The 70702-nt window shown below is 51.8% G+C and overlaps 1 protein-coding gene across 1 annotated transcript; it reads left to right on the top strand.

Annotated features, from left to right (window-relative positions):
• The first annotated feature begins 26855 nt into the window (after window positions 1-26855).
• On the top strand, window positions 26856-66063 carry EPHA2 (EPH receptor A2). The gene is made up of 17 exons (XM_038746941.1): window positions 26856-27106; window positions 35421-35488; window positions 36915-37584; window positions 49512-49667; window positions 49990-50322; window positions 51074-51189; window positions 51424-51577; window positions 52489-52588; window positions 53021-53076; window positions 53458-53583; window positions 53724-53909; window positions 54021-54082; window positions 54337-54546; window positions 55086-55235; window positions 55831-56024; window positions 56515-56670; window positions 64838-66063. The coding sequence occupies exons 1-17, from the start codon at window positions 27028-27030 to the stop codon at window positions 64941-64943; spliced, it is 2922 nt and encodes a 973-aa protein (XP_038602869.1). The 5' UTR covers window positions 26856-27027; the 3' UTR covers window positions 64944-66063.
• The last annotated feature ends 4639 nt before the right edge of the window (window positions 66064-70702 follow it).

Genomic DNA, 70702 nt, shown 5'->3' with positions numbered 1-70702 from the left:
AGAGAACGAGGTACAGCAAGGAGGTTAGCGGCCGAGGAGCGGAGGGTGCAGGCTGGGCTGGAGAAGGAGAGAAGGGAGGTGAAGTAGGAGGGGGCGAGGGGATGGACAGCCTTGAAGCCGAGAGTGAGGAGTTTTTGCTTGATGCGTAGGTTGACAGGCAGCCACTGGAGATTTTTGAGGAGGGGAGAAACATGCCCAGAGTGTTTCTGCACGAAGATGATCCGGGCAGCAGCGTGAAGTATAGACTGAAGTGGGGAGAGACAGGAGGATGGGAGATCAGTGGTGCCTTGTGCAACCCATCTTCTCACCCCCAACTTTGAACTCTGAACCACAGAATAGCCTGTGGTCCCCATCCACACTAGCCCTCCCCTTCCGGTCTCTAAATCATAGCTAATTATTATATTATCAAGTGCCATTGAGTTGTTTCCCATTCACAGCGACTCTATGGATATATTTTCTCCAGAACATCTTGTCTTCTGCCTTAGCAACCTCCAAATAATTACTAATAATTGCGATATTGGTTAAGCGCTTACTATGTGCAAAGCACTGTACCAAGTGCTGGGGTTGTTACAAGAGGAGCTGATCAGACATGGTCCCTCCCTTCCCCATATGGGGCAGGAGTGATGTGATGGGAGCTTGTCAAGGGATGGGAACCTCGTCAAGAGCCTGAGGAGGAAGAGGTCAAGGGTCCTTGCCCCTGGCAGAGAGGGGCTTATTTTTATGTCTGTAATTTATTTATTTATTTACATTAATGTCTGTCTCCCCTGCTAGAGTGTAGGCTCACTGTGGGCAGAGAATGTGTCTGTTTATTGTTATTCTGTCCTCTCCCAAGTGCTAGTAAGCCCAGTAAGCTAGTAGTTTACTAAACTACTAAGCTGAAAAGCAGCATGGCTCAGTGGATAGAGCACAGGCTTTGGAGTCAGAGGTCATGGGTTCAAATCCCTAATCCGCCACATGTCTGCTGTGTGACCTTGGACAAGTCACTTAATTTCTCAGTGAGAAGAGCCTTCTCAGAGCTAACTTCTCAGAGCCTCAGTGACCTCATCAGTAAAATGAGGATTAAGACTGTGAGCCCCACGTGGGACAACCTGATCACCTTGTATCCCCCCAGTGCTTAGAACAGTGCTTTGCACATAGTAAGTGCTTAACAAATGTTATCATCATTACTATTATTATTATTACTAAGCTGAGAAGCAGCGTGGCTCAGTGGAAAGAGCACAGGCTTTGGAGTCAGAGGGCATGGGTTCAAATCCCGGCTCCGCCAATTGTCAGCTGTGAGACTTTGGGCAAGTCACTTAACCTCTCTGTGCCTCAGTTACCTCATCTGTAAAATGGGGATTAAGATGGTGAGCCCTCTGTGGGACAACCTGATCACCTTGTAATCTTCCCAGCACTTAGAACGGTGCTTTGCACATAGTAAGCACTTAATAAATGCCATCATTATTATTAGTAGTAGTAGCAGAGTGCTCTGCACACAGTAAGCACTCAGTAATTACGATTGACTGATGGCAGCAGAAGGGTGGGGTGAGGTGGGCCTGGCTTGGGGGGAGGCTGTGCCCTGCAGGGCATGGGGGTGGGGGAATTCTGGAAGCGTGCTGGATGCCATGACCTCCTGTGTTTTGTTACTTGCACAAAAGGGGCCTAGAGCCCTGGGCTTAGCGGTGAATGGCCCGCTCCAGTGCCCTCGGGGCCCTGCTCAGCCCCAGCCCTCCCCTCCGGCATTGTCCCGGATCTGATGAGCTCAACGTTTCCAATTCAGTGGCCGATGGGGCTTGGAAAACAGGAAGGTCAAAGGGCAAAGGGCTTTGCTGCCTCGGCTGCTGCGGCCCAAAGTGGCGGGGATTATAGGGAGCAGAGATATCAGGGGGAAGGCAGGAGGTTGGGGTCTCCAGCCTCCCCCCCCACCCCCACAACCGTCTCCATGCTGATTCCCAGAATCTGGTCCCAGGATGGGGAGATGGTTCCACAGCTCTGGACCAAGTGGAGCTGGGCCAGAGACACAGACTCCTAGCCCATTCATTCAGTCATATTTGTTGAGCGCTTACTGTGTGCACAGCACTGGACTAAACACTTGGAAAGTGCAATTTGGCAACATATAGAGACGGTCCCTTCCCAACAACAGGCTCACAGTCTAGAAGGGGGAGACAGCAAAACAGAGCAAGTAGACAGATGTCAATACCATCAAAATAAATAGAATTATAAATGCATACACATCATTAATAAAATAAACTGTAAACTCGTTGTTGGCAGGGAACTCTGTTGTCAAATACTCTCTCAAGCACTTAGTACAGTGCTGAAGGCACATCTCCTCCAAGAGGCCTTCCCTGACTTAAACCCTCCTTCCTTCTTCTCGCGCTTCCTTCTGCGTTTCCCTGACTTGCTATCTTAATTCATTCCCCGCTCCCAGCCCCACAACACTTCTGTGCATATCTTTAATTTAGTCATTTATATTCATGTCTGTTTCCCCCTTTAGACTATAATCTCGTTGTGAGCTGGGAATGCGTCTGTTTTACTGTTATAATGTACTCTCCCAAGCGCTTAATACAGCTCTCTACACACAGTAAGCACTCAATAAATACGATTGAATGAATGAATGAATACTTTGCAGACAGTAAGCGCTCAATAAGTACGATTGATTGATAGATTAACTGATGGCTGAGGCCGAAACCCTGTAGGCTGGACAGAACCTGGGGGATCCAGGGGTAGGGGGGCCCCAGGTGAGGACAGCTGGAGCCCTGGTCTGCTGGGACTTGCAGACTGTGAGTCCCCCCTGGGTGGGAGAAGGGCTCTAGCTGAGCCAGCCCTGCCACTAGATTGTAAACTCATTGTGGGCATTCATTCATTCATTCAATTGTATTTACTGAGCACTTACTGTGTGCAGAGCACTGTACTAAGCACTGGGAAAGTACAATTCGGCAACAAATAGAGACAATCCCTACCCAACAATGGGCTCACAGTCTAGAAGGGGGAAGACAGGCAACAAAACAAGTAGGCAGAGAACGTGCCCGTTAAATTGTACTCTCCCACGCGCTTAATACAGTGCTCTGCATGCAGTAAGCGCTCAATAAATATGACTGAATGAATGAATGAATGAATTGTACTCTCCCATGAACTTAATACAGTGCTCTGCACACAGTAAGCATTCAATAAATATCATTGACTGACAAGGCTGTCGTACCAATCCAGTCAGGGATCCTGAGGGTTTTACTGGGGGCAGGGGTGGGGGAAGGGGCCAGGTCTCATCAGGTCTTCGCTGATCTCCAAATCAATCAATCAATCAATCAATCAATCAATCAATCATATTTATTGAGCACTTACTGTGTGCAGAGCACTGTACTAAGCACTTGGGAAGTACAAGTTGGCAACATATAGAAACGGTCCCTACCCAACAGTGGGCTCACCACAGACTAGACAGGCTTGGGAGGTAGGGAATCTGGGTTCTAGTCCATTCTTCCAATCATTCAATTGTATTTATTGAGGATTTACTGTGTGCAGAGCACTGTACTAAGCGCTTGGGAGAGTACAATGCAACAATAAACAGACACATTCCCTGCCCACAACAAGCTTACAGTCTTGAGGGGGAGGTTCTAGCTCTACCACTTGCCCGTTGCTTGGCCTGGGACAAGTCACTTACTAGGTAGGGACTGTCTCTATATGTTCCTGAATTGTACTTCCAAGCGCTTAGTACAGTGCTTTGCACACAGTAAGCGCTCAATAAATATGATTGAATGAATGAATGAAGTCACTAAACTTGCTTCAGTTTGTCATCTGTAAAATGGGGAATTACATACCTGTTCGCCATCCCCCTTAGACTGAGAGCCCCTTGTGAGTCAGGGAATGGCCCTGATATAATTATCCATTTTCTATACTAGTGCTTAGCACAGTGCTTAGTACACAGTAAGTGCTTAACAAATGTGATGATGATTATGATTAGGGCTCCCTGCGCTAGTGTTGAGGGCCGGGCACTTGATCTGGTGGCGATGCCCACCTCTTCTTGGCACCCAGTTCTGAGCCATACCAAAGCACCCTGGCTCCGTGGGCCGGAGCTCCTGAGGCTTGTCTCTGTGGGCAGAGATGTAATAATAATAACTGTGGGATTTGTTAAGTGCTTACTCCGTGCCAGGCACTATAGTAACCTCTGGGGTGGATACAAGCAAATCAAGTTGGACACAGTCCCTGTCCCATGTGGGGCTCACAGTCTCAATCCCCATTTTACAGATGGGGTAACTGAGGCACAGAAAAGTGAAATGACACCCCCAAGGTCACACAGCTGGCAAATGGCGGAGGTAGGAGTAGAACCCACGACCTTCTGACTCCCGGGCATGTGTTCTATCCAATGGGCCATGCTGCTTCTTCTCATGTGCTGTTACCCATCCCGGCCCCGCAGCCTGGACACACCCCTCATATTCCTGCCCCAGGAAGCTGTCCCCTCCCCCCACATTCCAGGCCCATCTGAGCGGGCAGGAGCTGGCACCACATCCCCGGGCCCACAGCCGCATTCCTGTGGTGGGGCGCGGCCATCCGAGGCCCAGGGCTTGGTGCCCGGTGCCTGGGGCCCAGCCCCAAGGCTAGTGTTTGTTTGCCCCAGGCCCGGACCCGTTGCTAAGCAAGCCCCATTGCCCTGCTGGGCACTGACTCAGCAGGAGGGGCCCGATTGACCCTGGTGCAAAATCCCGACCGCGATGAAGACACGACATGCCGTTGTGACAGCCAGCGGAGGAGGAGGAAGTGGCTATGGGGTCTGGCTCACAGGCAGAGAACCCAAGGTCAGCCTAGGCTACCTGGGGGTCAGGGGGCAGGCAAGAGCTGGGATGATCAAGATGGGGCTTTGGGGGCGTGGCATAAAAGGGTAGACTGGCAAAGACGGGGCAGGAGGATGGGGGGACGGCATGGTTGGGGGGGTAGGGAGGCGTAGCCTGGTAAAGGGAGGCCAGGACGGGATGTGGGCTGGTAAACAGGGATAATCTGGTAAAGGGGACAGGCAGGAGGGGCGGACAGGATGGAGGGAAGGTAGGGATGCGTAGCCTGGCAAAGGGGGACACTATATTGGGCAAGGGCAAGGGGAACAGGAAGGATGGGGAAGGACATGACGGAGTGGCTAGTGGGGGAAGGGGAAGCCTTCAAAGGTAGGGGCCTGGATGGGGAAGGGACAAGGAGTTGAGATTGTTCGGACACCATTCCAAGTACCGGATGAGTCTGGGGTCTGTAGGGCTTTCCCTGCCTCCATCTCATCTCCTCACTCCAAGAGGAAATGGCTTAAATTGAAGGAAGAGAACCTGAGTAGACATGACCCCCAGCCCACGTCCTCCCCCTGGCCTGGAATGCCGTCCCTCCACACATCCACCAAGCTAGCTCTCTTCCTCCCTTCAAAGCCCTACTGAGAGCTCACCTCCTCCAAGAGGTCTTTCCAGACTGAGCCCCCTTTTCCCTCTCCTCCCCATCCTCTGGGCCCTATCTCCTTCCCCTCCTCACAGCACCTGTATATATGTTTGTACAGATTTATCACTCTATTTATTTTACTCGTACATATTTACTATTCTATTTATTTTATTAATGATCTGTATATAGCTATAATTCTATTTATTCTGATGGTATTGACACCTGTCTACTTGTTTTGTTTTGTTGTTTGTCTCCCCTTTCTAGACTGTGAGCCCGTTGTTGGGTAGGGACCGTCCCTATATGTTGCCAACTTGTACTTCCCAAGCGCTTAGTACAGTGCTCTGCACACAGTAAGCGCTCAATAAATACGACTGAATGAGTGAATGAATGAATGAGGAAGAACTCACTGACTGTCAAGGGGATTAAGTCCAGTAACACGTCACAGAGGGAAGTAGGCAAATTTCCATCCCGCAAGATCCTTATAAAAAAATCACCAGTCACCTATTTGATCTGGATATTCTGTCACTCACATGCCTGGAGGCAGGGGCCTGGACCAGATGACCTCTCAAAATCCCTTCCAGTTCTGGGACTGACCGGATTCTCATGCACTCTGTCATTTCCTGGGGGACCTTGGGTGATCCCAATCTCTCTTCACTGACTTGAAACCACTGCGGAAAATGGAGTGTCCAGTAGTGGCAGCAAGGGACCATCATCAATTGTTATATACTGAACTCCTGACTGATGTAAGGCACTGTACCAAGTACAGTCAATCAATCAATCAATCAGTTATGTTTATTGAGCACTTTAAGCAGAGTACTGTTCTATGCACTTGGGAGATTACAAGCTTAGTGGGAAAAGCCCGGATTTGGGAGTTAGAGGACCTGGCTTCTAATTCCGGCCCTGCCACTTTTCATTCATTCATTCAATCACATTTATTGAGTGCTTACTGTGTGCAGAGCACTGTACTAAGCGCTTGGGAAGTACAAGTTGGCAACATATAGAGACGGTCCCTACCCAACAACAGGCTCACTGTCTAGAAGGGGGGGACAGACAACAAAACAAAGCATATGGACAGGTGTCAAGTCATCAGAATAAATAAATATAAAGCTAGATGCACATCATTAACAAAATAAATAGAATAGTAAATATGGACTAGTAAAATAGAGTAATAAACCTACAAATATATATACAGGTGCTGTGGGGAGGGGAAGGAGGTAGGGTTGGGGGGGATGGGGAGGAGGAGAGGAAAAGGGGGGCTCAGTCTGGGAAGACCTCCTGGAGGAGGCGAGCTCTCAGTAGGGCTTTGAAGGGAGGAAGAGAGCTAGCTTGGCGGATGGGCAGAGGGAGGGCATTCCAGGCCAGGGGGAGGACGTGGGCCGGGGGTCGACGGCGGGACAGGGGAGAACGAGGCACGGTGAGGAGATTAGCAGCTGAGGAGTGGAGTGCGTGGGCTGGGCTGGAGAAGAAGAGAAGGGAGGTCTGCTGTGTGACCTCCAGTTAGTCACTTCACTTCTATGTGCCTCAGTTAACCCATCTATAAAATGGGGATTAAGATTGTGAGTCCCTTGGGGACAGGGATTGTGTCCAATGTGATTACCTTGTAACTACCCCACTACTTAGAACAGAACGTGGCACATAGCAAGCACTAAACAAATACCATTACTATTATTATTAGGCTGTAAGTTCCTTGTGGGCAGGGAACATGTCTACCAACTCTATTGTACTGTACTCTCCCAAATGCTTAGTACAGTGCTCTGTGCACAGTAACCACTTAATAAATGCCACTAATGGATTGATTGGTACTTAGAGCTTACTCTGTCCCAAGCACTGGGCTGGATACGGGATAATCAGCTCGGACACAGCTCTCGTCCACGTCATGATCTAAAGAGGGAGGGAAAACGAGCATCATGGAGTAGTGAATAGGAGTCAGAAGGTCCTGGGTTCTAATGCCAGCTCTGCCCCAGGTTTGCTGTGTGGCCTTGGGCAAGTCATTTAACTTCTCCATGCCTCAGTCACCTCATCTGTAAAATGGGGATTGGGACTGTGAGCCCCACGTGGGACAGGGTCTGTGTCCAACCTGATTTGCTTGTAGCCATCCCAGTGCTTAGTACAGTTCCTGGCACATAGTAAGTGCTTAACAAATACCAAAATCATTATTATTATTATTTATTCTCTTTTCAGATGAGGGAACTGAGGCACCCAAGGCCACAAATCAGGCAGGTGACAGAGCTGGGACTAGAAGACAGGTCCTCTGCCTCCCAAACTCAGGCACTTCCCATCAGGCACACTGTCGCTAAGCCTTGTGGTGCTGAAAGTTCAAATAAATATGCAAATACAAATATTCACAGGTCCATAAGTGCTGAGGTTTAGGATTAAGTTATTTAAGTGCTTAGGGCAGGGATGGGTTGAGTAACTGGAGTGTTGTGAACTAATCGGGGAAGGCTTCCCAGAGGAGGAGGAATTTTTAGGAGAGTTTAGAGCTGTGGCCTGGTACGTTTTGATGGGGAAGGAGTTCTGGCTGGAAATAGCATGAGGTTGGAGTCAGAGGTGGGAGAATCGAGAGAGAGGTTCGGCTACGAGGTCGGAGTGGAAAGAGTGAAGAGTGCTAGCTGCGGAGAGGTGGGTGAGAAGAGCCCATATGTAAGATGGGCTCTTCTAGACTGTGAGTCCGTTGTTGGGTAGGGATTGTCTCTGTCTGTTGCCAAATTGTACTTTCCAAGTGCTTAGTACAGTGCTCTGCACACAGTGAGTGCTCAAAAAATACGATTAAATTGAATTGAATTGACGATGGAGAGAGCTGCTGGAAGGAGACATATTGTGGGATGCCAGAACACTCTAGGCACACAGCAGAGGGGGCGAACATAACCCCAGCCTCAAAAGCTTAGGACAGTTCTTTGCACACAGTAAGCACTCAATGAATAACCCTGAATGATTGATTAAACCATCTTACATTTTCATTTCCCCAGTGGAGTCCTCACTCAAACCATCCTTCCTGGTTTTCCTTTACTTCAAATATTGCTGCCCCCGCCAAATCCCCAGGCTCCCTGATTCCCTGGGACATTGTAACTGCCCCCTTCCCACCCCAATCTCTCTGTTTGGTTTAGATTAAGACTGTTACCATTTCTTTCATTCACCCCAAGCTTTGATCCTCCCCAGCCCCAAAGTGCCTGTTCTCTTCATTTCCTTTATCTTTATGGCAGTGCACACCCTTCTCCAACCCTGCCTTGCTGCCTCCATCCTGCCTCACCCTTTCCCGGGATTTCCACCCAGGAAATTCAGTTCCAGGTCTTCCCCAAGCTTAGGCATGGAGTTTTGCCTGGTGGCCACAAGGAATGGGGGGCAGTCAGATGGGATCTTGGCTTTGGCATCTTTTCGGGCACATTTCACTTCCTGGGGGCAGGAGGCTTGGCAAAGGGACATGAATGCAGTGGACCAGAGCCGTCTTGGCACCAGTGTTTAGACCTTGGGGTCCTGTGTTCTCGGTGGGTTTACTCGAGGTCTTCCCTGACCCCTCGATTTCCCTTTCAGTCAAATGGGCTGGGCAGCTGAATCCCCCTGTCAGATGGCCTCCCTGAGCTTTTTGATGGCTGAATTGTGGAGATACTACTAGTAGCAGTGGTAATCGCAGTATTTATTAGCACCCATTTGGTGAGGGGCACTGTACTCAGCAATTATAATGATGGTATTTGGTAAGCGCTTACTAAGTGCCGAGCACTCTTCTAAGCACTGGGGTAGATACAAGGTAATCAGGTTGTCCCATGTGGGGCTCACAGACTTAATCCCCATTTTAGAAATGAGGCACTGAGGCACAGAAAAGTAAAGTGACTTGCCCATAGTCACATAGCTGATAAATGGTGGAGCTGGGATTGGAACCCACGGCCTCTGACTCTTAAGCCTGGGCTCTTCCCATTAAACCATGCTGCTTCTCATGCTGCTTGAGGAGTACAAAACAAAGAAGTGACGTGCCCGCAAGGACCTTACATTTTAAAGAGCAAGAAAGACGTAAAAATATTTACTTGAGTAAAGTAAATAATTGAACATATTGAATATTGACAAGAGTCCTGAGGAGGAGGATAAATAATTCATATATGCTAGAGTGAACTGATGGGTTCATATGGCTCGGAGTACTGGGAAATTAATCAAGAAGACTTCTTAACTGTAAGCTCATTGTAGGCAGGGAATATGTCTACCAGCTCTGTTATACTGTACTCTGCCAAGCACTTAGTACAGTGCTCTGCACACAATAAGCATTCAATGAATACCATTGATTGATTGGAAGGGGGGTGGGATTTTAAGAGGACTTTGAAAGTGGGCAGGGCTGGGGTCTGTTGAATTTGGCATCAAAGCATCGTGGCTTAGTGGAAAGAGAATGGGCTTGGGAGTCAGAGGTTGTGGGTTCTCATCCCAGCTCCACCACTTGTCAGCTGTGTGACTTGGGGCAGGTCATTTCACTTCTCTGTGCCTCAGTTACCTCATCTGTAAAATGGGGATTAAGACTGTGAGACCCGCGTGGGACAACCTGATAACCTGGTATCTCCCCCAGTGCTTAGAACAGTGCTTGGCACATAGTAAGTGCTTATCAAATATCGTTATTATTATTTCGGAAGGGAGGGAGTCCCTTGCAGGGAGAGCAGCCCGAGAGAGAGATGGAAGCAGGAAGAATCAAGAAGGTTGGCTTGGAAAGAACAAAGCCAATAAGTTGGTGAATAAGCTCTTGTGGGCAGGGAAGATGTCAACAACTCTCTTAGATTGTACTCTCCCAAGTGCTTAGCACAGTGCTCAGCAGAGAGGTCAGGGGTAGAGAGAGACTCCAGTGTCATCTGCACAGAGGGGCTAGCTGAACTCATGTGAACAGATGAGCTGTCTGAGAGAATGGATGTAGAGTGAGAAGAATAGAGGATCCAGAACAGAGCTCATGGGTTGTCCAAAGTCAAAAAGAGTAGCCAACCTATAAGACTGAGAAGGAGGGGTCAGAGAGCCAGGAGGAGAACAAGGTTAGTGCTTTGTTGGCAAAACAGAGTTCTGGTAGTGTGCCCAGGAGAAAGGGGTGTCAGGTTTGTCAAAAGGAGTTGAGAGGACAAGGAGATCTCACAAGCCCAGAACCTTGGTATTACCCTCCGCTCATCTCTCTCTTTCAACCCAACAACCTATTCCACACACTTCACTCTTCTAATGCCAACCACCCCTCCATCTCTCCTATCTCCCCTGTCTCACCGTTGACCTCTCACTCACATCTGACCTCTGCCCTGGAACGCCCTTCCTCTTCATATCTGACGATGACTCTCCCCACCTTCAAAGCCGTATTGAAGGCACCTCTCCTCCAAGAGGCCTTCCCTGACTAAGCCCTCACTTCCTCTTCTCCCACTCCCCTCTGCATCAGCCTTGCACTTGGATTTGTTTCCTTTCTTCGCTCCTCCCTCAGCCCCACGCACTTATGTATATATCTGTAATGTATTTATTCACATTAATGTCTGTCTCCCTCTCAAGGCGTAAGTTCTGTTATACTGTTACATTGCACTCTTCCAAGAGCTTAGTGCAGTGTTCTGCACACAGCAAGCACTCAATAAATACGACTGATTTTTTTACTGTAACTGCCGCCTCACTGACCTCCCTGCCTCCTGTCCCTCTCCGCTCCAGTCCATACTTCACTCTGCTGCCTGGATCATTTTTCTAAAAACATGTTCAGTAAAAGTTTCCCCACTTCTCAAGAACCTCCAGGGGTTGCCCATCCACCTCCACATCAGACAGAAACTACTTACCTTCAGCTTTAAAACAATCAGCTCCTTCTCCCTCCTACCTTACCTCGCTTATCTTCTACTACAACCCTGCCCGCGTTCTCCACTTCTGTAATGCCAACCTACTCTCTATACCTTGATCTCATCTTTCTTGCCACCAAGCTCTTAACCCACACATCTCCCTTAGGCCTGCAACTCCCTACCACTTCATATCTGTTATTCCATCACTCTCCTGCTCACCTTCAAAACCCTCCTAAAGTCACATCTCCTGCAGGAGGCCTTCTCGAAGTCATCATTTCCCCATTTACCCTCCCCTCTGTGTCACCTATGCACTGGACTGCACCTTTAACTACCTGCTTCACAGCACTTAGTAGAGCATAAAGACACATATATTTTTCCCTTATCTGTAATTTGTTTTTATGTCTGCTTCCCCCTGTAGATTGTAAACTCCTTGTGTGCAGGGAATGTGCCTGTTACAGTGATGATGATGATGGCATTTGTTAAGTGCTTACTATGTGCAAAGCACCATTCTAAGCACTGGGGGGGGATGCAAGATGATCAGGTTGTCCCACGTGGGGCTCACAGTCTTTATCCCCATTTTACAGATGAGGGAACTGAGGCTCAGAGAAGTTAAGTGACTTGCCCAAGGTCACACAGCAGAAATGTGGCGGAGTCGGGATTCGAACCCATGAGCTCTGACTCCAAAGCCCATGCTCTTTCCACTGAGCCACGCTGCTTCTAGTGCTATATTGTACTCTCCCAAGGGCTTAGTCAGTGCTCTGCACATAGTAAGCACTCAGTGAAAACCATTGACTCATTGATGATTGAGTGATTCAGGGTAGAGAAGAGAGAAGCTTTGGCAGAGGAGAAATGGAGGCAGCTGGCATATTTGACCTGCTGTAGAAATTTGGATGTGAAGGAGAGCAGGAAGATGGCGATGGCTGAAGAGGACGCTGTGGGGTTGAGGCAGGGATTTTTTTAACATAGGTGAGGCATTGAGAACAAAGGAGAAGGAGTCACCAGAGAGTGAGAGCTGAAATTAGTAGTGAATAAGGGGAGGAAAGGAGGACAAAGTGATTTTAGGAGGTGAGAAGGGTTAAGTTCAGAGGTACAGGTAGAAGAGTTGGAAAGCCCAGAGGCCCCATCTCAGCCTGTTTTTCACATCCCACCTGGCTTCTCTCACTCCTCTGAGCTCCACCATGCCCTGTTCCAATCTTGGGCTCTGCTCATGGTGGGGGCTCTGCGGCTATTCAATCCACTGTCGATTGGCTGAAACCCCACCGCCCTTTCCCAAGTCAGACAGCCCCTGACTCCCCTCTCTGCATGGGAGAGGGTTTTGCTTCCTCATGGTCCTCCATGGGAGTTGGGGCTGCAGTTCAGTGCTGGCTGAACATAGTGATGGAAGTCAGACAGGTTCACTTCTTCTTCTTTGCTCCTCCAATGCTAACCTTCTAACTGTACCTTGATCTCATTTATCTCTCCGCCAACCCCTTGCCCACATCCTGCTTCTGTCCTGGAACATCCTCCCTCCTCAAATCTAACAGACAATTACTCTTCCCCTCTTCAAAGCCTTAATGAAGGCTCATCTCCTCCAAGAGGCCTTCCCTGACTAAGTGCTCCTTTCCTCTTCTCCCACTCCCTTCTGAGTCACCTTGACTTGTTCACTTTATTCATCCCCTCTCCCATCCCCACAGCACTTACATAATGATGGTATTTGTTAAGCGCTTACTATGTACCAAGCACTGTTCTTATGTACATATCTGTAATTTCATTATTTATATTAATGTCTGTCCTCTCTCTAGGTTGTAAGCTCGTTGTGGGTAGGGAATGTCTGTTTGTTGTTATATTGTACTCTCCCAAGCTCTTAGTATAGTGCTCTGCACACAGTAAGCGCTCAATAAATATGATTGCATGAATGAATGAATGAATGTAGGTCTAAAGTTGGCCTGGTCAGGGGTGGGGCCCGAGGTCTCTCTCTGTGTGTTGCTTCCCCACTGTCTGTGGCTCCCCCGAATAGGGTGGGGTCTCTTAGGACCGGTCAAACTGAACCTCTCTTCCAGGGAGCTGCCCACAAGCTAACTGGATGGCAGGCGTCCCCCAAACCCCTCCACTGGGCCTGTGCCTTCTGCTGGAGCAACTCACTGGCCAGCGAGGGCCAGTTGGCCCACTGGGGGCTACAAAGGAGAAGCCAGGAGCTCTTTCTCCTCAGCTACATGCAGAGTGGCTGACGGGTCCAGGAATTGCATTTTCGAGCCGTGACGTGAGGCCTGGACTTGCTGCTGAAAACACTCATTAAAAGTCAGATGCACTGGCCGTGGCGAGATGTGGAAGCTGTGTATGATAGGGTTGGGGCCCGGGGAAGAGGCCTGCTGCTCCCTCACAAAAGCTGCCTGAGAGGTCGGGGGCTGGGGGCGGGGGGCAGCTGGCGTGGAGTGGGGCAATGACCACTCCTCATGCTTTCATCTCCACCCTCCTGGGAAGGGTGGCTATCCTCCTGAGGTTTGGACCCAATTCCTTGAGGAGCCCCATTTCCTAACCCCCATCCCCAAGCTGAACCAAGGGCCACAAACCAGCCCCAAAAGAAAACAGCTCTGTCAACTCTGATGGAACAAGGAATGGAAAGGTAGAGAGGGAAGGAGGGAGGGTAAGAGAGAGGGCACGAGGGCTTTCCAGGCTGGAAAGATCCCAAGAGTCGGAATTAGAACTCAGGCCCTTCTGACTCCTAGGCCTTCTCTTAAGGCAGAGAACTCTTTAAACCTGATTCCCCAGCAATAGAATGGGGATTCACTACCTGTTCTCCCTTCTACTTGGATCATGAGCCCCATCAGTCTTTTAGACTGTGAGCCCACTGTTGGGTAGGGACTGTCTCTATATGTTGCCAATTTGTACTTCCCAAGAGCTTAGTACAGTGCTCTGCACATAGTAAGCGCTCAAAATATGATTGATGATGATGTTGATGATCAGCCAATCAATCACTGGTATTTATTGAACACTTACTGTGTGCAGAGCATGATACTAAGTGCTTGGGAAAGTATAAGACAGTAGAGCTGGTAGACACGATCACTGTCCACAGAGAGCTTACAGTCTACAGGGGGAGCAGACATTAAAATAAATTAATAAAATAAGTTACAGATAAGGGAAATAGTAGAGTATAAGGATTGGAATGTAAGTGCTGTGAGGCTATGGTGACTGTCAAAATGCTTAAGGGATAAACAGCTAAGTGCATAGGTGAAGCAGAGGAGAAGATTAGGGTGGAGAAATGTGGGCTTAGTCAGGGAAGGCCACTTAGAGGAGATATGATTTTAGGAGAGTTTTAAAACTGAGGAGAGAGCTGGGCTGTTGGATATGAAGAGGGGGGCAGAATTCCAGGCCTGAGGGAGGTTTTAGGAAAGGGATCTGTGGCAAGACGGATGAGAATGAAGTACAGAGAATAGGTTGACCTTGGAGGAACGAAGCATGCAAATTGGGTTGTGGGAGACCAAAAAAGTAAGGCAGGAGGGAGAGACCTGATTGAGTGAGTGCTTTACAGCAGATGTTAAGGAGTTTCTGTTTGATGTGGAGACTGGAGATTTTTGAGGAATGGGGAGATATGGACTGAACAGGTTTTTAACAAAATGATCCAGGCAGCAGAATGAAGTGGGAAGAGACAGAAGGCAGGGAGGATTGCAAGGAGGCTGATGCAACAGTTAAGGCAGGAAATGATGAGTGCTTGGATCAGCATGGTAGCAGTTTGGACAGGGAGGAAAGGGAGTATTATAGAGCTGTTGTGAACGTAGAACTGACAGGATTTCATGACAGGTTGAATGAGAGACATGAGTGGAAAATAATGCCGAAGTTATGGGTTTGTGAGACAGGAAGGATAGTGGTGCTGCCCCACACTCCCAAGGACTGTGCCCAACCTGATTATCTTGTATTCACCTCAGTGCTTAGTACAGTGCTTAGCATATAGTAAGCACTTAACAAGTATAATAACAGCACCAACAATAATTATAATAATAAGAAGGCATTGTGGCCCCAGGCTAAGAATGACAGAGACCCCTCCACCTCAGACCACTCTAGTCTCTGCCTGGATCTTTTTCCTTGCGTCTGGGGGCCCCAGTTGCCCCCTCCTTTTTGTCTGGCTCATCAGGGACTTGACTTTACAAGGGGGTGAGGCTGTTTGACTGTTCCCATTTGGGCTGTAAACCTCCTACAAGGCCCATTAGAAGTTGCACCTGGGGGACAGGAAGCACAGCTGTGGGAAGGGGGAATAAGTGGCTCTAGGGGCTGGGGAAAGAGCCTAGACACAACCCTCCCCACCCCCAAACTCAGGGTAGAGTTGCCAGGGGGGTGGGGGTGAAGAGTGGACAAAAACCCAGATCTGGAAGGATCTTCTAGATATCATCCAATCCATTCCCCTGCCCCCTCCACTGGTTTTCTGGCAATCTCAGTTAACCATAGAGGAGTCTGGAGGACCTGAAGTGTGGGGGTAGTTGTCCCTCAACTTGGTGATCCAATCACAGACTCTCTAGACCTCAACAGTCTGTGTGTCAGTGAGTCAAGATTGTGCAGGGATGGGTGGGGGGGGAGCCTTAGAGCTGCAAAGCAGCCTGGGATTTTCTCTGGGCAGGCCTTACCACCTCTCTTTCCCCTTCCCTCCTGGGGACTTTCCCCCTCTTCCCCTCCCTTCACTCCCACAGCTGGATAACAATCCCTGAGCAGCTTCAAAGTGCTTTATGAGCTGTAACTAATTAATTCTCATCACCCCCTTCCCCAGGGGCGGAGGATAGCCTTCTGCTTAACAGGTGGGCCCTGGTCCAGGGCCACAGGGCAGAAGCCAGGAGTTCCCCATCCCCAGCACCCTCCTGCAACCCACCCCACCTGCTTTCTCATCCAGATGAGGCCTCTCCTTTCTGCAGTGCACCAGTGGGTTGGGCGGCGGGAGGTGTGTCCCTCCGTCCTTGCCACTGTCCAGGTTCCAGCTGGATCTGCCTTGTCCTGACTAAATCACTTTAGTAGTGGGACTACTAGTAGGAGAAGAGAAGAAGGAGGAGGAGAAGGGGCAGGAGTAAGAAGTAGCAGTAGTAGTATTTAGTAATAGTAGTAGTAACAGGAGGAGGAGTAAGAAATAGTGTTAACTGCAGTGGTTAGTAGTAGAAGGATAGTGGTAGAATATTAGTACTATTTATTGAGCACTCATTGAGTGAATTTCAGTATACGAAGCTCATGAGAAGTATAAAAAAGCAAACAAATCATTCCTTCACCCTGGTGAGCTTACACTCTAATGAGGGAGTCAGGAATAAAAATCTTTCCAGAGTAATTGAAATAAATAATGGAATGTTCAATCGAATAAAAGTTCACCCATGATTGCTGTGGTGGGTAGAAAGAAGTACCAAAGTGTGGGGGAGTGGAGCTGAGGTGGATGGGTTCAAGCAATTTGGAGAGCCAGGAACTCATGGAGCATCACAACGCTTCAGGCCCAGGCCCAGGTCCAGGCCCAGGGCTGGCTTGGGGAGAGGGCTCGGGGCAGTGACTGAAGGAGGTTGCCTCCTGTCCCTCTGGTCAGCCCAGCACTTGAGCCCCTGGGCCCGGGCCTTCGTTCTGAGGCAGCTGGCCCTGTCCGAACCGGACACTGGGGATAAAAGGATTGGCGGAACTAGCCCTCCTTAGCCAACCTCACTGGAGAACTCCAGGCACATAGATATGGACTATCTAGGGCTCCTGGGTCCCCATGGATTGCTGCCCTTGTGGTTTCTCGGCTGAAGCTGGCAGGCTGGTGGGGGCTGTGGTGAGGAGTGCCTGGATCCCAAACCAGTAGCTGGGAGAAGACATCAGAGTCGGAATCAGGACCAGAATCATATTGATTAAATGCCCACAGGCTTATGATGCTCTATATAATTAAGCTCAAAAGAGCTGCAGCCTACAATCTAATATCATACAAACTGGGCCAACACGTAGGCATTTTTTCTCACAGCAGAGGACTTGGTCTTACGGATTGTCTCTCTCACACACATATGGGCACATGCTCAGAAAGTTATGCCAAGGTGTGGTAGAGAAACCACTGCTCTCCCCCACCCCCCACCTCAGCTCCCTTTTTGGGTGTGCATAGGCTCAAGGGGGATGTTTATGTCAGGTGGTCCGAGTTCCAATCCAGTCACGGCTCAGCTGGAAGCTGTCGGGGTTGTGGGACTGCAAATCCCTTTAGCCTGACTTCCTGCTCCCTGGGCTGTAATGGGGGGAAGGTATGAGGGAGGAATATGAGAAGCAGTACGACTTGGTGGAAAGAATATGGGCCTGGGACTCAGAAGACCTGGGTTCCAATCCCAGCTCTGCCAATTGCCTGCTTTGTGACTCTGGACAAGTCACAGTGTCTCAGGGCCTCAGTGGCTTCACCTGTAAAATGGGAACTGAATACCTGTCATCCCTCCTACTTGGTCTGTGAATCCTATGTGGGACAGAGACTGTCCCACCTGAGTGACTTGTATCTACCCCAGCACTTATAACAATGCTTAACACATGGTAAGCACTTCACAAATACCATAAAAAAAGAGACCAAGAAGAAAAATTGTGGCACAGAGGTTGAAAGGACTGTCTCCTGCATGCTTAGGGCACCATAAGTGCTCAATAAATAGGATGATTAGGATTCTTCCAGCCTCAAATTTAGGAAGGGGTGGGCCCCAGCCTCCCTCCCCTCACAGACTCCCTAGGCCCATGCTGTCCCCATCACTCAAAACCCATAAATTCCTCCCGAAAAGTCGAGTCAGGCAAGGGAAAAGCAGAGATGATCATTAAAGGTGTTAATTGGCTGCTCTTTGTTTTAGGCTTAGTTCCTTCCCCTCTCCCCATTCCTCACCTCAGTCTCTTCCAGCGCCCTCCACCCCCATCGCTGTGCAATTCCTTCCGGGGGCGGTGGGGAGGGGGCCTGATCCCTCCGCAGGTTCGGGAAGGACTTGGGACATTCTGTGGAGAACTTGGCTTGGGATAATCCTTGGTTTGCTGCCAGGTTTGGTACCAATAGCAGCAGTATTTCTCAGTGCCCGCAAAGCATTAAACGAAGCAATAGGAAAAATGCACAGGGGAGAAAGGTTAAGGTCACTCTTGTCTGCTGTGTGACCTTAGGCAAGTCACTTCTCTGCCTCAGTTGCCTCACCTTGTAAAGTGGGGGTTGAGACTGTGAGCCTCACATGGGACGATTATGACACTTGTCTACATGTTTTGTTGCCTGTCTCCCCCTTCTAGACTGTGAGCCCGTTGTCGGGAAGGGACCGTCTCTATATGTTGCCGACTTGTACTTCCCAAGCGCTTAGTCCAGTGCTCTGCACACAGTAAGCGCTCAATAAATACGATTGAATGAATGACAGCCTGTGTCCAACCTGATTTGCTTGTATTCACCATAGTGCTTGGCTCATAGTAAGCTCTTAATAGTTATTACTCTATTTTATTTGTACATATTTATTCTATTTATTTTATTTTGTTAATATGTTTTGTTTTGTTCTCTGTCTCCCCCTTCTAGACTGTGAGCCCGCTGTTGGGTAGGGACCGTCTCTGTTGCCAACTTGTACTTCCCAAGCGCTTAGTACAGTGCTCTGCACACAGTAAGTGCTCAATAAATATGATTGAATGAATGAATGAATGAGAATGAGGCATGATCCCTTACCCCCAAGGGACTTGAAATCTAAGCATGAGATGGGGACAGTGGACTTGTAATGAACACTTTTTTGGTATTTGTTAAGGGCTAACCATGTGCCAGGTACTGCAGGAAAGATGAAATAATGAAACATAAAGACAACAAAAAGGTCAAGGACAAGGGCGATACCAAAAACAAAACTAAAGAGAGCAGTAGGGCATGGTGGCAGGAGGAGCAGAGGTTCAGACTCTTGCGGCTCAGAGTCTGACAATCACCGCTGCCACCCTTGTCTCCAATGTTCCAACCCGTGTGGCCCCACGAGGAATGCCCTTCCTTGGCCTGCAACATTCCAACCTCCATGGTCCCACGAGGAATGCCTCGGACATCCCTTTGGTCCCCGTGCTGGCTGGGCTGTTCCATCCTACGAGCCGGAGGCTGAGGCAGGAAGAAGCCTTTCCCACCCAATGGTCCAGCCACTTGTCAGCTGTGTGACTTTGGGCAAGTCACTTAACTTCTCTGTGCCTCAGTTACCTCATCTGTAAAATGGGGATTAAGATTGTGAGCCCCACATGGGTCAACCTGATCACCAGATATCCTCCCCAGCACTTAGAACAGTGTTTTGCACACAGCAAGCACTTAACAAATACCATTACTATTATTATTGCAGCTGTGCATCATTTGTCTAGCCTCCTCACAGTGCATGTGGCAGCAGGACCTAATGTCTAGCATTCTTACAGCACATGCAGCGGGCAGGACCTGTGCTTAATAAATGCCATCATTATTATTATTATTATTAAAAGAGAACAGGTCTGGGAGTAGGAAGACCTGGGTTCTAATCCCAATTTGGCCATGGGCCTGCTGGTTGACCACAGGCAGGTCACTTATCCTCTCTGGATCGCAGTTTCCTCATCTGTAGAAAGGGTGATAAAAGTACTTGCTCTCCCTCCATCTTGGGTTGGGAGCCTCCTGTGGAACAGGAACTGTCTCCAATCTGATTATTTTCTATCTACCTCAGGAGTCAGCATAGTGCATGGCATGTAGTAAGTACTTTATAAATACTCTCATTATTATTAAAAAGCAGAGGGCACATCGTGGTTGAGAAGCCTGGAGAAGAAGCAAGCAGGAGAGGGTTAACTAAGGAGCTGGGCCAAGCAATTGATGAGAGGAGGAGGAGGAAGAGGAGGAAGAGGAAAAGTAGGGGGAAGGAGAGTAGGGGAGTAGGTTGGAGAGGGGAGGTGGGAGTTTGGAGAAGAAGGAGACCTGCTCAGGGAACACCCAGTTGAAAGTGGAGAGCAGGAGATGGCTGGCAGTACAGAAGCATGACCAAGTGTATGGTTGGATGGATGGAAGGTAGGATGGACAGATGGCTGGCTGGAGGGGTGGACAGATGGATGGGTGGGCGGACCAATAGGAGCTGTTCAGGGGGTGCCTTCTCCCAGCTGGAGGCCAGGAGCAGCTGGTGTGAAGGGATGGACAGGGACAGCCAAGACCAGGATTTGAACTGCTGTGTGGGTGGGTGGGAGAGGCAGGGACAGATGGATGGATGGATGGATGGAGGGACGGAGGAAAGGAGGGATGGAAGGAGGGACATACGGACGGTGACAGACAGCACCGCCTGGGGAGGGTTGGCCTGGCAGGGGGCTCAGCGTGACAGAGATGGATGAGCTGGGAGTGAGGGAGGGGGAGCTTGGCCAGAGGGATTCCTTCTACTTTGGAGGGGCCTAGAGATGCCTTGGAGACAGGCAGCTGCATAGAGAGGCAGGAGGATGGAGAGGAAGGATTATCACATGAGCCCCTGACTGGGGCCAAGGAGACAGAGACAGAGGGCTGGAGCATGGTAAGAAGGAGCATGGCCGGGAAGTAGCATGGCCTAGTGGAGAGAGCAAAGGCCTGGGAGTTAGAAATGCCTGGGTTCTCATCCCAGTCCCACCACTTAATAATGTTGGTATTGTTAAGCGCTTACTGTATATCTGAACTTGTTCCGAACTCCTTGTCTTCCCTCCCAAACCCTGCCCTCTTCCTGACTTTCCCATCACTGTTGACGGCACTACCATCCTTCCTGTCTCATAAGCCCGCAACCTTGGTGTCATCCTCAACTCCGCTCTTTCATTCACCCGTCACGTCCAAGCTGTCACCAAAACCTGCCGGTCTCAACTCCGCAACATTGCCAAGATCTGCCCTTTCCTCTCCGTCCAAACCACTACCCTGCTTGTTCAAATTCTCATCCTATCCCATCTGGACTACTGTATCAGCCTCCTCTCCGATCTCCTTTCCTCTTGTCTCTCCCCACTTCAATCCATACTTCACGCCGCTGCCTGGATTGTCTTTGTCCAGAAATGCTCTGGGCATGTTACTCCCTCCTCAAAAATCTCCAGTGGCTACCAATCAACCTACACATCAGGCAGAAACTCCTCACCCTGGGCTTCAAGGCTGTCCATCACCTCGCCCCCTCTTACCTCACCTCCCTTCTCTCCTTCTCCAGCCCAGCCCGCACCCTCCGCTCCTCTGCCGCTAATCTCCTCACCATGCCTCGGTCTCGCCTGTCCCGCCGTCGACCCCCAGCCCACGTCATCCCCCAGGCCTGGAATGCCCTCCCTCCCCACATCCGCCAAGCTAGCTCTCTTCCTCCCTTCAAGGCCCTGAGAGCTCACCTCCTCCAGGAGGCCTTCCCAGACTGAGCCCCCTCCTTCCTCTCCCCCTCCTCCCCTTCTCCATTCCCCTCGCCTTACCTCCTTCCCTTCCCCACAGCACCTGTATATATGTATATATGTTTGTACGTATTTACTACTCTATTTATTTCACTTGTACATATCTATTCTATTTATTTTATTTTGTTAATATGTTTGGTTTTGTTCTCTGTCTCCCCCTTCTAGACTGTGAGCCCACTGTTAGGTAGGGACTGTCTCTTTATGTTGCCAACTTGTACTTCCCAAGCGCTTAGTACAGTGCTCTGCACGCATTAAGCTCTCAATAAATACAAGCGATTGATTGATTGATTGATATCAAACACTGTTTTAAGCACTGGGGTAGATACAAGATCATCAGGTTGGACACAGTCCCCCTGTCCCACGTGGGTTTCACAGTCTAAATCTCCACTTTACAGATGAAGTAACTGAGGCACAGAGAAGTTAAGTGATTTACCCAAGGTCACACAGCCAGACAAGTGGCAGAGCAGGGATTAGAACCCACATTCTTCTGACTCCCAAGCCTGTACTCCCATCCATTAAGCCAAGCTGCCCTCGTCTGCTTTGTGGTCTTGGACAAGTCACTTCACTTATCTTTACCTCAGTTACCTCATCTATAAAAGGGGGACTAAAACTTTGAGCTCCATGTAGGACATGGATTGGGTCCAACCTGATTAGCCTGTATCTACCCCAGTGCTTAGTACAGTGCCTGGCATGTAGCAGGTACTTAACAAATGCCATTAAAAAAATAAAACCCCAAAACCCTAGAGATCCTCCCTCTCATCAATCCTTTTCCCCTCCAACCCTCTCTCTGCCTGTGATGCTCCAGCGACCGTACGCACAGGTGCCCTATCTCCTGAAAAGCACTCCGGGCTGTGTGTGGCAGACATGTGCCCCCCTCCCTCGCCCCCCTCCACCTCCCCTCAGGGACCAGGGGTTTCTATGTGTGTACTTGAGAAAACAGCACAGGGCAGGTTGGGGCCCAGTCCCTTCCTCTCCTTCTGGGCCTCTGTTTACCCACTGGGGTCTGGGGCTTCTGAGAGGAGGGGAGGAGGCCGCTCCCCTGGAGACTTCCTGATGAATAGCTGCCTTGTGTGAAGTGATAACAGAGGGCATGCAAGCGGAAGGGGCCCGGGGTGTCAAACTTACAGCCTCCTGAGAGGCAAGAAATCAAACTCTTCTCTTCCCCTTTCCTCCTCTGAGCCCTCCACAGCTCCACTCTCCCCACCCCACCAAGTTGTGCCACCAGGAGCTCTCAGCTCTTTATTTCGGGGAAGGGAGAATTCCTGGGCAACCAGGGCCAAGGCAGGGACCTGAGTCTCACTTGTCAGCGGAGCCCTGCTCACCTTCTCAGAGTTGCCCCGCTGGCACCACGTGGGGCTGAAGTAGAAGCTTGAGGGCAAAGTGCCATAAAGAGCAACACTTTCCTGGCTCCTCCCTCCCCTTCCCCCTTTGACATTGTTCTTCCCCCTTGGGGAGAGTGGGCACAGGTGGCTCAGGGGACAGTCTCAAGGCAGGAGAGTGGGCCTTCGAGGCTGACAGAGTGGAGGGCAAGACAGGGGGACACAGAGAACTTCAGGGCCAGGGGAAATGACCTTGGCAGGGCCAAGTAGTGGAGGAGAATGGCATATCCTGTCAGCGATAGAGAAGCAGGATGGCCTAATGGATAGAACATGAACCTGGGAGTCAGAAGGACCTGAGTTCTAACCCTGCATCCACCGCTTGTCTTCTGTGTGACCTCGAACAAGTCACTTCACTTCTCCATACCTCCGTTCCATCATCTGTAAAATGGGGATTAAGACTGTGAACCTCATGCGGGTTAGGGAACGTGTCCAACCTGATTAGCTTGCATCTACCCCAGAGCTTAGAAGAGTGCTTGACATATAATAAGGGCTTAGCAAATGCCTTTATTATTATTATTGATAAAAAGTTGGCTAGTCTGGAGGTGGTGTCTGGGGAGGGACAAGCAGGAACAACCTGAGGCGAAGCAGATGCAGGCGAAGGTGAGCTGGCAGGGTTGCCAGGAGGAAGTCGCCCAAGTCTATGCCTCCACCTGCCCCTCAGTGAGAGCCGGGCCTGCTGAGCCCTGGGAGGGAGCACCAGGACTGGTCAGGTGGTCACCCCAGCCGAGGCCAAGGCTCTGCTATTCTGGGCCAGGATCCCCCTTCCATGACACCCATTGGCCCAACTGGAGGAGTTCTGAGAAATGCACTTCAAAGGGCTCTGGGAAGTGAGTTTGAGTCCCAAAAGAAGTTGGTGCTTATGCAGCCTCAAAGCCCAAAATGTGTCAAGGGGCGCCCGAAAGCCTCCTAATTAGCTATGTGAACCTTTCTTCCCCAGGTCCCTCACCAGAAGCAGAAGGATCCCCTGGGAGAACTTCCCAGGATATTGGGGTTCTCATGGACTGTTTCCCACCAGATCTGCAGGGGGAGGTCTGGAGGGCTACATTTGCTGAGGTCCATGGATTGAGGAGGGGAGGCTGCCCTGTATTCATTCAATCGTATTTATTGAGCACCTACTGTGTGCAGAGCACTGTACTAAGCGCTTGGGAAGTACAAGTTGGCAACATGTAGAGACGGTCCCTACCCAACAGTGGGCTCACAGTCTAGAAAGTGGGCTCACAGTCTCGAAACTGGGCTCACAGTCTAGAAGGGGTTACAGGCTGGGGAGATTATAGGTGGGGGAGAGAGGTGGTTCTGATGAGGAGGAATCATGGAAATAGCTGTAGTCTCTATGCTGGAGAGAGGCTGCCAGGAGGGTGTGGGGGACAGGCAATGCCAGCCTCTTCTACTCACATAATGGCACCCCTGTGGGTTAGGCCTGGATGGCCCCTAAATCTCCTTTACTACCTCCACCCTGCCTTATGGCTTCCAATCAATCAATCAATCACTGGTATTTATTGAGCACTTATTGTAGGACACTGTACCAAGCACTTGGGAGAGTACAATTCAGTAGAGTTGGTAGACACTACTCCTTCCCTCAAGGAGTGGGAGAGACAGATATTAAAACAAATTATAAGCAGGGGAAGCAGCAGAATATAAGGATCGGTACATAAACGCTGCAAAGGTGGGGTGAGTATCAAAGTGCTTAAAGGAGTGTGGCTTAGTGGAAAGAGCACGGTCTTGGGAGTCGGAGGTCGTGAGGTCTAATCCCAGCTCTGCCACTCATCAGCCGTGTGACTTTGGGCAAGTCGCTTAACTTCTCTGGGCCTCAGTTACCTCATCTGTAAAATGGGGATGAAGACTGTGAGCCCCACGTGGGACAAACTGACTACCTTGTATCTACCCCAGTGTTTAGAACAGTGCTTGGCACATAGTAAGCGCTTAACAAATACCATCATCATCATTATTGTTATTTTTATTATTAAGGGATACAGTCCCAAATGCTTAGGCTTCTCTGCTTTCTAAGGGGATAAGGATGGGCAAAATCCCACCTTATCCAGCTCCCTCCTTTCCCCTCTGGAGCAGATTCTGAATCTGAGCCTGGGAGCCAGTAATTAGCTATGAAAGTTGATCATGTCCCCCCCCTTGCATAACAACTCCCCTCTGAGATGAGGCAGCCCCATTCCCAAAGAAGGTAGAAGCTCCAGGCTCGCTGAAGGTAAGGATTACAGGATGAGGCCATAATTTATCCCTTTGAGCACATTTGTTGCCATCACATTGGCTAGAAAAAAATAAATACACACAATGTTAGTTTTACACCTGTTTGTATCAGCTTTCTCTGGGCTGCAATGGTATTTAGGACCTGAGGGCTCCTTACCAGCCTTTATAGGATAATTCTATCCTCATTAGAGTTTATGATGTCACTATAAATACCACCTTTCAGTTCTGGATTTATAAGGTTCATCGGCACAACTTTCTTTCTCTCAAAGGGCAAGGAGTCACAGGGTGCCCAGCCTGGGGAACAGCCGTCACTGCTACCAAGAGGAAGGCAAAGAGCCACATACCTACATGGATGCCCTCATGTCCTCCCTCCTCCCAACCTTAGTACATGTACTCCCAGACTGTAAACTCCTTGAGGGCGGGGAACATGCCTACCAACTCCACTATATTGTACTCTTCCAAGCACTGGTACAGTGCTCTGCCACACAGTAAGTGCTCAATAAATACTACTGATTGATTGTGTACAGACAAACATTCCTATCTGCACATCCATATTCCAACACCCAGTTACACACACACAATACACAATTGTGTTACCACCCTACTTCTCAGCCCCATCCACTCATGCATATGCAATACATGTATCTATCGGTGTCAGTTGCATCTATTGAGCGCTCACTGTACTTGTACGTTTTCAACTCTGCAAAACGCAAATACAAGCTCTCCATGCCTCTCCCCACTCCCTCTCCCTCTCTTCTCCCCTCTTCCATCCGATCCTTCCCCACTCCTATCCCGGGGAACTGCCTGTATCCAACAAGCAAAATAGGCAATCTCCTGAAGCGCACCCGACCCCCTCACGGCTACCTCCCCGTAAGCCTCATTCTAGGTGGGGAAACTGAGGCCACGGCCAAAGAAGCCCTCCCGGCAGGGTCAGAGATCCTACTGCCAAGCCCCCTACCACCACCTCCCTGAAAATAGTCAAGACCACTTCAGGTCCCCGGGGCCACCCCTGAGCCAGAACTGGGAAGATGAAAAGGCTAGGGGCAAAGAGACACCACTGTGGTTACCACCGCGGGCAGACCAAGCCGGAGGGGAGTCTTGGGTGGCCAGGGAGGGTGGGCGAAAGGACATTTCCAGCATCGTTTCCTGAAACACCAGCGGGGCGGTTGGAAAGTGGGATGAGATCATGTCTGAGACACCTTGGGAAGGGGATGGGGGGCAGAATGGAGAGGCCGGTGCGGGGCGTGGGGGGACAGCCGAGTGGGTGGCATCAAAGGCATCTACCTGCCCCTTTTGCCCAGGCCTTGCGGGGCAAGGGGACGGAGGGGAGGTGTCCAGCACTCCAACTCTGCTCCAGCGCCACGAGGCTTACCGTGCTTTGCCAGGGCCCGCCCCCACCCCCCAGCCTCTTGAACCCCGGCAACAAAGAAACAGGATCGGGGCCCCTCGGACCCCATTCTCATTTTCGGCCCATAAAAACCTCCGGAGAAAAGAGAGTGGGGCGAAGGGGGGCTTTCCTGGCGGGGCCATCCCCCCTGCCTTCCCTGAGGTGAGAGGCACTGATGACTGAGATGAGAGGGCTCATAAAAGATCAAAGCTGCGGGGGCCGGCTCCCCGCACAGACGGTTAACAGGGTACTTAGCGGCCCCTCGCCCCCCGCCCTTCCTCCTCCTCCTCCGGGCTGCCCCCCCCCCCCCCTCCTCTCCCCCGCCGTCCTGCCCCTTTAAAGACATTCCTCAGGGAGTGGCCTCGGTGACATCAGCCGGGGCATGAATGAACAGGACGAGGAGTTCTCACCGAGCTTCCATTAAGCACTCGATGGCAGGAGGGGGAAGTTGAGGCAGGAGCGGGGGCAGAGGAGGGAGGCCGGGGCAGCCGTCGAGGCAGGGAGACCAGCAGGACCGGCCGTGCCAGCAGGCAGATAGCCCTGCCATCACCAGCCCCAGGGGCAGCGAGAGGGCAGAGGCCAGAACATCCAAGCCCGGACTTTTGGGGGGACGGAGACACGCAGAGAGAGAACCATGAGGACCACCTGGGCCTCGCTCATCTCCCTCCTGGTCCTCGTCGGCCTCGCGCCGTCCGCTTCGCAGGGAAAAGAAGGTGAGAGGCCGGAATCTGGGCTTGGGAGAGTCTGGGACCCTCGCCTTCCAGGGGGTCTGGGGGGTGTCCTCGCCCCCACTTCTCCCCGCGTCACCCCGCTTCTGGCCGGGGAGTGGGGGGAGTCGGAGCCTGGGCTGGGGGCCCTTGGGGGCTCGGACGCCTACTTTCGGGGGTCCTGGGCGGGATCAATCAATCAATCAATCAATCGTATTTATTGAGCTCTTACTGTGTGCAGAGCACTGTACTAAGAGCTTGGGAAGTACAAGTTGGCAACATTTGATACAGTCCCTACCCAACAGTGGGCTCACAGTCTAAACGGGGGAGACAGAACAAAACCAAACATACTAACAGAATGAAATAAATAGAATAGATATGTACAAGTAAAATAAATAAATAAATAAATTGAGTAATAAATATGTACAAACATATATATATATGCAGGTATGCATACGTATATACAGGTGCTGTGGGGAAGGGAAGGAGGTAAGATGGGGGGAATGGAGAGGGTGACGAGGGGGAGAGGAAGGAAGGGGCTCAGTGTGGGAAGGCCTCCTGGAGGAGGTGAGCTCTCAGTAGGGCCTGGAAGGGAGGAAGAGAGCTAGCCTGGCGGATGGGCAGAGGGAGGGCATTCCAGGCCAGGGGGAGGACGTGGGCCGGGGGTCGATGGCGGGACAGACGAGAACGAGGCACGGTGAGGAGATTAGCGGCAGAGGAGCGGAGGGTGCGGGCTGGGCTGGAGAAGGAGAGAAGGGAGGGGAGGTAGGAGGAGGGGGCGAGGGGATGGAGAGCCGATCTCATGGGGAGAGGTGGCCGCGTTCCCTTTGCTCCCCCATACTTGTGCGAGGGTCTCCACCGCAGTTCCCTCACCTGTGAAATGGGGATGAACACTGTGAGCCCCACGTGGGACAACCTGATCACCTCGTATCCCCTCCAGCGCTTAGTGCAGTGCTTTGCACGTAGTAAGCGCTTCACAAATGCCATCATCAGCACAGAGAAGCAGAGTGACTTAGTGGAAAGAGCCCGGGTTTAGGAGTCAGACGTCGTGGGTTCTAATCCCGGTACCAAAGCTGTGTGACTTTGGGCAAGTCACTTCAATCAATCAATCAATCGTTTTTATTGAGCTCTTACTGTGTGCAGAGCACTGTACTAAGCGCTTGGGAAGTACAAGTTGGCAACATATAGAGACAGTCCCTACCCAACAGTGGGCTCACAGACTAAAAGGGGGAGACAGAGAACAAAACCAAACATACTAACTTCACTTCTCAGTGCCTCAGTTCCCTCATCTGTAAAATGGGGATTAAGACTGTGAACCCCACGTGGGACAACCTGATCACCTTGTATTCCCCCCAGCGCTTAGAACAGTGCTTTGCACATAGTAAGCGCTTAACAAATGTCATCATCATCATCTCTAGCCCGGGTCTAGGGCCGGGGGAGGGGGAGGGGGAGGAGACGGTGCCCTGCCCCCGAACCCCAGGCTAGTAGAGTTTTTTTTCCATTACCAGGAAACTTATTGGGGTGTCGAGGGGCGCGACAGGAAGTCCCTGGGCCCCGAGTTCTGAGAAAAGGGGTGACTCAGGGCATGATCATTTAGCGGGTGGGAGAGGGTGATGCTTCCCCATGCATTTGCATGGAGGCTGTCACCCCACCGCGGGGGGGAAAGAGAGTCCGGGGCCCCCACTGGGGCCTGAATCACCCCCGGGATCCGCCCGCCCAACCCTGCCCCGCCCCTGCCCCCTCCCCTACCCCTCCCGCTGCCTCCTTTTCTCCCCAGAACATTTGGGAGGGGGAAAGGAGGGTGGGCAGAGAGAGATGCACCTGGGATTATGCCTATCTGTACCCCCCTTCCCCATTAACCTCCCGGGATCTGCCTGGCCCAAGGGGCCGCTTCAGCCCCTTGGCATTCCACCAGTGAAGGGGACATTTTCTCCCAGCGCTTAGTACAGTGCTCTGCCCACACTACTACTATTATTATTATTACTAGTACTATATATCAATCTTATTTATTGAGCACTTACTGTAAGCAGAGCACTGTACCACTGTGGGAAGCAGCGTGGCTCAGTAGAAAGAGCCCAGGCTTGGGAGTCAGAGGTCATGGGTTCTAATCCCAGCTCCTCTGCTTGTCAGCTGTGTGACTTTGGGCAAGTCACTTAACTTCTCCGTGCCTCGGTTACCTCTTCAGTAAAATGGGGGTTAAGACTGTGAGCCCCACGTGGGACAACCTGATCACCTTGTATCCTCCCCAGCGCTTAGAACAGTGCTTTGTACATAGTAAGCACTTAACAAATGCCATTATTATTATTATTATTATTATTATTATTACCAAGCACTTGGAAAGTACAATACAACAATGAAGAGAGACAATCCCTGACCACAGTGCTGCTTCTGCTGCTACTAGAAGGGCAGGAGGGCTCACTCCTTGGCTCACTCATGTTCCTGATCTCCGAGCTCTTCCTGGACCCCTCCCTGTACACCCCCACCCCCACCCCCCAGGACCCTGGGATTTGAGATTTTAATTTCAGGGAGGGGAACCAGCCCCGGACCAGAGACAGAGCGAGTTCGGGGGAATTATTGTCATGCTCTCTGCTCAGCTCCTCACTGCTCATAGGCCTGCGTGCTCCCCAAGCTCCCTTTCCTCACCCCCCCCCCCACCCAAAATGGCACAGCTCCAAGACTTACTGGAACCCCAAAAAGCTGTCTCCTTTTCTGCTCCAATTTAGAATATTTCAGAGCCGTGGCAGCCCATGTATCTCCCTCAAACCCCAATGTTTTTTAAACGAAGAGATGATGATGAGGGGTAGGTTTAGGGAAAGAAATCCAGATTCCCGTGGTGCTCTGTCTTGGAAGGTCTGGAGCCAGTGCCTTGGCCGGGGGTGTCAAAGGGTGTGACAACCTCATGAAGTCCATCATCCAGCCCTCCCCCACCCCCCGATCGACCTCTCTTGCCCCTCCTGGACCTGTGGGAGGGGGAGAAGCTGCCCCGCAGTTCCAACCCTCCTGCTGACTATGTACTCCTGCTCCAATGAGTCCCTCTCTGCTCCTCTCTATTCCCAAACTGCAGGGGACTCAGGCCAGCTCTATCAATCAGTAGTATTTATTGAGTGCTTACTGTGTGCTGAGCACTAGACTAGGTGCTTGGGAGAGTATAGCACAATAGAGCTGGTAGACACGATCCCTGATTCAGGTTCCTTCCTGGCCAAGGGTTCTGTGTGAGGCTCAGCAGGCCCCTGGATTTGCGGAACTGGTGATTTTTGATCTTGACTCGGCCCTGCCTTGGTAGGAGGCAGGTGACCATCCAGAACTCATCCTAGCATGAGGGTCCCCTACATGCCTCTGTGCTGCTGGCCACCTGACAGATGAGAACTTCCAAAGAGTTGGGACTCAGGCACTTTGATCATGGTACTTTTTTATGGTATTTGTTTGGTATTTGCTATGTGCTAAACACTGTTCTAAGCTTGGGTAGGTACTAGTTCATTAGCTCAGATACAGTCCCTGTCCCACATGGGACTCACAGTTTAAGCAGGAGGAAGAACAGGTATTTAATCCCCAGTTTACAGTTGCCGAAACTGAGGCACAGAGAAGTTAAGTGACTAGCCCAAGGTCACCCAGAGCTCAGATTAGAACCCAGGTCCTCTGACTCCCAAGTTCATGCTCCTTCCACTAAGCCATTCAACTTCTACTCCTGGTCCTGCTCTCCGCTGCCACTCCTCCAAAAGAAGAAGGGGAGGGTGATATATCTGAGGGGGTGCCTTTGTTGGGGTGGGGGTAGTGGGCCTATGAAGGGCTTAGAATTAATTTAGAGCTCTGAGATCCCTAGAGGGAAGAGATCTGCCGGTGGGTATGACAGAGTGGAAGCATTCCTTTTGGGAGGTCTGCTAGGATGTTTGCCAATGATTTACATATCCTGACCCAGGCCCCCGTGCTGTGTATTCTAGGACAATTTTCAAATTACAGTGTTTCTTTTTGCTACCAGGGAGATGTTTATTTCTCTTCTCTGTTCCCTCTCAGTTTCCCATCCTCACGGACCAAATCCCCATAACCTGTATATATGTATATATGTTTGTACATATATATGTATATATGTTTGTACATATTTATTACTCTATTTTACTTGTACATATTTGCTCTGTTTATTTTATTTTGTTAATATGTTTTGTTTTGTTGTCTGTCTCCCCCTTCTAGACTGTGAGCCCGCTGTTGGGTAGGGACCGTCTCTATATGTTGCCAACTTGTACTTCCCAAGCGCTTAGTACAGTGCTCTGCACGCAGTAAGCGCTCAATAAATACGATTGAATGAATGAATGAATGAAAAGCATGGGGAGCTCTGAGGGTACAGGGAAAGGGAGAGGAAGATAGGCAGAGAGAGCCTCTAAAAATCTACTCCAGGCCATAGGCTGCCTCCAACCCAATAATACAGTTCTGGAGAGGGAGAGAGAACCCAGACTCACAGCCCCAGGGATTGTGTCTGCCCACTCTACTGTAGCGTACTTGCCCACCCGCTTAGTACAGTGCTCGGTTCACAGCAGCTACATGGTAACTACCATTCATTGATTGATCGGAAGTGACAGCGACTTTGACATCTGCCGGCCGAAGGACACCTCTCACCCTCGAAGCTATTTTCTGAGTTTCACTGTATTTTATCAATCACTGGTATTTTCCTGAGCACCTACTATGCTCAGAGCACTGTATTAAGTGCTTGGGAGAGTATACTACAGCAGAGTTGGTAGACCTGTTCCCTCTCCACAGTGCGTTTACGGTCTAGAGAGTTGAGGCCATTTCTTATGCCATAGAATGGGTGGAAGTGGGCAGGGGACTGGGGTCTGGGGCAGCCAGGATTCCCAGGGAGGTAGATTGAGCTGCATGGGCTGTGTTCCCAAGAGGGAATGGGGAGGAGAACCTGGATATGAGCTCTGACCCGCACGAGTCGAAGGAAATTTCTGCCACGGGTGACTTGGACTCTGGGTGGATAATCGGGCTGCGAGGGATCTGCAGGGGGGAGCGGGTGAATGTTATCTTTGTGGGGTGGTGCTGAGGGGAAGTCCTAAATCCAGTCCGAAGCCTTGGAGTTGGAGTGTGAGGGGGGCAGATCCCAGGGAATTTCCAGGCAACAGAAACTCCTAGAAGAGGCATTCTAATCAATCAATCAGTGCCGTTTATTGGGCGCTTACTGTGTGCAGAGAGTTACTGAACGCTTGGGAGCATCCAATACGAATAGGGAAGGTAGGCACAATCCCTACCCAGGCTGATGGACCCTGTAAAGCAGGTGGGAGTAACTCTGGGGAACCAACAGATTATCAACTGGAGAGAGGGGATCAGGCTCCAGAAATCAATCAATCAATCATATTTATTGAGCGCTTACTATGTGCAGAGCACTGTACTAAGCGCTTGGGAAGTACAAATTGGCAACACAGAGGAAGGGTGGGGAGCCTCGGGGCTCTATGATTCCTGGGACCTGTCACCCTAATCTGCTTCCTGACCTCACAGTTGCCTCAGCCCCATCTAGGGTGAGCTAGGCTCAGACAGGGCGGTGGTGCTTTAACTCTTCCCAGCCCAAAATGACATCCTGCTTCCTCTCCGCCCGACTGACCGTGTGGACTTTGGCACCTCACTGGCTCAGGGGAGCTGACACCCCCCGTGTTGCAGGAGGTCAATGACCAGTCACGCCACGTGCTGGGATAGGAACCAGAAATTCTAACTCCTAGCCCTAGGCCCTGGCCTCCAGAGCTCACCGCCTCCCCAGAGCTCACCGCCTGAGCTCACGGTCCGGCCCCTGCGGGGGAGCCGGAAGCCCCCGTGGATTCTTTCCTCTGCAGGCTGGAACATTCCATTTCCCAGCGTGGTCTGTGATTTTCCAGGACTTGGCCCTGGACATGCCAGAACAAATCCTCTCCGGCTCCCCGGCGCCCCCGCCCCCTGCTCCCGTGTAGGTTCATTGGCCGTGGGACGCTGCAGCCTCTGACCTGAGGACAGAGCCACGTCGGATTTCCGATTCCGGATCTGAGCGCGGCTGATATCCTGCCTCTGGCAGGGCAGGGTGCCAGACGGAGCCCGGCCAGACCAGCCCCGCCCCTCCGGCTCACTAGCCATTGTTGCCAAGGCCAGGAGGGGAGAGAGAGCAATGAGGGCCTTTCCCCACCACAGACCACCACATCTCCTCCCTGCACTGCTCCGTCCTCTGTGCCGCTTGGCTCCTGGGACCTGCCCGCCTTTTGGCACCCTGTTCCTGCCCTATCTGGGTTCACTCAAAACCAGCAGTCCCACCCCCAGGACCCAGAGCAGAGTTGGCTCTGGAGCATCCTAATTGGGCTAGCCCATGCCTCGGGTTCTCCATCTGGAAACCCAAGGCTAAGAAGGGTTTCATGCTTATACCCTGGGGGTTATTGGTGTCAGCCTCCAGTGGTCTCTAGTAGCTGGCTAGGGCCAACTGGGCCAAAATGGTCTTTTTTATGGTATTTGTTAAGCACTTACTAAATATGCCAGGCACTATACTAAGTGCTGGGGTGGATACAAGATAAGCAGGTTGGACACAGACCATGGGGCTCACAGTCTTAAGTTTCTTGAGACCTCACTGGATGGCCAGAGAAATAGCCACATGGGAGCCAGACCGTGAGGTCCCAGGTCTGGGGGGGAGATACAAATGAGTGTGGCAGTGAAGCCCAGATTTGTGGGTAGGGGATGTGTGGAGTGGGCAGGTCAAAGGCAAAGTGAGTGACTGTATCTGGACTAGACAGAGGCCATCGGTTCCTTTTGCCCTTCTGGGCTCTATCTGTTAGAGCTGCTTCTCTCTCCTGCTCCCCAAAGGTATCTGCCTATCTCTCGCCCTGTAAGATGCCTGGTCAACCTGTGTCACTCAGTTCACCAGCCCTGACAAGCCTTAGGGCGTGCCCCCGGCCCTGCCCCCCTGTCAGTCCTGACTCCCAAGGACTCAGTCACTCAAGCAATATTAGATGAGCTGTTTGGTGCGGGGTGGGGGGGTGGAGGGAGGATCAGGGGGCAGAGGGGATCAAGGAGCCTGGAGTGAGTGCCAGTGGGGAGGGGTGGAAAAGAGAGGAAACAGCGGCTGCCCAGTGCTCCACGAGAAGCTCTTCAGCTGAAATCAGAGGGTGCACAGGCGGCCTCCACCAGCTGTGTGTGCTTTTGGGGAGGGGGCTGGGCCTCGCCTGGGAGGGGCCCCTCTGGGCTGTATGCTTCATGCCTCGTTTGCGGATTCTGTGGTTTCCCAGTGGGAAAGAGATTTGTTTCCCTTTTTTTTCCTCTCTCCTCCCCTTGAGCCCTGGCAGCCTTCCCACCTGTTAACTGCTCTGTCCTCTTGGATAATAATGATGGCGTTTATTAAGCGCTTACTATGTGCAAAGCACTGTTCTAAGCACTGAGGAGGTTACAAGGTGATCAGATTGTCCCTCAGGGGGCTCACAGTCTTAATCCCCATTTTACAGATGAGGTAACTGAGGCCCAGAGAAGTTAAGTGACTTGCCCAAAGTCACACAGCTGACAATTGGCGGAGCTGGGGTTTGAACCCATGACCTCTGACTCCAAAGCCCGGGCTCTTTCCACTGAGCCACGCTGCTTCTTGGATGCCTTAGGCTGTCTCCCACCCCACCCCCCCAGCCCCTTCCCCTTTCCTTGGCCCCTGTAGGGTGTGTGTGGGCCAGGGGAGGGAGAATGCATCTGTGAGCCCGTGTGTGTGCATGTGCGTTTGTATGTGCATGTGTGTGTAATGAGGGGGTGGGGACAAAGCAGGGTGGAGGGGAGGGGAAGTGCTTGGGTGCTGGTACTTGAGGAGACATGTGTGTACCTGTTGCAGAGAGGGGTGTGTAATCCTGAGTGTGTCAGTGAGTGACTGTATTCAGGGAGCCAAGGAGTTTGTAGGCAGAAGTGCTGGGTGTGAGGGGATGGTGGATGGGGGGCTGCGATGTCATTTAATCCCCTCTCCTCTCGGCAGCCCCTCCTGCACACACAACCCAGCTGCTGCTCTCCCACTGTGCAGTTTCCCCAGTCCTGCTCCCTGGGCCCCACTCTACCCTCCCTCTTTTAGGCAAGGGCTCCCCACACCCCGGCCGTCCCCACTCTGGTGCGGTGGGGTGATCTCCCTGGTCTGGGCCCCCACTTACTCTATGGGGTTCTTTCACCCACTCCCACCCACTCCCTGGTCTTCCCCAAGCCTTTTCAAAGGACAGGAGTCTCCCTAATTGGAGGTGTGGGAATCTCCTGGGCCAATGGTTGCCCCTGTGGGTTAAAACTGTGCCCCCTACACCACAGATACCATAGTCTGGGGCCCTCCTAACTAATGTCACCATCTCTGTGGTCTCTGTTTCAGTTGTGCTCCTGGACATGGCTGCAGCCAAAGGCGAGCTGGGTTGGCTGAAACATCCCTACAACCAAGGGGTAAGTAACCTCTGCCAGGTTGGCATTCCTCTCTGCATCCGGGAAGAGAGGGAAGGGACAGAGACCTTAAGTGACTCCTCTGCTCAAGTCCCTCTCCCAAAGCATCCTCAGAAGAAGGAAGTCGGGAAGAGTTGGGGGAGGGAGGGTGGGGCCAGGTCGTCCGAACCCACAGCTCTGAGTCTGATACCCAGGCCAGGAATGGTCAAAGACCCCGGGGTGGACTGGGAATCCCGGGAAGAGTGAGACCCTCTGGCTTTGACTGATAGGAAAGAGGGCATGGGGTGGTCATGGTATGTTCTGTGCAGGCAGGAGGCAGGACCCCAAAAAGATTTCTGAGAGAGCAGGAGGGGATGAAGAGCTGGGCTCGGCCTCCTTCTGGCTCGCTCCCGGGGAACGGGATGCCCTGTCAGTCCTGCTCTGGCCCGGCTGCCCCTGCACTCCCTGCTCCCTCCCTGCAGGCACCAGACTGGGTTCCTTCCTTCCAGAGTCCTCCCCCAACCACTCCCACATCACCGGCCCAGCTGCTGCTTCCCCTTCCTGCTCCAGGGTTGAGGGTTGTTTTGCTTTGTTCCCATGGGCTTCCTATCTCTGCCCTCCCCAAGTCTGAGCCTGGGAGGTTAATTAGTGATGCTTGCGGCTTTGCCAGCAGCATGTGTGTTTGTGTGTGTATATGCGGTGGGGGGTGGGGGGGTTTGAGGGAGGGAGGAAGGGGCAGGAATCTTACCAGGAGATCCCATTTCTGCCCCTAGTGAGGGGACAACATGAGACCCCAATCCATCCTCACTCCTCCCTTCATTCCCTCAATTCTGGAGCACGTTAGATTGAGGTGCTGAATAAATAGCATTGATTGATCAATCAGATCAATAGCATTGCCTACTGGGGTGTCCCAGTGGTTCCTCTTCAGGATAGGGAGTGGACGGAGCAATTTCCCTGAGAACTAAGCATGAGATGAGGAAAAGGGCCCTGGGATACCTCCACCCTGGGGTCGGGGAATCAGCAGCCAATCTTTGCCCCCCGGAGAGGTGTTTGTTGAGAGGCTGTCCCTGCACCTGGGCCTCCATAGTCAGATCCCACACCCCTCAAGCATCCAGGCACTGACTACAGCCCACTCTCAAGGATCCCTGGCAGACTTTTGAGCAGTCTGCCCACTCTCTGACCTTCTCCCTGTGCCCTCCTGGGGCACAGTGAATCCTCAGCAGAATCTACCCAGGTCCCACTGGTCGGGGGAAATCCTGGGGTGTCCTGCATCCCAACCCCCTCCCCCTTTATTGGTGCTACCCCACCCCACCAGACCTCTCCGTGAGCCCCGCTAATTAAGGAAGGATCAATGATCGAAGGGGGAGGAGGAGGGAGTAAGGAGGTGGGGTCAAGGAGACCCTGGTCGAACTGTAACCCGGGTGTCCATCCTTCCGGCTCCGCGCTCCAGTGGGACCTGCTCCAGAACATCATGGACGAGGCTCCCATCTACATGTACTCAGTGTGCAACGTGGTGGAGGGCGACCAGGACAACTGGCTGAGGACAAACTGGATCTACCGGAGCGAAGCCGAGCGCATCTTCATCGAGCTCAAGTTCACCGTCCGCGACTGCAACAGCTTCCCCGGCGGAGCCAGCTCCTGCAAGGAGACTTTCAACCTGTACTACGCCGAGTCGGACGTGGACTACGGCACCAACTTCCAGAAGCGGCAGTTCAGCAAGATTGACACCATCGCGCCTGACGAGATCACCGTCAGCAATGACTTTGCCACCCGCAATGTTAAGCTCAACGTGGAGGAGCGCTCGGTCGGGCCGCTCACCCGCAAGGGCTTCTACCTGGCCTTCCAGGACATCGGGGCCTGCGTGGCCCTGCTCTCCGTCCGCATCTACTACAAGAAGTGCCCCGAGGTCCTGCAGGGACTCGCCCGCTTCCCCGAGACCATCGCCGGGTCTGACTCTCCTGCCCTGGCCAAGGTGGCGGGCGTCTGCGTGGAGAATGCCGCCGTGGCCCCCGGCGGTGAGGAGCCCATGATGCATTGCAACGTGGATGGCGAGTGGCTGGTGCCCATCGGACAGTGCCTGTGCCAGGCGGGCTATGAGAAGGTGGAAGACGCATGCCAAGGTAAGTGCCGCCCCCTTGCCTGTGTCGGAGGGTGAGGAGGGAGGGCCGGGTAGAGGGGACGCAGGGTCTCAGGTCCCCCCTTGCTGCTACCCTGCTCCATCCGGTTCTTTCCTTTGCTTCCCATTGCTGCTGAGGCTGCTGCTCCCACCCGCTTCACCGTCCCTCACTCCCTCTCTCCCCCCATCTCTCCTCCCTCTCCCCGAGTGTGCTTCTTCCTGCTAGCCCAGCCTGGGTCCCCTAAGCCCCTGCTATCCACCTGCCTCCTTCCTCCCCAGATGGCTCCTCTTAGGGATTTTCTCCAGGGCAGCTTCGTTAGGATCCACCTCCTCCCCCATTGCGGACCACCAGACCACGGCTCCAAGCCCGCAGAGCCCCAGGGGCCACGTGGCAGCCAGGCGGATGAGCCTTCTGGAGACAATGGCCGTTGGGCTTGGAAAGAATGGGGGGGCAAGCTGGGGCTCGAACCAGCGCTCTGCATGACATCCTCGAAGAGGAATGCCTGGGGCGGGGAGAGCAGGGAGAAGCTGTGGGGAGTGGGGAGGGCCCTGCCCGAAACTTTCCACAAGTTGATGATTCAGTCCCCAGAGAAAAGCGCCGGGGTCTTTTGGGGGTGCTGCCGGCCGGCAGAGGCGGGCTCAGTGGGAAATGCTCCCCACTGGCAAGGGTCAGCACTGGCAGGTTATGCTTTATGGAGATTAAGGGCTTACAATGGGGCTGGCGGTTCTGAGAGTGGGAAGCGGGGAGATGGGTTTCAAAGAGATAAATCTTGGGCAGATTAGAGGAGGGCAGCTTCTGGCTTCAGTGGGCTGGTGAACCTCCCCCTTCCCTCTCCCCTCCCTCCTCCTCCTTCCCCGGGTCTGTCTGCTGCAACAGTTCTCTCAAGGAATGTGTCTGTTATAATTGTTCTATTGTACTCTCCCAAGAGCTTAGTACAGTGTTCTGCACCCAGTAAGCACTCAATAAATGCGATCAACTGACTGTGAGACATGAGAGCTGACAGAGACACCCCCAGCCTTTCCCCTGGGGCTCTGGACCCTCAGAATCCAAAGAGCCAGAATCTAGAAGCCTGATTTCTGGGACTGTGCTGGGATCAGAGTGGAAAATCCAGATTCCCCGTTGGTGTCCCTTTGCCTCCATTCCTAGCATCTCTGAGTCTGGCTCCCCACAGAGAGAGCAGACTCCAGTGAGAGGGCAGCAGGAAGGGGGAGACTGCTGGGGTGTTGGGTCCTGGGGTCCCGGTGAGGCTGACACTTGGAGCGGGGGGCGTCACAGAACTGTGGCTGGGAGGGGCCCCTGCCGCCAGTCCAAGCGTTCCCTCACTGAGGATCAGGAAATTCCTTCCCTGAGGAAGGAAGTGGCAGAGGAAATGGAGAGGTGGGAGCAGAGAGAACAGCGGGGGACTAAATGGGCCAGTCCTCCCATTTGGCTGGTTGCCGGCTGGGAGATGACCCTGCCTCGCCACGGAATGGGTTGTCTACAGGAGGACGCCCCTCCCAGGAGGGGCCATCTCCTTTGACAGCCCCTTCCCCGGGAAGCAAGCCATGGCTTCCAGACTGAGACATGGAGGCCCAGTTTGGGCAGGGGGTTGGGCTCCAGTTAGGCCTGGGCTGTGGAGCTCTGAATCTCTTGAACCCACGGGGAGGCAAAAACGTTCCCAGAAACCGTTGCCTCCCTCCAGAATTCCCAATCCTTTGCTGGAGAACCCAGGGAGGTAGGGAAAGAGTTAAGTGTGAACAGCATTACAGTGTGATACCCCCAGCCCCAGGTGATCTGTGTGGCAGGGGCCGGGCGGCCTGCCAGGGAGAGCTCAGAGCTATGTTAGGAATGAGAGGAGCTTCATTCCAGCTCTTTCAGTACCCGCATCTGTCTACCCCTTCCCCCACCCAGCCCTCGCCTCCCCATCTCTTCCACTTCTCCCTGGGGTGGACAGGAAAAGATATGAGAAACTCAAGCTGGACTCACCTCCCCAGGACCCCCATCTGTCTCTGCTTCCCGGGCTGGCATCATTGGGGTAGGCTGGTCAACCCCGGCACTGCAAAGGTGCCAGGAAGGTGGCTGACTGGGTGAACAGGTGGCAGGCACCAACTACCTTCCCTGGGCAGAGCCTAGAAGACGGGGGAATGGGAGAGGGGGTGATGAGGCTCCCAGATAGGCCTCCTCAGAGATCCTGGATTTCACTTCGCCTACCCCACCAACCTAGCTCAGAGAAGGAGAGGAGGGTCGGAGCATGCCACTTTTGGCTTTGTCTTCCGCAGACACATCCGGATGATGAGTTTGGGTGCTCTCAGCCCCACCGACCCCCTTTAATCTTGGCCCAGCAGAGGGGAGGTAGGGAGGGCATTGGCAATGGCAACTTGCATTTCAGGCCAGCCAGGTTGGTTTGCTCTCCAAGGACTGTCCTGGTTATCCCTTCCCCACCCCCGGGAATGGTAGAGGGCTGGACTCAGACAGGAGAGAGTCTAGGAGAGACCTGCTAGCCGGGGTCCCACTGCTACATGACTCTGCTTCTGCTGCTTTCTTGGCCTGTCTTGGGAGAGGATAGAGGCGCTTCCTTGGCTTGTTTCCTGCACGCATGACTCTGCAGTCAATCTGTCAATCAATCAATGGTATTTACTGAGCGCTAACACAAACCGTGTGTAGAGCACTGTGCTAAGTGCTAGGGAGAGTCTATCCAACCTTGAAGTGCCTTCTCTTCAGGTGGGCAGATATGTAGACACCAAGCTGCCTCTGCAAATGGATAAAACAAGGGAGTAGAAGTCCCCCAACCATCAGCTGGAGGCTGGCCGGCCTTTGAAGCAGCCTGGTTTTTGGAGGACTCCAGCAGGAGGAAGACCAGACTCTTTGGAGAGTGTAGAAAGTCATCTGAAGGTTAAAAGGAAAGGGAAGAAGTCCTCACCAATCCTTAATTCAGTGCAAGTCTGTAGAGCTGGGAGAGAAGCTCCTGGGGCTAGCCTGGTGGGCTGGAAGGTTCCTGCTTCCATCGGTTTTCTCCAGTCATCGCTAAACTTTGCCCACATGCGCCCCTGCCCCCTGCCCCACCACAGCCCCAGGAGGAGGAGGAGGGGTGGGCTCCAGAGGTAGATGGATTGATTGACTTATAGGAGGAGGAGGAGGAGGAGGCGGGGACGAGGGGGGAGACTGTGGTCAAAGGGTTTCCTAGGGCCACTCTGGCTGAGGTTGTAGTGGCCTCTAAGAGTTGCCATCTCAGGAGAGCTGAGGGGAGGGTGGCAGGATCATTGTGGGCTGGGGCTCAGTGGGGCACAGAGGGGCTTCCAGGCACTGTCAGGATCCGATTAGGGGGTCAGTTAACTAAGGGGCTTTTCCTGTCCTCCCTCCCCTCTACTGAAAGCCCTGAGTCTTGTTCCACTTGTTCTTCTGGGATGGATTGGGCTCTGCTACCTGATTAATGATACGAATAATAATTCAATAATGATTAGTTCCTTGTCCTCCTTGACTTGGTGAGGCGACTGCTTCAGTGCCAACCCCCCCGGCCCCTCCCATCTCTGGGGCAACCTCTGCTCTGAGAGTAGGATGGGGGCCGGATCGCCCTGGGGCACCCGGATGGACGGTGGCTCAAGATCGACAAACACAGTGACTGGCAGCACTGCCTCACTGAAGCCGTACCCTCCATATCGGGGAGATAAGTGGGTTCCCGGCGGAAGGAAAGAAGGGAAAGCAAACAGGATAACAAGACTTTGGATTGCAGAGGTGGAGGGAGAGGGACGGAACTGGCTGGTGGGGCTGTGGGAGGGCTATCATGACTGGGTCCAGGAATGCTAAGTGAGATAAGCTCTTGGGATTTGGATAAAGAGTGTCTGTGATGCCCAGGAAAGGGGGAGTAAGGGGCCTGCATTTGAGGGGGAGCCTGGACAGGCTTCGAAACAGGGGCGGATTCTCTAAGGGGAAGTCCTTGGACTAGCCCAGGCTCTCCATTTGCCCTCACAGTCTTGGAGGAACATGAAAAGCCATCGGCTGAGAGCAGGAGTCCAGGGAGGGGAAGAAGGTCAATGCACCAACGAACTCTGCATTGCAAAGAGCTGCCCTTATCGGTCTCCCTTTATTTGTCGAGATAAGGACGTTCTGATTCTCCAGCCACTCACTGCTGGCTGTAAGCAACCGAAGGACAGAGTCCAGGCCAGGGGGCGTCTCTCTGTCCGGGCTCTGGGAGTTAAGGCCCTGGGGTCAGGGCAGACTTGGCAAACTGGGGGCCCAAAGGACTTCTAGAGGTGTGCTTCCACCATGGCCTCTTGACCCTGTGACCTCTCCACCACCACCGGGCAGAGAGGTGGCTCGGGCCTCCGGGGGAGAGGTTCAGGTGGTGCGCCCGGATAGGGACCAGGCCTTGCATCACCTGGGAGGGCGTCTGCCCTTGAGTCAGTGAGCAAGGTGCCAAATGGGGGCGGGCATCCGAAAAACTGGAAAAACCAGGGGGCAGGGCCCAGGCGCAGCCACACTGCCCCAGTTTCCCTAACCGACCTGGGCTGCCACCCGCCCCGGCAAGATAGACAGGCAGCTTAGCTTCATGCCAAAGCCCTGCTCCCGTGCCCGGGTGGGTGAGAGTGAGAAGAGTGTAACCAGCTCTCCCTATGGGCAGGATCAGCTGTCCCAAAATGGGCAGGCGAACTCCGGCCTACAGCCTGTGACGAGCTGGTCTTAATTTGAGCGCTGGGCGTTGACCTCCCGCGACCCGACACCGAGGAATCCCAAAGCATTTTGGGATCTCACGAGGATTGGCCGCTGAAGGGCCAGACAGAAGAGGCAGGGTCGGGGGTGGCAGGGAGGCTAGAGCCCAGCAGTCCTCAGTCTGAGTGTGGCCTAGTGGAATGAGCATGGGCCTGGGAACGAAAGGATCTGGGTTCTAGTCATGCTCTGCCCGTTGCCCACTGTGTCATCTTGGGTAAGTCATTTCAGTTCTGTGCTTCGGTTTCCCCATCTGTCCCATGGGGATTTTTATCCCTTACACTGAGAGCCCCATGTGGGACAGGGACCATGTCGACCTGATTATACTTTTCAACTCCAGAATTTAGCACAGTGAACTAGTCCACACATAGTGAACACCTAACAAGTACTTATTATTGGATCACGCCAGTCTAGGCAGCCGGGTGCATAGACTCTTTTCCACAGGTGCTGAGATGTCAGTGGGCGGGAAAGGCAGTTGGGGGTGCCGGGGGGAAGGAAGGCAACGAGTGGGGAGCCTGACGCATTCCTGTCAGGTGAACACATGCCTTGTGTACTCTCTCTCCCCAGCGGATTCCATCACATCCTCAACGGAAATCTCTCCAAATTCTTCCTTTCCTGCCGGTAGTTAGGCTGCCCTTCGGGCATATCTGGCCGATGAACCGGGAGCTAAATCTTTATGCATAGGAATATTCCAATTTCATTTTCTTCTAGTTCCAATGGTTAGCGTTTCCAGGAGGACCCGGGAGGACATGGTGTCCTGTCTGGTCTGGACCAGGGCAGGGGGCTGGAGACCTGAGACCTGGCAATTCCTCTCTCCACTCCCTCCCTCCCCATTCTGGGCCTAGGCTAATGAGCATTGGGTTTCACTCGAGAGTTCGGGGAGTATGGCGGCATTGGGCATGCCTGAAATAACACGGAGGGTTGGATAAGTGCAGGTGGTCAGCGATGCTCAGAGAATCCCAGTGGCACTCATGGACGACCCTGGCACAAACACCCTCTCAACTGTCAGGGTGGGGCTGCTGTCTTTGGCACAGGCTGAGCCACATCCAGAATTGATCCATGCAAAAGGAGTCTAGACGAGTGGGAGGACCAGTTTCACCTCATGTCTCTGTTTGAAGGCTCTTTGGATTCTTTTTTTTTTCTTTTAATGGTATTTGCTAAGTGATTACTATGTGCCAGGCACTATACTAAGCATTAGGGTAGAGACAAGCTAATCAGGCTTGCCCCACATGGGACTCATAGTCTTAATCCCAATTTTACAGATGCGATAACTGAAGCACAGAGAAATTAAGTGACTTATCCAAGGTCAAACAGACAGGTGGCAGAGCTGGAATTAGAACCCAGGTCCTCTGACTCCTGGACCTGTGTTCTTTCCACCAGATTAGGCTGCTTCTCTTTCAGGAGGCAGATCCAGGCTCTGGACTGGATGCTTACTTCTTTTCCTTTTCAGCCTTGAAGACTCCAGGAGATTTGAAATAATGATAACAATAGCAATATAATAATAGTTGTAGTATTTGTTAAGCTCTCACACTATGCCAAGCTCTGGAGTCCATACACTGTAATCAACTCAGATACTGTCCCTTGTCCTTTATGGGGTTCCAGTCTGGGGGGGTGAGGACAGTTATGGAGTCCCTATTTTACAGATGAGGAAAATGAGGCCAAGAGAAGTCAAGTGATTTGCCCAAACTCATGTAGCAGGCAATTGGCAGAGCCAGGATTAGAACCCAGGTTCTCTCATTCCCAGGGCAGTGCAGAGGGGTGGGTCCGGTCATTTGGAGAAATTTGATTTGATAGATATCATCATCAATGGTATTTATTGAGTGCTTACTATGTGCAGCAGCATGGCATAGTAGATAGAGGACGGGCCTGGGAGTTGGAAGGTCATGGGTTCTAATCCTGCCTCTTCCACATGTCTGCTGTGTGACTTTGGACAAGTTACTTCACTTCTCCATGCCTCCGTTACCTCATCTGTAAAATGGGGAATGAGACTGTGAGCCCCATGTGGGACAGGGATTGGGTCCAATCTGATTTGCTTGTATCCACCCCAGTGCTTAGTACAATGCTTGGCACATAGTAAGCACTTAACAAATACCACAATTATGTGCATGCAAAGCACTGTACTAGTGCTTGGGCGGGTGCAGCCTCTTGCCTGCTCCAGGACCAGTTCTGGGGTTTTCTGATCCATTGAGCTAGATGTCTCTCTTCGTCCCCTGATCCCATCTCTCAAATCAATCCATCAATGAGTGCTTACTATATACAGAGCACTGTACTAGGCCCTTGGAAGAATTCAACAGAGTGATTAGACACAGTCCCTTCCCCTGAGGAGCTTACAAGCTAGCTGGGGACATATGCACTAAAATAAATTGCAGGTGGGGGAGGAAACATTATAAAGATGTGTACAAAAGCTCTTGGGATGAGTGTCTAAGTGCTTAGTGGGTGGGACTCAAGTTCACAGATGACACAGTAGGGAAGGAAGATAGGGTGGGGAGATGGGAGATGAGTCAAGGAAGGCTTCCCGGAAAAGATGTGATTTTAGTAGGGCTTTGGGGAGTGTGGAAGTCTGTCGGATCTGAAGGGGGATAGAGTTCAGATGTCTGCGTGGCCTGATTCAAGACACTGTTTTGGGCAGGCAATCCTCAACCTCTAATCAGGGACTCTTGCTAACAACCAGGAGGTGAGCAGTGAAGACAGGTCAGGGGTTAGGGATGGGAGGAGGGGTGAGGGAGGATGGCAAAGATCTCAGAGGTTTCTATCCTGGAGCCTTGAGTCCAGGGGACCAGCGTAATGACTTCTCAAGGATTTGGGCTCTTTCCCACTGCTGTTTGGGAGAGATGTTCTGAAGGAGAAGGTGAGGTTAGTTTAACCCATTACTGAGAAGCAAACCCTTTCAGGAGGTAGAAATCCATCCTGAAAGCTGGGCAAGTCAACCCCTTTCCCCAACGTCCTCTGGCACTCTAACGACAGGCACTTTCTGATTCTGGAAGGGATGGAAGAGAGGGATGGGGATTAAGGCTTCTGGTAGTCCATTCAGAGATGAGAGCACAGATTCCCTAGCGAGCACAGATTCCCTAGCTTCGGAGTCAGTTATTGCTTCCTCTGTGGTCCCTGCTGTTTGCCCCCCTGCTGATGTCTCTCTAGGGGTGGGCCCAGGAACTGGAGGTAAGGGGGTAGTGGATTGGACACAACAGCTGGAATGCCCTGGTCTGCTCTGCAGTTGGGAGGAGAAAAGTTGAGGTTGGAATTCATAACAGGGCCTTCAGTGGGGGATTCTGTTTCCTGGATTCTCCTCTGACAAACCCTCTGACTCCAGGGTCAAATGTCTGAGAAGCCTCCCTGTGACATGCCCCAACCCCTCCAGGACCCTCTCCCTCTAGGTAATCCCTGAGGCCTGGCCTCAGGCAAGCTTAGTAACCATAACAACTGCACAAAGATTTCCCTTCCAGTTCTGACGAAGACCCTCTGCCCCATCCCTCACAGATTCCTGTTTCCCCCCTGGTAGCCAGCCTGGAGGCCTGACCCGTAGCAGGTGACCTCAGCACCCCATTGCCCAAATAACAGCCTCTTTTTTGTCCTTGTCCCCTCAGAGTGAGGAGGGAGCCAGCCTGGCTGTAGCAGTGCCAATACCGTTCTGCCAGAGGGGCCCCTGAACAGCCACGCTGGGGTTGGGAGGGCGGGCAGCCAGCGGACACTGGCACCTCCCGCCTACCCTCTGGGCCAGCTGCCCTGCGTGGGGCCCGATACTGGCCCGGGTCCCCCAGTCTCCCTCTTTCTCCTCCTCCTCCTCCTCTTGGCCTGATCATAGGCCAACGGCCCTCCCCATGAGGCCTACTCCCAGGAGGGTCCCATTGCTCTCATTTTAGGAAAACAGCATGGCCTAGTGGAAAGAGCATGGATCTGGGAGACGGAAAACCTGGGTTCTATTCCCGGCTCCACCAGGTGTCTTCTGTGTGAGCTTGGGCAAGCCACTTCGCTTCTCTGGGCTTCAGTTTCCTCATCTGTAAAATGGGGCCTAAATACCTCTTTTCTCTTCCCTTTAGACTTGTGAACCCCATGGGGGAAAGGGATTGTATTTGATCTGCTTGTATTTATCTCTCCTAGAGTTTAGTACAGTGCTTGGCACCTACCAAGCACTTAAATGCCACAGTCATTATTATTATTATCATTTTACTCTGGAATAGGAATAGGAAAGATTCAGTGACCTAGGTTTCAGTCCCTGACCCCCCAACAAGCAGGGCATTGACACCTCTTTTCCCACTTCTGCCCTGTCCTTGGGATATCTGGGAAATGAGCAGAGCTGCAAGGGTCAGGGAGAGATAGTCTGGCTGTTAATAAACAAGACCTAAAAGAAGCAGTGTGATCGAGTTGATAGAACCCTGGCCTGGGTGTCAGAGGTCATGGATTCTAATCCCGGCCCTGTCATTTGTCTGTTATGTGATGGTGGGCAAGTCATTTAGCTTCTCTGTGCCTCAGTTACCTCATCTATAAAATGGGGATTGAGAATGTGAACCCCATGTGGGACAGGAACTGCGTGTCCAACCTGATTATCTTGTATCTACCCCAGAGCCTAGAACAGTGCTTGCCACATAGTAAGTGCTTAATAGATACCATTATTATTATTATTATTACTACTTAACTTATCTGGGCCTCAGTTACCCCTTCTGTAAAATGAGGATTAAATCCTCCTCCCTCCAATCCCTCCACGTGAGCTCCACGTGGGACAGGACTGTGTCCAAACTGATAAACTTGCATCTATCCCAGCAATTAGAACAGTGCTTGATATATAGTAAGCACTTAACACATACCATAAAAAAAGGGACTTCATCTCCTGTCTTCCTCCTCCTCCACTTTCTCTTCCACCTTTTCCTTTAATTCTTCCTCCTCCTCCTTGTGGATTTCTGAGTGACCCAGCTGTGGGATGGAAAGCCTCGGGGTCAGAAACCCAAGAAGGCCAGGTCACTGCTAACGTTTCAGAACTGCATTCCTGCATGGGAAATGAAGGCAGGAAGATGAGCTGTGGGAGAGGATACTTAGATGAACAATGGAAGAGTTTCAGATATACACTTTCTGTTTTAGCGGTTGTAGCAGTGAGCCTCCAAAGGAATGACTCAGGGCTAGGGGGTTGGCTGCCCTATGAGGGGATGAGAGAGTGACTCAGTCAATGGTATTTATTGAGTGCTTCCTGTGTGCAGAGCACTGTACTACTTGCTTAGCTGAGTGCAATACTAGGGTTGGTAGACACGTTCCTGCCCACAAGGACCTTACAGTCTAGCAGCAGGAGACAGACAATGCAATAAATTACAGATATGAATATAAGTGCTGTGGAGCTCCTGATACTATCATTGATTGACTGACCAGCAGTGAGGGCTCATGCTGGTATCCATGTTTTATGTGTACAGAAAAGAAACCATTATACAATTTCGGGCTTAGGTTGAAGCAATGCCAACTCAATAAAGCTCTCTTGTTTGGGGTGGATCCCTAGGGCTGCTCTACATTAACCTCTTTGGACCCCCCAACAAATACAAATCTGCACCATTTCCATGTGCCCAGCTCAGCTGGGATGAAACATTTTCTCCTCCTTCCTTCAGTCTCCAGGGGAATTTGATCTGGGTAGCCTCTCTCCTGACCCAATGCCCGACCTGAGGTTCTGCAGAGCTCAGAGCTGACTCCACTGGGGGCTTACCAGAGGGATCTGGGCTATCTGGGACAGATGCAGATGTGGGAGTTCTGGGAAAGGACAAGCCCCAGAGCTGGCAGTTTCTAGCAGCAGCACTCCCCTCCTGGCCCTGGCTTCCCTCCTCAGTGGTCTGTGGAATTCCTACATTTTCTCTCCTCAGTCAGTCACTAAGTCCATCAGACAATAGTCTGCATTGAGCACGCCCACTGAGATGGGGGCCCCTGTGGGAGGAGAAGACGCCTTCCTTCCTTCCCTCTGGGAAATTGGTGCCCTGGAAGCACTATGACTCCATCCCCTCCTCCCCCCAACTCCCCGGGGGCACAGGGATTGAGGAGCCAGAGAGGACTCAGCCTCCCCTCTCCATCTCAGTTCTCAAGCTCCCAAGCTTACAGTCATGCCATTGTTTTTGCTCTCTTGATCTGCTGTTTTCCGGGGCAGCTGAACCTGAGTGGAAGGGTATCTGTTCAAAGGGGAAGCAGGAGAATGGAAAACTTTTCAAACCTCAAGGCCAGGCTCTTGTTTCCCCTCCCCACCTGCCTCCTGCCCCAGGCAGAGGGGATGTGTCAGGGGCTGGGTGGGCCTCTCCCCGGCTCCCTGTCCTGGGACGGACGGACGCTGCAGCTGCCTCCTTGGAGGAGGCCCCTGTGTTTGGGCAGCTGCCTGCCAGGGAGCGTGGAGGGGGGCAGTGGGAAGGGAGTAAATGGGTGGGGACAACAGTGGAAATTGGGGAGCGAGGGAAAAATCCAATCAGGTGCAGAAAGGATGCAGCAGCGCCAAACCCAGAAAAAGCTTCCGGAAACAACGCTTCCCAACTCTTTCATCTTAAAGGAAATGACTCTGGGGCTCTTGGGACCAAATTCCGATGGAAAATCCTTCTAGGATGTTCCCTTTCCCCTCTCCTTTGCTGGGCAGCAGTGGTCACTCCCTAGAGAGGCAGTGGGGCTCTTTGATGAGCTTCCTCTCCCTCGAACTCCTCCCCTCCCTGGACGCTTTCCTCGCTTTGCCCTCCCCCATCTTGCATGGGAAGGATGCTCTATGGGCTTGGAAGGCTGAATGGGGGTGAGGGGAAAAGAGAAAGCTAGCTGAGGGTGGGGGAGGTTAGGAATCGGTGTCCGGCACACGTCACGACCACCACCTGAGCCACAGGACTGTCCCAGTTGTGTGGGCATTGGATTCTTTCATAGCAACAGTACTGTTGGTACTTGTTAAGTACTTACTATGTGCCAAGCCCTGGGGTAGACACGAGATAATCAGGTCAGGCATTGACCCTGTCCCACATGGGACTCGCAGTTTAAGTAGGAGGGAGAATAGGTACTGAATCCCCATTTTGCAGATGAGGAAACGGAGGCCCAGAGACAGGAAATGACTTGCATAAGGTCACACAGCAGGCAAGGGGGCAGAGCCAGAGCCAGGCCCCTCTAACTCCCAGGCCCACACTCTTTCCACTAGCTCATGCTGCTTCCACCCGACTGAGCTCAGTGCATTGCTCTCCCCATCTCTCCTTCCCGCTAAACCAGATCTGTAGCAAAATGAGGTCCACGTGTCCTAACGATCAGCCTTTTCCTTCCCGCAGCCTGCGCCCCTGGCTTCTTCAAGTCCGAAGCCTCCAGTGTGGCCTGCGAGGAGTGTCCCCCGAACACGGTGGCCTCACCCGAGGGGGCCACCTCCTGTGCCTGTAAAGAAGGCTTTTTCCGGGCTTCGGCGGATCCTTCCTCCATGGCCTGCACAAGTAAGTCAGCCCTGTCCCACTTCCTGCCCAGTCTGGGGGAAGATGGTTCTTGGCTCCTGTGGGCTCTTCCTGCCCACTCTGTGAGGAGTGGAGTCAGGGCAGGCTCTGGCATGTGTCCACAAGCACACAAGTAAGCACTAACTAAATGCCACTGGATATGGGGGAAAAGATGCTCCAACGGTTCCAACCCACGGGAGCTGGCCCTCTGGCAGGGGTACGTGTGCCCAGTTGCAGTCTCTTGCCCTCTTTCTCTTTTCTCTTTCTCTTTCCTCTCGCCCAGGTGAGAGCGTGACTCAGTCCCACTCTCTCCTCCACCCTTTAGGTCCCCCTTCTCCCCCTTACCACCTCACTGCCATCGGCATGGGCGCCAAGGTGGAGCTGCGCTGGAAAGCCCCCCAGGACACAGGAGGCCGGACGGATGTCACCTACACGGTCACCTGTGAGCAGTGCTGGCCTGAGACGGGGGAGTGTTTCCCCTGTGAGTCTAGTGTGCGCTACTCAGAGCCGCCCCAAGACCTGAGCAGCACTAGTCTGACCGTGAGTGACCTGGAGCCCCACATCAACTACACCTTTGCTGTGGAGGCCCGCAATGGGGTCTCTGGCTTCGTGACCACCCGCAGCTTCCGCACGGCCAGCGTCAGCATCAACCAGACCGGTGAGGACCCGGGGGGGCAGCGAGGGCCCAGGCCAAGGGGTTATGGGTCCCCACCTATCCGTTCCCCATGTGACCTAGACTCCCGGGCTGGCTTTGGGTTTCCCCGGGCCAACTTCATTCATTCATTCATTCATTCATTCAATTGTATTTATTGAACGCTTACTGTGTGCAGAGCACTGGACTAAGCGCTTGGGAAGTACAAGTTGTCAACATATACAGACGGTCCCTACCCAACAACGGGCTCACAGTCTAGAAGGGGGAGATAGACAACAGAACAAAACATGTGGACAGGTGTCAAGTCATCAGAATAAATAGAAATAAAGCTAGATGCACATTATTAAGAAAATAAATAGAATAGTAAATATGTACAAGTAAAATAAATAGAGTAATAAATCTGTACAAACATACATACAGGTGCTGTGGGGAGGGGAAGGAGGTAGGGCGGGGGGGATGGGGAGGAGGAGAGGACAAAGGAAAAACTTGTCTTCCCTTCATCCCTGTGGGTAATTGGGGGCCAACTATATTATAGAGTTTGGAACAGATGGATGAGAGGGAAGTGGGATGGAGTTTAAAGATAGACAGAGAGTCAGGAGGGACCTGGGGCAGAGTGGAACAAGCTGGCTGGGGAGAGGAGGAGCGGATATCTGGATGTGTGGCAGAGGACAAGGGATCCAGGGGAATGTCCTTGGGAAGTAGGGTTACTCTTGTCCCGGGCCTGGCCTGACCCCGGTCTCCTGCTCGGGTCTCCCAGAACCACCAAGGGTGAATCTGGACAGCCGCAGCACCACGACCCTTAGCGTGTCCTGGACCATTCCCCTCCGGCAGCAGAACCGCGTCTGGAAGTACGAGGTCACCTATCACAAGAAGGTAATGGTGGGGTCTACTCTATGGTTTTCAAGGAAACGGAGGCTGGGGGTGGAGAGAATTTGGGAAAGGGTCCCCAGGTGGCCATGGGATGTTATCCCTATAGTAGGATGGAGGCCTTGGAGGATGTGTGAGTTGGGCTGGGTCCAGGTCGGCCCTCCGGGATGGAGTCCGGGGTCCAAGGAGGGGATGGTATAGAGGGCTGACAAGACTGACCTCCCTCTCTCCCTCGGGCAGATGGATCCCAACAACTATAACGTGCGTCGCACTGAAGGCTTTTCCATGACACTGGACGATCTCGTGCCGGGCACCACGTACTTGGTACAGGTCCAGGCCCTGACACAGGAGGGCCAGGGGGCCGGAAGCAAGGTGCATGAGTTCCAGACCCTAGGTAAGGGACGCTGGATGAAAAAGGGGAGGGAAGGAGTCAGCCAGTCAGTCAATCGTATTTACTGAGTACTTGGTGCAGAGCATTGTACTAAGCGCTTGGGAGAGTATGATATAACAATAAACAGACTCATTCCTTGCCCACAATGAACTTACAGTCTAGAAGGGGAGACAGACATTAATATAAGTAAATAAGAGGGTAGGGTGGCCACCCATTGAGTGTTTGAGGGGAAACAGCCCAGAGGGTCCCCCTGAAAGGATCCCAAAGTTGACCGTGAAACCAACATTCCTTAATCACTAGTGGGAAGCAGGCTAAAACCAAAGTAGGAGCTATTTAGAGAGCAGAAGTGGGATTGGCTCCATAGACTGAAACAGAAAGTGATGGGCCGAGGGGGCTTTGAGATTCATTCATTCATTCATTCAATTGTATTTATTAAGTGCATACTGTGTGCAGAGCACTGTACTAAGGGCTTGGGAAGTACAAGTTGGCAACATATAGAGACAGTCCCTACCCAACAGCGGGCTCACAATCTAGAAGGGGGAAACAGAAAACAAAACAAAACATATTAACAAAATAAAATAAATAGAATAAATATGTACAAGTAAAATAAAGAGAGTAATAAATATGTACATACATATATACAGGTGCTGTGGGGATGGGAAGGAGGTAAGGCGGGGGGTGGGGGGGAGAGGAGGGGGCTCAGTCTGGGAAGGCCTCCTGGAGGAGGTGAGCTCTCAGTAGGGCTTTGAAGGGAATCCTTCAAGAGATCTTTGAAGAGATCCTTTGGCAGAGGAGTGGATGGGTCTGAAGAGCCCATTGACTGGGATGGGATTTGGGAGAGGTTGTCAGGACCCTGGGACCAGCGCTTCTGTGCCTGCCCCTTCACCGGAACTCACCCTTCTTTTCCCCTGCAGCCACTGAGGGATCCAGCAACATGGCAGTGATTGGAGGAGTCGCTGGAGGCTTGGTTTTGCTGCTGGCACTGGCCCTGGCTGGGCTTTTTATCCACCGCAGGTATGGTCTTCCCCTGCACCTCCCGGCATGCTCTCACCCCTCATGTCTAAGGGCCCCTGTCCACCCGGCACACCAGGGATCTGGCCGCTTGTCAGGGCCCTGAGATCTTGAATTTGAGAATTTGAAGCCACCTGAGCCTATGTTGTTCTCATCATTGCTATTAACCAAGTTTGCACATATGGACAATGCCAGCAGGAAAGGCAAATTAGGGGTCACGATTAAAAGTCCGGTTATGGCCACTTAATAGGACAGCAAAGGAGGAATAAGTGAGCTGAGTTTTCCACTGGAAAATTTCCTACCAGTTGTCTCCCCTCCCTTTCCCCCTTAGGTGGTAGGGTGTGGGTGAAGTTGGGGGGGCCTCCCAGCGGAGATGGCAGGGAGGGGATGGGGAGCTGCTCTTCTCCAGTGCTTCATCCAACCATGCCGTTCCAGGAGGAAGAATGCTAGAACTCGCCAGTCTTCAGAGGACGTTTACTTCTCCAAGTCCGGTAAGGACGAGCCCCTCGCTGCTGGCCCGGGGTTTGGCTCAAGTCCCCTTCTCTCATTCTTCTTCACTGCCTTCCGGTCCTGTCCTGCCCAAGGCTCAGCTGCTCCTATCTCCCTGCCCATCCCCTGCCAGCCACCCTGGGAGAGGTCATTTGGCACCAGGAGAGGTTTTCCTTTCTTTGGGAGTTGGGGCTGCTGGGACTCCTGAAGCCCAGGACCCCATCGGCTCTGGGCAATTCTCCCTGGAGAGGTCTGGGAGTGGGAGAATGTCTCAGGGCACAGAGGAGTCTCCTATCAGTAGTGTCCCACTTCCCCGCATGCTCCTTGGCCTCCTTATCAGACACCTCCCCGGCTCCTGTGACCCTTGCCTCTTTTCTCTCCAGAACAACTGAAGCCCCTGAAAACCTATGTGGACCCCCACACCTACGAGGACCCCAACCAGGCTGTGCTGAAGTTCACCACCGAGATCCACCCCTCCTGGGTCACACGTCAGAAGGTGATTGGTGCAGGTAAGGCCAGCCACCTCCCACATAATGAAAGCGTTTGGTCTGGGTAGATGGCCCCATACCTAATAATGCTCCAGAGTTGGGGATGCCCCAGAGTCCTGGGAGGGGCCCAGCTCAGAACCTCTTCCCCCCACTGGTGGCAGGAGAATTCGGGGAAGTCTTCAAGGGATCACTGAAGGCCCCAGGCAAGAAAGAAGTTCCAGTGGCCATGAAGACCCTGAAGGCTGGGTACACAGAAAAGCAGCGTGTGGACTTCCTGAGCGAAGCCAGCATCATGGGCCAATTCAGTCACCACAACATCATCCGCTTGGAGGGGGTTGTCTCCAAATGTGAGTGCTTTCCTCAGTGCGGTGGGAGGGTGGCCGGGGCAGGGCAGACCAAGGGAGGGGGAAGCAGGGACAGGCTGCCAGAACCCCTCTTAACTCTCCGGGCCTTTGCAGATAAGCCCATGATGATCATCACAGAGCACATGGAAAATGGTGCCTTGGACAAGTTCCTGCGGGTGAGTAGGGAAAGGAGAAAGGGGACTTCCCCATCCCTGGAGGGTTGGAGGGGACACCCACCAATCAGAAAGCCAAGCTGGAGGAGAAAAAGATCAGGGGCAGGAGCCAGAGCCTAGGCTCACACCAGTTCTGGGGAAGCTGTGCCCATTCCCTGTTGGGGGAAGAGGAGGCAGCTGTGGCAGGGGCGAGAGGGATGCCCTTCTTGCCCGCTCTCCCGGTAGTCTAAGCATCTGTTTGTCCTGTCTCTGGTCAGGAGAAGGATGGCGAATTCTGTGTGATCCAGCTAGTGGGCATGCTGCGGGGCATCGCGGCAGGCATGAAGTACCTGGCCAATATGAACTATGTCCACCGTGACCTCGCCGCCCGCAACATCCTGGTCAACAGCCAGCTGGTGTGCAAGGTGTCCGACTTCGGGCTATCCCGGGTTCTGGAGGATGACCCCGATGCTACCTATACGACCAGCGTGAGTGGGGCCGGATCTGTGCAGGATGGCAAGTGGGCGGGGGCCAAAATGCGTTTAGCAATAGGGCTGGGCATCCGGCGGGGAACCCTTTATAGAGTTTGGACATTTCCCCTGGAGATAATGGGTCATGGTCTAGTGGAAAGGGCACAGGTCTGGGAAGTGGGTGACCCGGGTTCTAGGCTTGGCTCTGCCACTGGCCTGCTCTAAGACCTTGTGTATGTCACTTAATCTCCCTGGGCCTCAGTTTCCTCATCTGTGAGGATTGTCAGCTCCACGTTGGTCAGAAACTGTATATGATCTGATAGCCCTGTACTGACCCCAGTGCTTAGCACATAATAACTGCTTGATAAATCCGACAGTTTACCATGATCAGACAAGGTCAGCTTGTCCGGAAAAAGGGGCCTGTGTCTGAGGAGGCCATGTGAGCCTCAGACCGATCTCTACAACTGTTTAGGGATGCCTGCCCTCACCAGGCCAGTTTGCTCCAGGGGTTTGGTCCGTGGCATCCATGGTAACAGTGGCCCATTGCCTCTCTACAGGGGGGGAAAATCCCCATTCGCTGGACGGCACCTGAGGCCATCTCCTACCGCAAGTTCACCTCGGCCAGTGATGTCTGGAGCTATGGCATCGTCATGTGGGAGGTGATGTCCTATGGAGAGAGGCCCTACTGGGAGCTGTCCAACCATGAGGTGAGGGCCAGTCAGGTGGGGCTCTGGGGCTGTCTTTGGGGCCCAGCTCTGCCCCCGGCAAACTCGGAGGACGCCTCTCTAACAACCTCCCCCTTCTCCTGGCTGAGCTCTGAACCCTGGTGTGTTGTTCTGTGGCCCTCCCGTGCCTGTGACTCAGGTCACCCGGGATGCTCCGCCCTCTCTGAGCTTTCCCTAGGTCAATGTCCTTCGCCTCACCCGGGGTCCTGGGGTGGGGTGGATGGAGAAGAAGCCGTTTTCCCTTCCATCCCCTCTGGGGAGGGGCTGAATCCTTTTCCCTTTAGTCGGCGTCCCTTCTCCAAGCTCTCCGGCCCTTCCCCCAGTATTGCCTGAGCTGCCTGAACCCAGGTCAGTCCACAGTTCTTCCTCCATGGAGAGATCCTTCCCTCCACAGAAGGCTCAGTTTTGGAATAATTGTGCCCTCCCCGGCTCCCTGGACTTTAGAACTTGGGGGCCAGATTCCTTGGCCCGACTTGCCAGGCTCACCACCTGCTTGAGAGCCTCTGGTGCCCTTCTCCAAACCTGCCCTCTGAGCCAGAGCCCTGTCCCAACTCTCCGGGTGGCCTTTTCCCGATAGGTTATGAAAGCCATCAATGAGGGCTTCCGACTGCCCGCTCCCATGGACTGCCCCTCCGCCATCTACCAACTGATGATGCAGTGCTGGCAGCAAGAACGTGCCCGGCGCCCCAAATTTGCTGACATCGTCAGCATCTTGGATAAGCTCATCCGAGCTCCCGATTCACTCAAGACCCTGGCCGACTTCGACCCCAGGTGAGGCTCCCCCACCTGCTCCCAAACCCCAGCTTTCCTCTCAAAACTGCCCTCCATTCTCCCGCTTGGGCTTTCCACCCTGTGGCTTCAGATGAGGCAGGAAAAGCAGGGAATGGCAGAATCTGAGGCATCTCAGGCCTGGTGCCAGGAGCACATCATGCCAAGTGGGCGGAAGCTACCCGGGGGGAGGGTGGCAGCGTGAAACTGCCTGCATAATAAGGCTTTTTCCTGGTATTCCCGCTGGTACCCAAGGCTGCCGTGTGGCGAGGGAAAGACCAGGGCCGACAGCTAAGCCCACATCCTGTTCCATCCACTGAGGATTCCTATGGAGTCCCTGGCTGATTGGTCCTGGTTCCTGTGGGGTGAGGCTGGCAGGGCTGACAGGGCTGAGGAGCCTCTGGGCCCTTGAGGGGTATCATGTCTGGTGTCCTGGGGGTTGCCTCCGGGGCTCCATTTCAGGCCCTCATCCCGAGGATCTGGGTCCTTGCAGAGTCTCCATACGCCTGCCCAGCACCAGCGGCTCCGAGGGAATCCCCTTCCGCACTGTGTCCGAGTGGCTCGAGTCCATCAAGATGCACCAATACACAGAGCACTTCATGACGTCCGGCTACAATGCCATCGAGAAAGTGGTACAGATGACTAATGAGTAAGTGTTGCCTCCCCTCCCCCAGACCCAACTAGCAGTAGTAGTAGTAGTAGTAGTAGCAATAATAATAATAATAATAATAATAATAATGGCATTTATTAAGTGCTTACTATGTGCAAAGCACTGTTCTAAGTGCTGGGGAGCATACAAGGTGATCAGGTTGTCCCACTTGGGGCTCACAGTCTTCATCCTCATTTTACAGATGAGGGAACTGAGGCACAGAGAAGTTAAGTGACTTGCCCAAAGTCACGCAGCTAACAAGTGGCAGAGCTGGGAGTTGAACCCATGACCTCTGACTCCAAAGCCCGTGCTTTTTCCACTGGGCCACGCTGCTTCTCTAAGCAATCATAGCAATAGTAGTAACAGTTGCAATGGGATTGATTGACTACTGGTTGAACGTACTTGGGAAGTACAACAGATGCCCCAGACATGTTCCCTGCCCACGAGGAGCTCCATTCCAATAGGGAAGACAGACCACGCTCTTCAATGGGCCCCCATTGTCCACCCTCCAGCCAGCCCCCAGAACCTTCTTTGGCCTCTGAAAGCAACTCTTTCCAGATCCTCGCTCCTCCTGCCAGTGGCTCCCCTGCCTGCAGGAGAAGATGGTACAGAAAAGACCAGAGAACCCAGCTTCTGGAGCCCGAAACGGCTGTCGGGATGGGCCAAGGGCCTCTCCCGGAGCTGAAGCTGGGCCCTCTCCCGGTCCCAGCCTTCCACCTCCTCTTCCTCTGAGCCCCAAGCTGTGGATACCAGCCTCCAGGGCTCCACTCAGGAGGCCAGAGTATCCTCCTCTCCCCTTAGCCTAGAACCAGCCAGCCACCCCACTCTGGGGCCTTGGGAAGGGGAGGCTCCCCCAGCACCATCCCGTCTGAGTCACTCTTTAGCCTTCTCCCCTTGGACTTGGGATGGATAGGGTGGGCTCTATCTTCTCCTTCTTCCTCCCCACATTTGCTCATTGGATGTGTAGAGGAATCCATTGAAATGGTCTACCCTCCTCCCTCATCCTCCCAGCATCCCGAGCCCTGGCAGGCTTCCGACCAGTGGTGGGGACTGGGTCACTGACAGATCCCAGAGAAGCATTTTCCTTCTCTGGCCCTGGAGAATCTCTACCAAGTGCCGGGACCTTTCCTGGAATTGCCTGGTGAGGAGGCGACTCAGGGCCTGGGCCAGGCCTTAGTCACTTCCCCTGTTCCGACCTCTCTGCCTGGAGTGGGAGGGTGCTTAGTGTCCTCTCCCTAGGAGGGGGATAGTTGCACTCAGGGTCTCTGGCCTTTTAAAAATAGTCACAAGTTTAAATAACCCAACTTGGGCTGGGAGCCGAGGTCGTCACTGCAGTGACCTCTCAGAACTGAGGCGTTTTTCTCTGGGATGAACTTGGTGACCAGGCCCAGGGGACAGCAAGGGAGAGCTGGGCCCCGGCACATTTCCTGGACCATGTCTGGTCCATGAGCCATTCCTGGGGGACTGTCCAGGAGCCCTTGACCAGGACTTTTATTTTTTAATGCTATTTCTTGGTGCTTCCGCTATGCCAGGCAGTGTACTACGTGGCTCAGTGGAAAAAGCACGGGCTTTGGAGTCAGAGGTCAGGGGTTCAAATCCCGGCTCCACCAACTGTCAGCTGTGTGACTTTGGGCAAGTCACTTAACTTCTCTGTGCCTCAGTTACCTCATCTGTAAAATGGGGATTAAGACTGTGAGCCCCCCATAGGACAACCTGATCACCTTGTAACCTCCCCAGCGCTTAGAACAGTGATTTACACATAGTAAGTGCTTAATAAATGCCATTAATAAATACTAAGCACTTAGGTAGGTACAAGATAATTGGGTTGGACACAGTTCCTGTCCCACATGAGGCTCACAGTCATTCATTCGTTCATTCAATCGTATTTATTGAGAGCTTACTGTGTGCAGAACACTGTACTAAGTGCTTGGGAAGTACAAGTTGGCAACATATAGAGACGGTCCCTACCCAACAGCGGGCTCACAGTCTAGAAGGGGGAGACAGACAGCAAAACAAAACATATTAACAAAATAAAATAAATAGAATAAATATGTACAAATAAAATAGAGTAATAAATACAAACAAACATATATACATATATACAGGTGCTGTGGGGAGGGGAAGGAGGTAAGGTGGGGGGATGGGGAGGGGGAGGTGAGGGAGAGGAAGGAGGGTCCTCTGTCTGGGAATCTTCATTTTACAGGTGAGGTAACTGAGGCACAGAGAAATGAAGTGACTTGCCCAAGGTCACACAGCAGACAAGTGGGGGAGCTGGGATTGAAACTCAGGTCCTTATGACTCCTGGGCCCGTGCTCTATCCACTAGGCCATGCTGCTTCCCTCGCTCTTGTGCTCATGTCAGCGTGGCTCAGTGGAAAGAGTACGGGCTTGGGAGTCAGAGGTCATGGGTTCAAATCCCGGCTCCACTGCTTGTCAGCTGTGAGACTTTGGGCAAGCCACTTAACTTCTCTGGGCCTCAAGTTACCTCATCTGGAAAATGGGGATTAAGATTGTGAGCCCCATGGGGGACAACCTGATCACCTTGTATCCTCTCCAGCTCTTAGAACAGTGCTTTGCACATAGTAAGCACTTAACAAATGCCAAAATTATTATTATTTAATCATTACGTCCTCTCCCATCCTGAAGGCTCAGAAGGATCTCTTCCGAGGGTGGCAGTTAAAGTCGGGGATGTCAGAGAGGGCCTCCCTTACCCATTAGGGGCAGCAGGGAAACTCCAAGGCAAAGCAGGGAGCATCTCAAAGTCCCTTCCTATTTTTAATGGTATTCGTTAAGTATCTACTATGTGTCAAGCACTGTCTAAGTGCTGGAGTAGAAACAAGATTATCAGGCTAGACTCAGCTCCTTTCTCGTATGGGGCTCAAAGTCTAAAGTGGAGGGAGGATGAGGTAATTGAGGCCCAGAGAAGTGAAGTGTCTTGCCCAAGGTCACCCAGCAAGCAATGGGTGGAGCTGAGGATTAGAACTCAGGTCCCCTGACTCCTGGGCCTGTGCTCTTTCCACTAGGCCGTGCTTCTTCCTCCCTTCCCTTTCATCTCTGTCCTCTCCTCCAGGCATGGCCTGATCCTCCCTGGGCTGCTCAACACTGGGGATAGTACAGCTTAGCTTAGTACAGTGCTAAGCGCTTAGTACAGTGCTCTGCACACAGTAAGCGCTCAATTAATACGATTGATGATAGGGAAGAAAGGTCCCCCATCTCCTTGGGACACTATGAGCCCCACCCTGCCCTGGGTTTATTAGGTTTGGGAGGAAGTCAGTGGAAAAGGAGTTAAAGGAAATACTCAATCCCAGAAGACTCTTGAAATAGCCTTGGGTTCTCCTTCGCTAATTCCTTTCCCATGAGCCAGGATAGCACTATCTTAGTTTGAGGGTTTTTGTTTTTTCTTTTTTTAAGTGTCGGATAAATGCAGGAAATAGTTTAAGGATCCCCTCCCCCACTTGTGTTTGCCCAGAGACTGAGCTCTGATGAGCAAGCCAGAGAGTCATGCCCTTCCGGTACTTGTTATTCTGGGATCTCAAAGCACTCATTCCTTATTTCCTTCCTGCACCAGGATGGAGGGCAGAGGCTGGAGAATTTAAGAGCGTAGGCAATATCAAGGCCAGATCCGTTCCGTGGTCGTCCGGCCCAATCAATCCAACAAACGACGGTATTTATTGAGGACTTACTGAGTGTAGAGTGCAGTTCTGTCTCGGACGGTGGCATCAAAAGATGCTAGGAAGAGCAGTGTGATGGCTGCCCCACTGGGGACTCGGCCTCATGGTTTGGACAAGGAGACCCTGTGAAAGGGGTGTAATTGACTGAGCCCATCTCCCCACCTCTCGCAATCAATCAATTGTATTTATTGAGCACTAATGGGATGTACATCACTAGACCAACTGCTTGGGAGCGTACATTACAATGCAGCAGAGACAGTCCCTGCTCACAGACAAGGAGCCTACAGACTACAGGGGGAGACAGGCATTTATCAATCAATCAATCAATCAATCAATTGTATTTATTGCATACTTACTGTGTGCAGAGCACTGTTCTAAGCACTTGGGTAGGTACAGTATAACAGAGTTTGTTGACATATTCCCTGCTCACAAAGAATGTACAATCTAGAGGACTGTAGGGCAAATTATAGAAATATATATAAGTGCTATATAATATTATATATTAATATTATATAATTATATTAAATAGTATATAATTATAGCTATATATATAAGTGCTATGGCGGTGGGGTGAAAATCAACTGGTTAAGTTCTCAACACAACTGCCTTCTGCATCACTTTGCACTTGGATTTGCTCTCTATATTCACCCCTCCCTCAACCCCACCGTACTCAGGTACATAACCATAATGTATTTATTTATATTATTTATATAATTATATTATTTATATATTTATATTATTTATATATTTATATTATTTATAATATATTTGTTAATATTTATAATATAATTTATTGTATTATATTATTTATATTAATGTCTGTTTTCCCCTCTAGACTGTAAGCTCTTTGTGGGCAGGGAAAATGTCTACAAACTCCATTATAGTGTACTCTCTCCAGCACTTAGTACAGTGCTCTGCACACTATAAACACTCAAAAAAATACTATTGATTGATTGATCGGGAGGGCAAATAGAGGAAGTGATGCAGAAGGGAAGGCAAATATAAGAAAGTGACATAGAAGGAAGGGCAAATAGGGGAGCTGAGAGCTTAGTTGGGGAAGAGCTCTTAAGGACAGGGCCTGTGAGTGGGACCCAGGGGTCCTACTGACCCCGCCCATTGATCTAAGCATAGGACCACCTGCTGCTCTGTTATAGGGCCTCTGGATAGGAAAAGAGAAGGGGAAGTGAAGAGATCCCGTAGAGGTGCTCATTGGCATGGCGGAGATCCAGCCCCCAATCACGTGATCCACACGGAGTCCTGGACATACAGTTGGGTGGAAGAAATCCCGGGCTCATGCTAACCCTCCACGCCTGGGTTGGGGTGTCCCAAGGGGAGATGATAAGGTGCGCTATGAGAGGACTAGATCCAGCCTGCTGTGTCTTCATCACTAGTGAGGTAGCAAGAACCTTGAGCATCTTTTAGAATCCCTGGTTAAGAAGAGACTTTTAGTCCATTCTCCTGCTTCCAGGAAGCACCACATTTAAACTCTGCCACAGTCCCTCCTGCCCTGAGTTTTAGTCTCTCTAGGGAAGCATGGGCCTAGTGGATAGTGAATGCGAGACCCATGTGGGACATGGAATGCGTCCAACCTGATTAGCTTATTATGTTAGCCCCAGCACAAAATAGTAATAACAGTAACTATGTTATTTATTAAGCACTTACTATGTGCCAGGCACTCTATTAAGCTCTGGGGTAGCAAATCAGGTTGGACACAGTCCCCGTACCCATGTGAGACTCACAGGCTCAATCCCCATTTTGCAGCTGAGGTAACTGAGGCTCAGAGAAGTGAAGTGACTTGTCCAAGGTCACACAAGTGGTGGAGCCGAGATTGGAACCCATGGCCTTCTGACTCCCGAGCCCGGGCTCTAGCCACTATGTCATGCCACTACAGTGCCTGGCACATTGTGGGCGCTGAACAAATACTATTTAAAAAATGGAGGGATCCCACTTCCCTTCATGACTTGTTCTCACTTCTCACATCTCACCACCCTTCTAGTAAGGAAGTGCTTTTGCAAATCCACCTACCTAAATCCTTCTTGCTGCAGTTGGGAGAGCATTCTGAGGCCTGGGACCCCTCCCTGAGATAGATGCGGGAGGTGCCTCCGTCCTCTAAGACAGGCCTTAAGGCACACTGCCCCTGTCCCCCGCCCTAAGGAGAAGCAGGAAACGCCTGGGTTTGCAGTTACCCTGCTCAACACACCCACCTCTACTGGCTCTCAAATTGTGTGGGAAAAATCATGTCTCAAGAGATGCAAATAGGAGAACACACTATATAATTAACTCCCTTTACAACCCAGGAACAGGCTCATAAAAACCTGGGTGTTTTCATCTGTTTGGCCTGGTGGTGACAATGTTATTATAGAAAAGTAACAAAGTATGCAATAAAAGTCTGCTTGGGGACTGCCAGGAGCATAAGTGATTTTACAAGGAGAGTCGAGGGAAAGGGGGAGCAGGGAGGGGGCCAAAATCCTTCAGGGCTTGGGGGAGAAGAGTAATCAATGGCTCCCAACACACCCCCTCCACCTCCTCCATCCCGTTTTGTAGGGCCTTATTGTATGACTCATCCTCTCCGGCCTCAGTTTCTCCATCTTGGAGGCATGGGGAAGGAAGTGTCTCGGTGATGAGGAAGAAAGTTATTGTTAAATAGAGTGCTTTGAGATCACTGTTTAGAACAAAGAAGAGGGTAATGGGCCTGTTGCAGCCCAAGTTCATTTGCAGTGTATCTCCTGGAATGGAAGGTCCCTGAGGTCAAAACTGTGACCTTGGAATGGAGGCTCTATAATAATAATAATAATAATAATGGCATTTATTAAGTGCTTACTATGTGCAAAGCACTGTTCAAAGCTTCTAGTGAGCAATAGTGGAGGAATCAGAATCCTTTCTCACTGGCCCAGCAAAAACGGTGAGGGCTAAGTAGCTGTTCACAAGGTGGACTAATGAGATGTGTTATCTATTATTATTATTACTATTATTATTATCATTGCTATTATTATTGTGTTTGTTAAGTGCTTACTATGTGTCAGGCACTGTTCTAAGTGCTGGGGTCGTTAAAGGTTGATCAGGTTGGATCCACTTCCTGTCCCACATGGACTCAAGGGCTATGTAGGAAGGAGAACAGGTATTGAATCCCCATTTTACAGTTGAGGAAACTGAAGCACAGAGAAGTTAACTGACTTACCCAATGTCACAAAGCACCTCCTCCAGGAGGCCTTCCCAGACTGAGCCCCCTTTTTCCTCTCCTCCTCCCCATTCCCCCGCCCTACCTCCTTCCCCTCCCCACAGCACCTGTATATATGTTTGTACAGGTTTATTACTGTATTTATTTTACTTGTACATATTTACTCTTCTATTTATTTTGTTAATGATATGCATCTAGCTTTATCTCTATTTATTCTGATGACTTGACACCTGTCCACATGTTTTGTTTTGTTGTTTTTCTCCCCCTTCTAGACTGTGAGCCCGTTGTTGGGTAGGGACCGTCTCTGTATGTTGCCAATTTGTACTTCCCAAGTGCTTAGTCCAGTGCTCTGCACACAGTAAGCGCTCAATAAATACGATTGAATGCACGAATGAGTGGCCGAGTTGAAGATTAGCACCCAGGTCCTCTGACTCCAAGGCTCAAACTCTTTCCACTAGGCCATGCTGCTTTCCTCTCCATGCAGAAACAGGATCCACCCAGGTGTCCATCTGGCCAGTGTGGCTCTGGGGAGCCCTGTAGCCCTTGCCTAATCCCAAATAATAATAATAATAATAATAATTAAGTGCTTACGATGTAGCGAGCACTGGGGTAAATATAAAACAAGCAGATTAGATAGAGTCTATCCTAGCGTGTCTCAGTGGAAAAGAGTGGCTTTGGAGTCAGAGGTCATGGGTTCAAATCCCGGCTCCACCAATTGTCAGCCGTGTGACTTTGGGCAAGTCACTTAACTTCTCTGGGCCTCAGTTATCTCATCTGCAAAATGGGGATGAAGACTGTGAGCCCCCCATGGGACAACCTGATCACCTTGTAACCTCCCCAGTGCTTAGAACAGTGCTCTGCACATAGTAAGTGCTTAATAAATGCCATTATTATTATTATTATCCTATATGAGATTATCAGGGTGGAGAATAGGGATTTTTGCCCATTTTATAGGTTTTTTTTAATGGTACTTCTTAAGTGCTTACTATGTGTCAAGCACTGTTCTAAATGCTGAGGTAGACACAAGTTAATCAGGTTAATCAGACTCAGACCCTGTCCCTCACAGTGCTCAAAGTCTAAATAGGAGGGAGTAGAATTTAATCTCCGCTTTTACAGATGAGGTAACTGAGGCACAGCAAAGTTAAGTGACTTGCCCAAGGTGACACAGCTGGCAAGTTCTGGAGGCAGGATTAGAATGCAGGTCTCCTGGCTCCCTGTCCTGTGCTCTTTCCCCTAGGCCATGCTGCTCTCCAGCTGTCCACGGTGTTCACTTCTCTAACTCTGCCCCCCCCAACTTTTTCTTTCTCTTTCTCTCTCAGTGATATCAAGAGAATCGGAGTCCGTTTACCTGGCCACCAGAAACGCATCGCCTACAGCCTTCTGGGCCTGAAGGAGCAAGTCAGCACTGTGGGAATCCCCATCTGAACTGAGCAGCAGAGGGAGGGATCTAAGCGTACGTGCAAACAGGAAAATACTTGAAGATACGTAGAATTGAAGTAAACGCTGGCAGCCTCGGGCATCGGAGGAAACTGGCTGCCGCCTAGAGTCCTCCCACTCAGCTTCTTGGATCCGTGTTTTACCTCGACAGTGATTGCTTTATTTATTTTTTGTGTACTATTGAGTGGTTAATCTCTGGTGTATATGGACCCTCAGCCGCAGCTGTGCAATGTGACCAGCCCCAAGACGGGCTGAAGGGGTGCCAGGTGTTTCCGAGCAATGGACGGTTTCCTCAAAGACTTTGGCCCCTGGGATGTACGGGCCCTGGGATCCTCCCTCTGCCCAAGGAGGGTCAAAGCCTTCATCTCCCTGTTCTCTCGGTGCCGTGAGGACCGGCCAACCAGAGAACCGCTCCACAGATGCGCAGCTCTGAATTTTCTCAGAAGTCCTCTGTGGCGTTTCCAGTGGCCTTCACTTTGGTTTCCCTTCCCCTGAGGCAGTGGGGGCTGGCCAGGCCTCCTGACAGTCGCCATGGGAACTGGGTAATGCACCCTTTCACTCTTTATAAGAGGACGGTGACCAAACTCTGTGCAAACGATTCCTCGCTGACGGACTGCGACATAGAAGCCGACCGCCTTCGAGTTTCAGGGAGGTGGGCTGTCTCCGCTGTCTTCCCTGAGCACTGAGGCACTCTTCCTCTTCGACTGTGGCCTTTTGAAGGAGCGGAGGAAGGAGAGGGCCCCCTGGCTATGTTTTTTTTTTTATACTTTTTGTACTTAGTTGAGAGTGTGTTTGTGTGGTAGCCTCCCCAGGAGGGGAGGGGGCGGGGGCCCAGGCTTGGCCTGGCATCCTGTGTCCCTGAGCTCAGCTGGGACGTGGCTCTGCCCGCAAGAGAATGAGGCAGGTCCCACTGGTATGAACGCCTCATCTTTCCTATTTATTTCTACCTTCTGAACTCTCCCTACCCTTCGCTTCTTTAGCTGTCATTTGCTAGCCCGTCAGTGTTACCTTCGATTTATTTTTGGGACCCTAATTTATTTTTTTTTTTTATATTTATTGATAGAAAAGTTATTTCTACTTGTCCTGAATTGCCGTTCGGAATAAAGTTACAGACAATTTCAACGTCCTGGTTTGGATCGTGTCTTTCTCGTGGGATGGCCCCACCGTGGAAAGACATCATGATTCCTGGGATTTGCCTCTGCCTCTTCTGGTGGTGCCTCTCTCTGCTGCTCAGGCCATGGGAACGTCCCTCCTGCCCCCACCCAAATGTTCCATTCAATTCCATCCTCACCCACTCCTGACTGCTCAAAACTTATTTACACAGAAGGTCAAACACACTGTGTTATTTTGGGAAAAGGGTCAGGGCTACCTCTCGGGATGGTAGATTCAAGCAACTCTCCTCCACTCTTTGGTTGTCCTGCCCCATCCCATGGCTCTTTTGCATTTGAACCCTAAGTTACTGAAGTTGGGCAGTGGAAGAGGAATTAGGGTGGAGGGAGACGAAGAGAATAAAAGAGGTTGGACTCAAGTACCAGCAGCGCTCTGCTAAGATAGAATCTCCTCTCCCATGGATCAGTGCTGTCCCATCCATGACTGAAAAGGCCACCTAACAGCCCCCGGCAAGCCATCAATCAATCAATATGTGGTATTTATTGAGGCTTACTGTGTGCGGAGTACTGTACTAAGTGCTTGGGAGAGTATAACAGAGTTGGTAGGCACATTTCCCTGCCCACAACTGAGCTTATAGTCTAGAGAAAAAAATGCAGATGCACAGTACCCAGAGAAATTTGAACTCACAATCCCTGATTTACAAAAACCAGTGCTCTAATCCCTGACCTATGGAGTCAGCATTCAATGCTGCCTCTTAACTTCCCGCCCTTCCCATCAGCCAGCTGAAAGAGTTTGGGCTGGGAGTAGTTCCAACTTGAAGGCTCCTGGGTAAACAACCAACCAAATAATAATAATAATAAATAATAATAATAATAATAAATAAATAAAATAATAATAAATAATAACAAATATTTGTTTAGAGCTATGTGCCAAGCACTGTACGAACCACTGGGATAGACACAATCTGAGCAGTTATATCACAGAACAGAACTCTTAGTCTAAGGAGGGAGGAGAACAGGTACCTTAGCCCTATTTAACAGATGAGGAAACTGAGACATAAAGAAGTTAAGTTACTTAACCGAGGTAACTCAGCTGACTAAAGAATGTGGGCTTCTTTCCCTTCGTTGTAAGAGAAGACTAAGATAGGGGGTGAGTTGGAAACAGATGAGAAAGCTGAAAGCCTCAAAAGAGCCTATTGTCTCTGCCTGCTCACATTGGCGAAAGCAAATGTTGGATAAGTTTCTGGAGCTACTGGAGGGCTTAGCTTCTCCCAGAATGAATGAAAGCTTGAATCCAGGTGTCCTCAACCTGGGTTAAAGCTAAAAAGTGGGAAGTTGGTAGCATTTGCAGGCTGGAGGCATGACCTAGTGGATAGAGCATAGCCCTGGGAGTTGGAAGGTCATGGCTTCTAAACCCGGTTCTCGCACTTGTCTGCTTGTGACCTTGGGCAAGTCACTTCACTTCTCTGTGCCTCAATTACCTCATCTGCAAAACGGGAATTGAGACTGTGAGCCCTATGTGGGACAGGGTCTGTCCCAGTGACTAGACCACACTGCTTCTGAGGAGCCCCAAGAAAAGGCTGTCCAGGAAATTAGAGCATGTCCTGCTCCGCTAGCCCAAATGGCCTCACAGGGATGGGCAGGCCTTCCGTGAGGGTGTCCCCGAGTGGCTGAACTGAGCCCAGCTGAGTCATGGGCGCTCCAGGGTGGCACCACCGCCCTCCCTCCCCACTCCTTGCACACTCCCCGTTGGCAAACCAGTTCTCCCCGATGGATGGTAGATTAGCTTAGGAAAGGCTGGGATATCTGCATGGGGACCAGCTGGCTGTGGGAGCGCGGCGAAGACACACTAGAGTCCCACGCCCTGGATGGTCAGTTCCCAGCGGGGAAGTGGGAGCAGCACCCTCCCAGAGTTGGAGCCTGAGGTCGGCTTCCAGGGTCGGAGCTTGGGGTCGACGCCAGAATGGTGCCGAGAGAACACGTCGTCCACCCCGCTGTCATCTCAGGTCATCTCGGGCCCAAGGGCCAGGCTGGGTCTCCTGCAGAGGCGGAAGCTGGCACAGCCTGGGAAGTGGGAGTAGTACACTGCCACCAGGAAGTCCTCCGGGACCGTCCGGGGGACAGAAAGGGATCCGGGTACTAGGGCCTGAAGAGGGGTGGGGGGGGCGGGCGGGTATGCAGAAGAGAAGCTTTGATTCCTCCAGATGAAAGGGTCCTGAGCCCGGCCAGGGACTAATTAACCAGGTGTCGAGATGAGTTCCCCCCACCCCTCTCCGGGCACTGCTCAGGCAATTAAAGCACAATACGATTAAGCACCATGTGATCATTATTTTCTAATTAGTGAATCTTAATGGGGAGGGCAGGGGGAAGGCAGAGGACTGGTTCCTGACCAATTGGAAAGGCCTCTCCCCTCCCCAGATCCCAGGAGGGGCAGGGGTCTCTCAGTGCCGACCCCTGAGGCAGGCCAGCCTGGCCCAGCCCAGCTCAGCCCGGGTAGGGTCAGGGAAGTGGGAGGGAGCACTAATCCCGGGGTCAGGGCCCCCGGGCCGGAGGAGCTGGATTTTCCAGCCGGGCAGGCCCAGGACTCTTCCTTAACGGGAAGCGAGAGGTGGCCAGTTCCCCTTAACCGCAAAGCCCATTCTATCTTAAGCCCTAAGAAGCGAAGGCCGCTGCTGGCCTCTCCCTGGCTAGGCAGATTGCAGCAATCCCCCAAAAACCCAGGGCTGCCTGCCTGCTTCCTCTCGGTATTGCTTTCTTAAACCAAATAACCTCAGCTAATCACTGTCGGCAGAACTCAGCCTGGATTTTCATGGAAGGAAGCAGGCTGACGATCTAGTTGTTACCCCACTCTCTGGTTTCCTCCCTACCCATTCTGCTCCAGAGAGCTGGGCTTGTCTGAGGCCCCCTCAGACCATCGGGACCCCCTTGGGCCAATAGGAGGTCCTGATGGTCCAGCCCAGGGTGGCAAGATGCTGTTGGATCTCACCAGTGGGTGACTGAGGGCTTTGCTAACCACTTACTATTTGCCAAGCGCTCGGTAGATATAATATAATCAGGTCAGGCACAGTCCCTGTAATACATAGGGTTCGTAGTCTAGGGAAGAGGGAGAAAGGGTATTGAATCCCCATTTGTCAGATGAAGAAACTGAGGCGCAGAGAAGTGACTTGCCCAAGGTCGAGGAGCTGGTATTGGAAGCCACATCTCCTGCCTCCCAGTCCTGGACATCTTTTAGAGAAGCAGCCTGGCTTAGTGGAAAGAGCACGGGCTTGGGAGTCAGGGGTCATGGGTTCTAATCCTGGCTCCATCACTTGTCAGCTGTGTGACTTTGAGCAAGTCACTTCACTTCTCTGTGCCTCAGTTACCTCCTCTGGAAAATGGGGATTAAAACTGTGAGCCCCACCTGTGACAACCTAATAACCTTCTATCTCCCCCAGTGCTTAAAACAGTGCTTCGCACATAGTAAGCGCTTAACAAATACCATTATTATTATTATTATTATCATTATGCCGCACTGCTTCTCAGAGGGAACAGAAGGAGGGTTTCCAAACCTTCACACAGGAAGATTTGTTGATCTTGGAGGGTCGGAGTCCTAGAGATATTACAAAGAATCGGGTAACCAAGAGAGAGGCTCACACAGAGGTTCTAACATGTTCCCCCACCACCGCAGTCTGATTCCAAAAGGGCCTGCTTTGCTGACTCAAATTCGAGAAACTCATTTGCACACTATTTACATGTTGCACTCACAATATTTAAATTCACAAACTCCACTCTGTCCTTCTGGTTTCCTCACTTCCTGCTCCTTTCCTTCTTAGAAGTCCACTTCCATCTCCTTTCTGTCCAAACCGGGCTGGATCGCCATTCTGGAAACACCTGCTGCAGTTGAGTTGTCCCTGATCTGGAATTGCGAATTTGCAAATCTAAGTGTTGATGTGGATACAAGTTAATCATCCCAACTCTGCCAATTGTCAGCTGTGTGATTTTGGGCAAGTCACTTAACTTCTCTGTGCCTCAGTTACCTCATCTGTAAAATGGGGATGAAGACTGTGAGCCCCACGTGACAATCTGATCACCTTGTAACCTCCCCAGTGCTTAGAACAGTGCTTTGCACATAGTAAGTGCTTAACAAATGCCATTATTATTATTATTCATTTATTCAATCGTATTTATTGAGCACTTACTGTGTGCAGAGCACTGTACTAAGCGCTTGGGAAGTACAAGTTGTCAGCATAGACTGTGAGCCCACTGTTGGGTAGGGACTGTCTCTATTTGTTGCCAATTTGTACTTCCCAAGCGCTTAGTACAGTGCTCTGCACATAGTAAGCGCTCAATAAATACGATTGATGATGATATAGAGACGATCCCTACTGCGCAACAGGCTTACAGTCTAGAAGGGGGAGACAGACAACAAAACAAAACATGTAGACAGGTGTCAAAATCATCAGAACAAATAGAATTATAGCTATCAAGTTGTCCCTCATTGGGCTCACAATCTAAGAGGAAAGGAGAACAGATATTGAACCCCCATTTTGCAGGTGAGGAAACTGAGGCCCAGAGAAGTGATGTGACTTGCCCATGATCACCCAGCAGGCAAGTAGTAGAGTAGGGATTAGAACCCAGGTCCTCTGATGCACAGGCTTG

This window comes from Tachyglossus aculeatus, chromosome 5, assembly GCF_015852505.1.
Source record: "Tachyglossus aculeatus isolate mTacAcu1 chromosome 5, mTacAcu1.pri, whole genome shotgun sequence".
In the NCBI taxonomy this organism is placed as follows: domain Eukaryota; kingdom Metazoa; phylum Chordata; class Mammalia; order Monotremata; family Tachyglossidae; genus Tachyglossus; species Tachyglossus aculeatus.
Note: the sequence above shows the minus strand (reverse complement) of the source record. Positions and strands in the feature narration are given on the sequence as shown.

Excerpts from the sequence above, each read along its gene's own strand:
- EPHA2 (XM_038746941.1), top strand. The coding sequence starts at position 27,028 with ATGAGGACCACCTGGGCCTCGCTCATCTCCCTCCTGGTCCTCGTCGGC. Across the intron at positions 53,584-53,723 it reads TCAGAAGGTGATTGGTGCAG|GAGAATTCGGGGAAGTCTTC; the intron begins GTAAGGCCAGCC and ends CACTGGTGGCAG. Across the intron at positions 55,236-55,830 it reads GGGAGCTGTCCAACCATGAG|GTTATGAAAGCCATCAATGA; the intron begins GTGAGGGCCAGT and ends TTTTCCCGATAG.